We start from the raw sequence: 52927 nt of genomic DNA, 5'->3' as shown, positions 1-52927 counted from the left end.
AAGGGTGTGGTGATTATTTAGTACAATCTTTCTTGCATGTGTTTGGGTTGGTTAGGATTTTTTTTGTTGTTGTTTTGGTTTTGGTTTTTTTGTAAACAAACTCCTGTTTCTGTGATCATACCAGAAGAAAAGCCAATAGCAAAAGGTGGCTTCTATGCTGGGTTGCTGAAGCCTGCCTTTGCAATGAGTAACAGGCCCAGAAGAAGCTGTTTCCAGGTCCAGTTATTCATGCCTTGGCATTGTGTGCTGTGTGTACTCGGTTACAAACACAACTGGTAATAGTTCTTGCATTTTAGAATGTGCAGAGAAACCCACACAGCTGTGAAGTTAGCACATTTCAGAAAAAAATATTCTGAAACACATTGGAGTAAGAGCAATCATCTCTGTGCCTCATCTCTCTGTAAGGGCTTTGGTTTGCAGCACTAAAAACCATTCTGGTCAGGATCTTCTGGTGTACCTGCTGATGAGTCTAAGTTGGAGAGAGGAAAAATAGATCTCCCTTCCTATCTGAGGTTATCACAGTCCAGCGTCTTGGTCTAGAACCATGGAAGTGAGGATGAACGTCAGAGAGCTGGGAAAGAATGGTGGACCTGGAAAATTCTGTGCAGCTGGAGTTACCACAGTCTGGCTGGGAACAGGTAGACAGAGTACCGTCTGGGGTAGTAGAGGAAGGAGCTGGTACATTTGCAGCACTTGCTGTTGGATAGAAGTGCATCCACATTTCTGTTTTCTCATGGTTAATTCATTTGGCAGCTTAAAAAAAATTGTTTCAAGTATCTTCAATAACTCTCTTCAGGACATCATATAATTTCCAATATAACATTTTATTTTGGATTCCAAGCACCCTCTTAATGTAAAATAATTGCATTTAATTTGTAAGAGTTTTGACATACAGACAGACTTCTAATGGGTCCCAGAGCAAGTGTGATCAGAAACCACCTTGTGTACTGGCTTCTTGTTTCCAGCTGTCATGATACAAATTTGATTCCTCTGTTCAGTCTGGCTGCAAATTGCCTAAAACCCATTGGCTTGGATGAGTCTGTAGTTGCTTACAGATCAAAGACTGACTTCAGGGAAGCTGTTAACATCCTCAAATGTAGCACAACTGCTGTTGACTTGTCTTAAAATGCTATTGCTGCCCCTGTATGAAGAGACAGCAGATACATTGGGTCTTGCAAGTCAGCTTTTTTCAGTGTTGGAGAAAACAGTGGTGTGTGTTTTACTAAATGGATTGTGCTTTGCTTCTGGGGACAACCTTGTCCTACAGGCAGATGACAGGACAGAAGATGAGCTGGGTAGTGCTGGCTTCCAGAAAACTGTCATCTCAAAACTGTCATCTGCTGGATCGGAGGCTCCAGGAGGGTTTACAGCCCCTCCTTTGGGATCTCGACCCAAAAGGCCTTGCAAAAAAAAACCAAAACCATTACTAACTCCACCTCAAGATGTGAGCTCCAGAAGAGCTTGGAAGGCTGCGTCAGAGGGCGCCACCTTGTGACATCTGCACTGAGACCTTCAGGTTCCTCTGACACCGCAGCTCTGTGGGTCAGCACACAGACCTCTGGTAGGTACAGAAACACCCAAACTGAGCACGCTGAGCTGTGTCAGCTCCAGCAGGGCGTTTTAATTTAGTGCCATACAACCACAGCAGTAGTGCTGCGAGGGCCACGCAGCACAAGATGCAGTGGGAATCGTGGTGTGGACATGATCAATTGATTAGAGCAGCAGGCCTAATTAGCTCCTGCCCCATGCTAGTCCTGCTTTCCCAATGACTCTCTGCAGGGTCGCTGGAGTGTCTTTGTAGTGTGTTTCTCGTGCCTGAAGTTCTTGGAAGGTTTATTAACTCAGCTATAATAGACCCAAACTAGCTTCATAAGTGTGCATGGTGACTACACCAAGTGATTCCAAAGCACCTGGAAGCACAGAGACTTTTGGGTAACTCTGGAAGTGCTAGCTAAATCTATCAGAACCAGAGGAAATAAACCTGGGCATGAGTTGACACCTTTGCTGAAGACTCTCATGTGCATCTGCTGGGTTTTTCTTTAGAAATTATTCTATTATTTTGTTTTGTTGTGGTTTGTTTTTTAATTATCACACTTTCCCATTGCTCCACACAAGCATCAAAGTTAGCTAGCTTACTCAAGATACTTCAGGTGTGTAAGAGAGATTGGAACAACAATTTCACTGGCTGGAGTAGCTGGACTGGTAGAGGAAAAAAATGTAATGGTGCTCTTCAAGCTCCACCCAAACAATCAGCTGAATGAGATCCCATCCAGAGTAAAGTATGCATATATAACTCTCAGTGTCTCAACTGTCTGTCTGAGATTTGCTCCTCCTCAGTCAGGTATGATTGTTTCTAGGGGCAATACTGCCCTTCTGGGACATGGCTCATTTTTGACTGGCAGTGAAAAATTACTGGAAAATCTAAATGCACCTCTTAAAACTAGCATTGAAGTAGCAGCATCAAAGCAACTTCTCCTGCACTGTGATTTGTGTAGCCCTGTAACTGTCTATTCCCTTTTCTAGGCAGGGATTGGCAAGTGTCTTTGTTTTTTCACTTGGGAACATTACTTGCTTTGGTAGTGTTGATTGCCAGATAACCCTTTACTGTTTGTTGCACTGTTTCTAGGCAGGATCAATTCCTGATTCCACTGTTAAGCTGCACGAGCACTTTTGGCAGAGCAATAGCAAGGGAGAGGGGTCTGAGGAGGCAAGCTGGAAGCACAGAGGACACAGAAGCTTTTCAGTACAGCCCCTTCAACTATACTGCCAAATACCAAGTCTTGTGTTCTTGTAAGAAAATTTTTGATGAGTTCAGTGATATATTTACTACAGTGTGGCTGTACCGAGACAAAGTTATGTGAATACTTAATACTTTGGTTTTGGTTTTAGTTTTTTTTTTCTGGGAACAAAAGTAACCTTTTTGGTATTTCCTATACAAAATCAGAAGTAGCCAGTCAAGAAGCTGCATAGCTGTGTTGTCTTCCTGTGCTTTAGATCTAGCCTACAGAGCCTTACTTAAGAACCAGAATAATTAAATTATTGATACCTCAGTTACTATCATGGGGTGTCCGAGTATTCCAGAGATGAATGCAGTTGTTCCCACTTCTCAGAGACAATTTTTCAAGCTCACTACACTTTTGCAGGCATCTCTGTTTGCCCCCTTTCCCAATTTATATTTTTAAGGTTTTCCTCACAGCTGTGACAATTGGAAATGCTCCTTCCTGCCTCATCTGTGGAGCAGGATTTTTGAGGGCAGGGCTGCATCCCTGAGCCTGGTCCAGGGACCCCACTGCACCCCCTTGCCAGTTGCTAGGCAGCCAGTGAGCTCTGTGCAGCAGAGGCAGCACATGCCAGCCAGGCATTGCTAGGCAGCATGAAATGCTGAAGAGCATAAAAAAAAAGATTCAAAATTGCAGCTTTGAGAATACACAAGATAAGAGCAGTACAAAAATAGTTTTACTGTATTTTTACATGACTTTTGTCCTCTAATATATTTTCACTTGCAGAATTATCCTTCTGTCTCAACCTCATTTTTCATAAGACTCCTTCCTCTTAATCTTCCTCTGTGCTTATCTTTGCTCCTCAGCAGTGCTTTGGTGTCAGTGGTCCTTCCTTTTCTCTCACTTCCACTACCCTTTCCTAAATCTGTCATCTTGGTTGTTCCCCCCACCGTGTTCCACTGGATCCTCTGTTCCTTTGGCCTCTTTCATTTTGGTCTCCATTCTTTTGTTGTTCTTACCACAGCCTCCATCTACCAGGTTGTCACCTGATGTTGCCTTTTCATTTTCACTGCATCAAAGCATTCCTCCCACATCTTCTGCTCTCAGGTCCTGATCTAGGTCCCTTCTGCTGCCATCTCCTCCAGCTGCCCATCACAAGGTACACTTAACTTATTAAGCACTCAAAATACTGTCAAGGCAGAGAAGGCATCCACTGCCCTAAGAGCTTGGGAAAAGTAGATGATCCAGACCCTGGTGATGCAGAAATACATATGCAGAATCTCAAAAAAGCCTATTTCTGTCTTTCTAGACTTAAACTAGGTAACATGGGTACTGTGTGACAAATGACAAGATGGCTTGCTTCTTACACCAGTAACAATTGAGGCTAAACTACTTTGTTTTAAAAACATTTTAAGGAAGTGCTGCTGGCTTTAAAGTAACCACTTTAAGCAGGAGGTGGATTTCTGGCAGTAGTTCTTTTTATTAGCAATTTTTTTGGCCTTCTTTTATTTACTGGCTTTGGGGGCTATTTTAAATATGAAAAGAATCAGTCACATTGCAAGGCTTAACCACTAAGTTAAAGTCAGCTTTCTGAATAAACCCATTCAGGTTTGGTCTACTTTTTAGAGGACAGGTTGGAATTTCCTGATGAAATAGCTGTTTGTTGGAGGATGTCTTTTAAAATGGAAGACTTTCTTTGATACATGCGAGTAAAACCTTCCCTGGGAAAGGTTTTGCACCCTACGTAGAGGTTCTGGTCAAAAGCAGAGAGAGAGAGGCGCTTTGCCCAGGAAAAGGTAATATTTTGATAATGTGGAGTAAAAGGGAATATAGCAGATCCAAAGGCAAGTTTTCTGTGTCCCTGACCTGAAATCAAACACTGAAAGGTGGATGCCCCATGTCAGCAGTGTCCTGTTTGCTTAACTGCTTGGGATAAGTGTCCCTAGCAGGACAAAACCTTGCTCAAGATCTTGAGGAATGTTTTGGAGTCTGAAAACACCACTAGTCCCATCTCTGCTCTGTTTTGCACCACCTGATAAAGTGTATGTGAATAACAGAAAAATACAGAAAGTGAATACACTTACTTACCTGTAGAGTCACCCCAGGCTTAGTGAGGCTTATTGGCTCAGACATTATTTGCAGGGTCATCAGGAATATAATTGCATCCTTGAGATGCAGATCCTAAGATGGCTTTGCAAATTAATGCAACACTGCAAATCATGTCTTCAGACCACTGGCTAGTGCTGAACCTAGAGTTAAAAAGCTCTTCTGGGCTATACTGACTACATGCATAATTGAGGTGTCTCTGGTGTTGTTTGGATAACCTCTACTATCCAGGTTTTTCTATTCCTCATCAGTTGCTGGTATCTCATGAACCTAAATAATGGAGAATTGACAGTAATAGTGCCATAATCTAGTTTATATGAACCTCAAAATTGGTTAGTCTGTGCTTATGGCTATGCCTAACTGCAGTCTCTAGCCTAATTTATTTCCTATCGTCAATACTAAATTTATGTACATTAACTGGATGGACAAAAGCCAGAGCAGTAAACATCTGTGTTTCAGTTCTCTGTGTTTCAGAGCTAACATCTGACCTAACTCTATGGATTTTTAGTATTTTTTTACCAATTGAAATTATTTATGTATATCCATTTTTATGCTAAACCTAAAGAAATCAGAGACTCATCTTGGTATAATGCGAAGCCTTAAAAGAAAATCTTCATGTGAAGATAATCTAACTGCACAATTGGAGTTTTTCATCATTTTTGAGGAAACAGGAGCATGGATAGGAATTACTTCTATATACTTTCTATTAAAAATATTTTTATTTTGGTTTTTTTTGGTCTTTTTTTAAGCCTTGCAGGTTTTTTGATGCAGATTAAAAGCATTCATACTCTGTTCTGATTAACTGATATGCCTTTTTTGCATTTAAATATATACTTAATTGAACTGCAGCTTTCCATCATAAAGCAGAAAAGAAAAAATAATTAAATGATAACATCATGCTACTACAGAAAGAGTGCTATTTTCCCCATAAAAATAAGTATTTGACAGAAACTCTGCAGTGATAACATTTCTCAGCACAGTATTTGGATGACAAAATAAGCATAGCATAATAGGGTTTTTTTCATCAAATGAAAACACATTACAGTTCCTGGGGCTGTTCCAGCCTCCAGTGAAACAGTGAAGCTTCAGCTTGAAGCAATCTTGTGTCTCTGGGGTTCAGCAGTATTTGAAATGGAGTATCTTCTGTAGGTATTGCAGGCAAAAGGAATGGGATTAGATGCACAGCAACTCTCACATGCAGTTTGTCTACTAGAAAATAAATTTCCATGCTAAGATTACATTGACATCCTCAGTAGTTTCCCAGTCAGAGCCCAAACAGACTGTGCAGATAATGAGGGTAAAAAGTTATTACATATAAACTAAGGCTATTCTCTGTTGAGAACATTTAAAAATAAATCAGACCATTTAGTGCAACCCTAGAGAATTTAAAGGGTAAGCATTGGCTATTCAGAATAACCTGGGTTTGACTTTCCTGTTACTTTTCATTGCATTACAGGAACAATCTCTTGTGCCTGTAAGATTGATTACATGTCTCAAACTTAGTTTATACATTAATCAATCTCAGCAACCACTTAGTGTTTCCTGTAGCACAACACTGTAAAAATTGTCCTTTAATTACCACTAATGAAAGTTACCTGCAGTGAATGTGAATATATGCCACTGGAAAATTACTTGGGTCAGAGGGCAGCAAATGCAAATATGAACAATATTTATGATGCACCAGCACAATTAGAAGTGAACAGTTAAATTACCAAAGGGAGCTCCCCGCTTTTCTAAACTATTTGATGTCAACATTAGCTGTGAATGCTTCAATTTATTTGGTCATGAACACAATAATCTCACAGTATTTTTCTGGCCAGTGTGCTTCCTAAAGTGTTGGGAACTTTTAAACACTGTTATGTAATAAATGCATACTTACTCAGTATTAAAAATGTTTCTATCATTCTTTAAAATAATTCTGAGTGTGAAGTGGGTTAATTATGCTTGCTATCACTTCTCTTCAAACATCCGACTCTTCACTCTGTATCTGACATGTTTGTACTTCTCAAAATTTTTTTGCTGTATCAAGTGGAGCCTGTCTAGGTTTTCACATCAATTGGAAGACAGCTTCCAACTAGGTATCTTCTTTTTTATATTTATACACTAAGGAAAAAAAAATTATTTATTCAATACTGTTCTGACTGCAAAAGACATGAAGATGCTGTTTTACATAGGAAATAAGAGTATAGACACCTCACTGTACTGTATGTGAAATTTGTAGTTATGTTTCCCCTTGCATGCTTTACTTCCAATTGCTTATATGTATGTCAGTTTTAATTTAGCCCTAATGATGCACCTTTTGATTTCAGACTTTTTTTGTTTCTCCTTCAGAGAGTTTGTGAGAAGGAAACAAGGAGAAATGTGTTCTGCTGAATCCATTACAAATATTTCATCCATGAGGTTAAAGCCCCTCTGTATGAAGACTTCCAAAACTTGCAGAAGGCCATATTCAGGGACATATCTCCTGTTCTTCCTAAGAAAACCTGACAACTTTTGATTAATTCCAAAGTTTCTTAAAGCAATATATTTGCATGCTCTTAGTAGAGTTTTTAAGAGTTAAAATGCATCCATTGAGGAATCAGGCTATGCTAATGATGATTGTGCACTGCAAAGGCCAGGGGATTTTCTCTGCATTTGTTCTTTTTGAATACACATTAACATTGTGATGGATAATGGTACAGAGGGATTGTATCCCCTGGCACCTGTAATTTAACAGTAGGATGAATTCTAGGATGAGAGAGTGGAGAGGTTTGCAGGACCCAGAAATAAGGAGCAGGTGGATCTGAGGAGAGTACTAAAAAATAGAGCTACTTCCCACACAGGACATACACTTGGACTCAGGCATTTATTTTGTCTCATTTTCTCATAAAAGCTACAAAATTCACAGGAAACTGTGGACTGCAGTCAATCCACAGAAAACTGTGAACTGCTACTACCAGTTACTCCTACCATGTAAAGATCATTTGCTCTAAATCTGAAAAACCAAATCCTACTATTAATACTGAAATCTTAGCAGGCTGAAGAGCAGTTAATTATCTAGTAAGTGCCATCATCCTATGGTCTCAAAGACAATGTGATACTTGGCTGGGTATCTCCATGCAGGCTAATAAAGGGTGGAGGCCTTTTTATCCTAGAAATTTATTGAAACAGTCTCTCTTTTGAAAACTTCTGGTTTTCAGTGGAAGAAACAATGTCTTGTCAAAAAGAATTGGATTCATGTTCTTGCTCAAATGAATAATATACCTAATTTGTAATTATTTTTATTGTGTGGCCCTAAGGGCTCCTTATCTCAGATAAAAAAAGTTTAATATTCAAATGTTTTCTTCATCTGTGTTAGGAAAAGAGCAGCAAATCTGATGTGGTACCTCATTGAAAAATACTAGGTCTTCATAATCATAAAAGCTTGCTTTCAGTTAACTGTTAATGTTACTTACAACAGCCTCATGCTATAGTACTCTCTTAGAAAAATAAAATTCTCTAAAGTGATATTCTGTTACAGTTCTAGAGTGCCTGTAAACTACATCAATCTGTAAGATAAGCCTGTGGTGTAAGCTGTTTTGTTGTTGCTGCAGCTCAGCTGAAAGCCAGGTAGTGTTGGTTGAAGTAGCCGTGAGTCAGACACAACTCTGCCGCCTTTCAGTGTGGTCACACCATTAGCCATGACACACCAGCATGAGCCTGGTAGCTACTAAGCATGCCCTTAGCACATGGCAGACACCTGTATTTTCTTCATCAGAGTGTCACTTATTTTAATGCTTAGGAATTTTTAGGAAGAGTAGGCAAATGTCCATGAGAATATTGCGTATATTGATAGAAGATATTAATAGGAAAGCCTAGCAGGTTGTCCAGCTCATCCCTTCCACATGGCAAAATGCCCTCTGTACTTCACAGTTCAGCTTTTTATCCTCTCAGATTTTAAATGTTCCCACTAAAAACGGTCTGGATCTTTCAATACATCAGCTCTCAGACTGTTCCATGGGTTGCTGTGGTATTGCACAAGTTGTGCAGTGCTAAAGGTGACATTGTCATATGCCTTTTCACAGATTTGCATACAAATGTACTTTTCAAAGGTTTAGTGAAGCCACAGGGGAGTGTATTTATTTATCAGTGTCCAGGAATAAGGGTCACAGCAACAATGTAACATTTAATTCACATTTAATCCATTGCTAGGGCTTATTCACATAACAAAATGTATTAATTATGCTTTCCAGTGCATAACTATTTTTTTGTGAAAGTTTTTGATCAAATAAAAGGAAGTATTTTTGTGTCAAAGTAGCTCACAAGCTACAAAAGATAAAATAAGCAAAAAGGCTTATTCATTGTGAAATGTTTTTTTTCCCATGCAGGGTAATGCCAAACCAATTATATTAGTCCATGCCTTAAATTATGTCAGAAATCTCACAATAGCAGGCTGATTTTGTGTGTTTGCCCCTGCCTAAGGCAGATCTCTCATATAATTTATCTTTGTGTAGGAAAACTTCAAAATAATGAAAGAACTCGGTTTTCCCTCAGCTGGCATACATTTATTGAAGTGATACACTTGTTTTACCATGTGTTTTACTCGCTTGTTTAGTAGTGTTTAAAACTGCAAACTGTATTTGATATATCTCACATTTCTTAACCTTCTCAGTTGGCTTGTAGGAGGAGATTTAGTCACAAGAGGGTTTGTTTTCATATAAATCAGTCTGAAAGATAAATTTAGGACACAAAGGCAATATATGTGTCTAATTCTAGCTGGAGGGTTGGTATGACTTGTATTTCTTCTTTCTCACTGCCATTTAGAAAACTGCTTTGATATTTTATTATATCACTCAGTAATTAATCCAGGATAATTCAACACATCTTGTCCTACCAATTAAAGTTATTTGGTTTTGTTCAACCATTTCTCAACATCATACCTGTAGAGTGGAAAAGACAGAAAACTGTTTACCAGAAAACATATAATCACATCTATTATTCAGGGAGGGCCACATTGCATGAATGACATTAAGTCACAGTGGGATGAGAAAATTGATCCTCTCTACCTAATGCAGATGGTGAGGAGACACCTGACTTCTGTATGTGAATGAATGAGTGTGTCTGCTTCATAAATACTAAAGCACCAGTTAAAAGAATGTGTATTGCCAGAGTGCTTCAGGTCAGCTGTGGGAGCCTGGTTCCTCACTAGAGGACAGTGCAACCAACCCCAGTGACAATATAAACCTATGCCATGACCAGCGAGGTTCACCAAAACATCTCCATCCACGTGAGAGGCTTGTGCTGGGGACAGATTTGTAGCCAAGACTTGGCCATCTTCACACAGACCCACCAAGACAAATCTGCAGCTAGGACTTTGTCAGAAACTTAAAACTGTTTATCTGAACCTCTGGCTGAAATGTATTTAGGAGCATTTATGAGAGCAGTTTCAGTGCAGATCAGAGGCCAGCAACCAGCAGCTGTGGATGTGCAGGAGGTGGTCACCTCTTCCAACACCTCAAAAGTAGCTGGCAGGGAATGTGTTCATGGGAAGGTTTAAAATTGCACTTTATTAAAATGTGATTTAACACTGTCAATTAGATGGGGGTGAAACTTGAAAATTAATAACTTTTGTCTATTTTGGTTTTAATTCCCAGCCTTTTACTAATGGGGGAATTCAGTGTCACAACAGAGTGAGCTGACACTCTTGTTCTAGCTCCATTCTGCTCTTTTGAATAGTGGGTGATCTGTGAGCTAATCTGAAAAATTAAGACATTTTGTGGACACATGGAATACCTTTTAAATAGCTCCAGTGTGTTAAAAAACTGCTCTGAAAAAGGCAGGCCCCACTGGGAAACATATAATTTAGCCACATGAGAAGGAGATCCAGACCAAAGGAAGATGGCCTGTTTGGAACAATTGAGCAGGCAGCACAGACATACAATCTAGCATGGGCATTAGCCTTCATTTTCTTTTAATACAGCTGTTTTACTGTTTTTTTTCTCAAGTAATTTTCTCTATACCTCTTTTCAATAATGTAAAGTATCCAGATCCATTGATTTGGGGACTCATCCTACTTTGCATCCCTAAATTTTCCATTTCAGGACATGTAAGACAACTTCAAAATTTTGGTGTCTGAGGTAAAAAATGTAATTATTTTATCATTCTTGTACATATTTATTCTGTTATCATCGATTCCCTTATACCAGCTATGCCAGAGATTCTTTAGGGACATATACAGAAATAGTTTTAGTGATGCAGGTGACAGCACACAGCAAACCTGAAGCTCCTTAACAATAATTTAGAAAATATCCATCTGGGACTCTGACTGAGAGTACAAATCTGAGACAAAAATAAGGCTAATGGCAGGTGTCAGAAGAACAACACAAGGCCAGAATTCCTGACAGCCAGAGGCTCCACCTTGTCAATGTGCACAGGACTTAATTTTACTATTGTGAAATCCATGGGGTGCTCAGGATGTTGATCTTGAACATGTGCATAATTACAGACTTAGTCAGCACAAATGCTATTTTGTCTCCAACACCTATTTGGGCTGTGGTTACAGTGGTTTAATCTGTTTTGTGAATGACTCTCAGTCCTTCCTCTGCCCCCACCTCCCCTCCCAGTTTTGGATTTGTGTATTTAGTGTACCTTTTTTCCAATGTTTGAAATATTTTGAAAACTTTTTGAAAAAGGAAATCAACAAATGGTATCCTCGGTATAGTTATCATGACATAGAAATTTAGACTTTGTGATAGACAACCCTACTAATCAAAGGTTTTCATTTTAAAGACTTTTTTTTATAACTACCATGCAAAAGAATGAGAATGTTAACAAGTGAAAAATGAACAACAACCCCCTCCTGCAAAGGTTTGAAACAGGACTGAGCTGCTTATAATGCATGATTTGCTAAGGTAGCTGGCAGACCTTTATCCCAAGGGTTCATGCAAGTCAAAGGTAATCTGCAACAAAATGTCACTACCTTTTTTAAAAAAAATATTTAGCAGTTCAGAGGCCTTCCCACTTGTAGGATTTTGAACAGACAGTGAAATGGTATAATACCAGGCGGGTGAACAGAGCAACAAAAAGAGAACTTTAATCACAGTGTTTAAAACTACATTTTTTTATTTACAGTAAATGGAAAATCAAGGGACATCTAATTATCTGCAAGTTCTAAATTTAGAACTTCTCAAATCAGCATGTGCAGATTAATCACATCCAGGAGTTTTAAGTGAGGCAGAAAAGAGCATTATGGACTGTTAATATTCATACTTAGTTTTCAAACACTGGAGAAATTCCAGAGCACTGAAAGAAAGCAAAGGTTGTGCTGAAAGAAAGCAGAGATTGTGCCAATATTGAAAAAAGATACATAGATATTACAGTCCTATCAATATCAACACCAGATGCAACAATGCAACAAAATGACTGATATGAGATTCCATTAAGAAATAAAGAAGGATAATTTAATTAATGTATATCAAGATGAATGTCCAGAGAAGTACACATGTATTCAGGATAATTCAATTTCCTCTTTTCTGAGAATACAAGTTTGAAAGATAAATGTAACAGTGCTGTAGAATAATTGTATTTATACGTCTACAATCTATGACTGCAAAAAATTTTGATTGAGAAACAGCAATAAATTAAAAAAAATAGATAATTACTGGTATAGAAAATCATTATGATGCATATTAAATAAAAAATGGCTGATGTACTGACCTTGAATTCTTCTTCAACTTAGTTTGAATAACCTACAAGAAAACACTAAAATCACTGCCAATATTTGCAGAGAGCACAATGATTAGGAAAGTGACAAATAATAGAAAGAGACTGACATGACACAGTAATATGATAAGCAAGTTGTAAACCCAGCATAGCTGAATATAACCAAATATCATTCCATCACTCCAAACAGAAGTTTTAAGAGTCCACACTTCTAACAGGGGTCCTCAGCTTCAAGTAGGGTACGAAGATCCTGTGCTGAGGCCTTCATCCACCTCTATATCCGAAAGGGTTAATGAATTCTGGATATGATTGAGAATGTTGAGACTGGAGAAGGCAATACCTCAGTCCTCTATGACCCATGACATTAATACAAGCATTACTGCAGCCACCACTCTACCAAGCTAGCTATGATTTAAGAAAGATCTTAAAATACTGGAAAGGCCTAAGAATCCCAAAAGAATTAAGTTCCTGGAGTGAAAGCAGCCATGAATTAAATTCTCAATAAAAGAAATCAAGATGTCACTTGACTTTTATTTTTAAGGATTTGTAGGATTGCTGGAGAACCCTTCAGGAGGATATTTGTGAGTTCTCTAATCCAGCAAACAAACCTGCAGGAAGATTAAAACTGTCAATAAAGGCTATACAAATAGCTAGGAGAAACGGAGCATATTTCATTGTCCTGTTTCTTTTGTATTGAAGATTTGAAGTACTAACTTTTGATTTCAGGATGTTTTCAAGTGATCTGTATGACACCAAAGACTTGGGCTCTTTAATGGGTATATCTGTGGTTAAAGACTGGTAATGCCTCCCAGAACTGCCCTCTGCTCTCTATTAGATTACTCGTTGTGACAGACCCCAATGTAACTGCTGTCACAGTGACGTGGCTGCCCAGCTCTCCCTGCATTTCTACCTTTATCTGCAGCAGAGGAACTTTACCTGGAAACATCACTGTTTAGGTGATTATTATTATTGATTATTGATTGATTATTTTTTTTCTGTGCTTTGAGGAACATCAGTTGACAGCTGTCTTTCCTCATTAGCCTTTCTGGTATTTACAAAAGCTTTGATAACAAAGCTTCTCATGATGAACATATGTTATAACCAGAACATTTTAATGCAAAGGAAAGTAAAAAATGACTCCTTTATTTCAGTCTGATCTAACAGTATAAACTGAAACAGTTCCTGAATGTCAAATTTCTTTCACAATAAGGCTTCCCAGATAAACATTTTTGGATAATGTCCAGTCCCAGACCTGACCTAAATACAAGAGTAAAAAAGCTGTGGTTTATAGCTGGAAAAAGCATCTACCTGGCACTGACTTCCAAGGAAGTCTGTGAGGACCTGTACAGCAACAGAGCAGGGTGCTTATGTAACCATTTAAACTCTGTCTTAAATCCTTCTTAGAGTTTGTTTGCTGGAGGACTCACTCCATAAAATCATCTCTAATCTGTTAGATTAGGTTGTTGAATCCAATTGACCAATGGTGGTATATTTTCTGCCTGAATAAATATCCCAAATGATAGGCACAGACCAGAAGACAACTGACTTCAGTTATCTTTCCAGGTTATATTCCAGGTTTTACACACTGGTAAATGTGTGTCATGAAAACTTTTCCACTAAGTCATTTTTCAGATTTGCTTGAAGGAACCCTTTCCTTTGCCAGAATTTTTAGAGAAAAATAGCTAAAGATGGTTTTTTAGATTTTTTTTTCTTTTCCAAATTCTGAAAAAAAAGAATCATAAGAGCTGTCTGGCTATCAATATGCCATTGTATAAGCACATTAATGTGATACAGTCACAGTATTTTGTTTGCTATTCCCAAGAGGCAAATTACACCAGGGATAGGCTTCTAAAACTTTAGCAGCAGTGGTTGTGAAGATAAGAAGCACAGATGTCAAAACAGAAATAATATGCCAGACATAGTTAGATTTTTCAGAGTCAAATTCTACTCATTTGCATTATGAAAATGTGTAACAGCATAAATATCCCAAAATCTTGGAAGTCCAAATATATATCACTGTAAATGACTGCATGATTTGACCTCCAGATGCTGTATTTTTTACTGGACGGAAAAGAATAAATATTTGTTATGAGCTGTCTGCTGCAGTTGTCTATAATAAGACAGTTTGTCATTGCTGCAAGATGAAACTGCATACTTTTCAAAGCTCAGTTCATGGCTGTATAAGGGAACAGGATTTTTAAATGATCTTTCTAGAATCTGTGAAATCTGAACAATTCTTTTATAACTATCTTCTGGCTCAACAAAAATAACACCTTGAGGAAATAAGGAAAATGAAACTTTATTAAAAATTTCATAAAATAAATTAATCGTAAGCCTGGAGAAAAAAAAGGGGCTTAAGACACAATATGGCACTGCATTATACTCTAGACCTGCAAAGATATAAACTTGTAAAAGGCTCTGACTTCATAAGTACTGTATAGTTCAATGCAAAGTCAAATGCTGCTGAACGTCTTTGGAAGTAGGAACGTATTTTGTTCTCCAAAGAGCATTTTATGAAGTTAATCTAAGCTTATAATTTTGTTACTGCATCCTCTTTTTTGAAATGTATGAGAAGTGAGCAAGTGTGGGGGAAACAAAAAATGCAGCTCAAAATATTGATTACTGAAGGACTTGAGATACCTGAATTGAATAATTCAAGAGATCTGAATGGGATATATTGCCTTTAACACCTTTGACAACATGGATCCTAATCCTTAGGCAAAGCAGCTGCTGTGAATAATGGTTAAAAGTAATGCCATTACTTAATCCCCAACTGTGAAATGAATTGGTATTTCCAGATGAATTATTAAGGGGTGTATCTGAACCTCACAAGGAAGCTTCCATCCCCAAAAGCATTCTTGCTTGTGTCAAGCCAGTCCTTTGCCCAAAGGGCTTTTCCTGAAGAATAGGGATTGGTCTGCATAGGCAGACAAACTTCAGCTGCTGTTTTTCCCTTATTCACACAAGGCAAATAGTTTTCTTTCTCCAGAGCAGTTGATTTTGACACAAATACCCTTCATGATTTCACTAAAAAAAATCTGTAAGTAAATGTCATTTGATATATTAGCCTTTCTACTGTAAACAATGTAGAAAACTACTCCTGAAAAGCTCTGTCCTTACACAACTGATTTCCATTCGTCATCAGCATGCAGATTTGACTTCAAAACTGTTAATGCTAATTTAGTTCTTCATAATTATGACTATTAGGTTTTAAATAATTCATTCTCCTTCCCTGCTGGATTACATACTTCAAAAAGTAAGCTTTGCTAAAATTACATGCTCTTGAATCTGGTAGCTTACAGAACTTCCTCATAATGCATATGAGACTATGGTCTACTTTCTTAAGAGACATTTAAAAATATTTCTGTAAAATACTATGCCATGATTCAGACCCCTGAGGGAGCAACAGGCATAATTGATTCTAGTTTCTGCTTTCCACTTGCATAATGTAACTGAGTCCTTTGTCCCTCAAGTAAAATGAAGGTGCTTTTCAAGCTGAACTGGGGTGTAGGTTGGCAATGGAAGCAACTGCTAGAAAACTAAGGCAGACCTGGTATATGAATTAGACCATGAAGGGACAATGGCAGCTTACACACAGCACAAAATGAGGCCCCTACAGTAGCTCAGCACATCAGACTTTGATAAACAATTCTGTGCTGTAACACCACTGGCTCAATAACCATCCATAATCCATCTGTGCAGGAAAGGTCCAAGGTTACACTCAGGATCAGACTTGTTTGCCTTTTCTCCAGACATCCCCTAAGCATACTCCTTCAGGCAGTACAACTGCCTGAATCCATACAAGATATAAATTATGTGTGTCAATACAGCCAGGAGGGCCTCACATAAGCAATTCACAGGCTCTTCGTAAGTAGTTTGTGAAACACCAAGTGAAGAGTGGTGTGAGGACACCAAAGCACTCAAACATGTTAAACATCACTCACTGCACTCACTGCCAAATCACACTGGTAGCAGACTACCATGGCCTCTCACATCCTAACTGATGGACATCACTGGTCAGGTTTTCTATCACAGCCCCCAATGTTTAGTTTCTCATACATGGGATCAAAAAAAGAATAAGAGCTGGCTGTACTTATGATTGTTTTGGAGACTGCTTTTGTGGAGCAATAGAAACACAGCCCAGTTCAACACACAGATTATAATTAGGTTTTACAAGCATGTGGTCATTCCCAATGGGTACTCAGCAGATGACAGAGAAATGTCATACAGTTTTTTTCCCTAAAAAATGGAGTCTAGATCTCCAGCTAAAGATAAGGCTGTGCGTCCATTCCTGGATGTCTGCAGGAGATGAGAGTGTTTCTTTTATTACCTGTATATCACATTTGATTATTGCTAACCCTACACAAACGTAACTGCAATGAGAATGCAAAATGTATACACAGGGACAGCTAATAGCAATGCTACTTAGTATTGTATATGAGCCTTTAAATTAATTAGTCATTTGTTTTACATTCTCACAGGCTCACCAGTGCTCAAAGTTTGCCTCTCATTACTATTTTATCCTTGTCTTAGGACAGGATGGTGCTGATTATTTTGGGTTACTTTAAGTGCCTTATTTTGGATCTGCAGATCTCACACTCTCACACATCTTCAGTGCAAAGAGGGCAGCTTCTGTTTCAGTGCACAGCTATTAAATAGGTTGTCATTTGCATCTCTTACAAAGCCGACTTTCAGTGAAAGTCTGGGAACATTCATTATAAAAATGCAGACTGCATTTCTCTTAAATCAATTTAAATGCTAAATGTCATTATAGATTTTCTCAAGTAAAGAGTCAGCTGGCCTCACAAGAGGGCCTTAATTTTTATATAATTTTCTTGCAATTAATTCCTTACATACTCAAAGAATCCATATTTATACAGATACCCACATCTTCAAACAAATGCTTCTCTTTGATCTAAGCTTCTGTCATTCCTACCTTCATGGATAAGAAAGATGATAGATCTTAGCATGTAGCTCACAACAGCTTTAGAGCTTTTGAGCTCTAGCACTCCAAACACAAAAATTCAGATAAATTAATGTCACATTCACGAGTTGTGAAGTGTTGTTCATAACACAAGTTCATTTTTTGTCCAGTGTAGGGAATCCTATTTGAACACCTCTGGAAGTGTCAGCTCCTCTCCAGCAAAGCTCTCCCCTGGCCAGCTGGCTGCTGACCTTGTGGAATGTACTCGTTCAGCAGAGCAGGAACTGATCTGCTCTAATTCCCTCTCTCCGGCACTTTTCTTTGCCACCAGAGGGCATACGCTGTGAACACACACCTGCCTTCAGAGGAATTTAAAACAAATATGTACTAGATAAATGAACCTGACTCGAATGCCAAGATTTTGTACTCAATTTTATTCAAAGGGGCTATTAGTTCATCCTGTTGCTCACTGGGTAAATTATTCCACTCGCTACAAAAGCAGTGGGTTTGGCATACTTTTGTTTGACTTTGTAGACTGCTGGATGCACAGTGCTTTAGAATAAAGCCATTCATTTATTTAGCTATTGAGCTAAGCTGGTGGTGCCCTACTGCTATTCACCTTCCTTGCCAAATACCATGGAAATAGTTACTCCCCAGGTTTTAGGCTTTTAAAATCTCATGCATGAAATTTTAATGTAAAGACAAGTTGTTAAACAGATTACAGAAATGAGTGGCTGCAGTGGTAATTTAGGTGAATTATATGGAACTAGGTGTGAGTAGGAGGATGGCTGAAAGAAGAGGAGGAAGCAGCAAAGCTGACTGCTAGGGAGGTGGGGATGTGCTAAGGATAACAGCTCCATAAAATGAGTAGAATATTGCATTTTTGACGTGCAAGTATCATGCAATTGGGATATACAAACAGGGAAGAGATAAGGTAGGAAGAGGAAGGAGGCGGAGAGAAAGAAACAAAGAAAAAAACCAAAATAAGAAAACTGTTTCCTCAGTCCACAAGGCAGACCCTCCCCGGGATCAGCACTTCAGGACTGAACATTCAGCCCTCAGGACTGAACCCGCCATCACCTCGAGCGGCTCTGAGAGTCCCCTGTGAACGGGCTGACCCAGCGGCTCCTCCTCGGCCTCAGCCCGGCCTGTGGGGCCAGCCGGCCGCCTCCGCGCAGCTCTTGCCCTTCCTCTGTGAGAGGCCGCCGGAGAGGGAGCTGCCTGCGATAGCGGCGGGAGGAAGGGAAAGCGCGGAGGGGGGACGGGCGGAGGAGACACCTGCGTGGGGCCCACCCGTGCCACGGGGCGCGGCTAGAGGACTACATTTCCCGGCGTGCCGAGGGCTGCGTGAGGAGAGGCGGAGGGTGCTGCTGACGGAGCCACAACATGGGCGCCCGAAAGTAGGGCGGAGGTAGGGGTGGTTTGTTGGCTGGGATGGGGTCGCCACGGGCGGTGCTCAGCCTGGGAGGTGGGAAGGTGGGGCAAGGCCGGGGCAAGGCCGGTAAGAGGTGTTGGGCGGGCACACGTTGCCCTGTTGGAGGGGGAGGGCTGGGTAACCGTGTCGGGGGCTGGGTTGGGCGCGGCAGGGGCCGGGCACCCCGCCCTGCTGCCACCGGGGGTTGGGTGCCCATGGCCCTGCGCCGCTCAGAGACTCTCCCGTGCAGTTGGCTGCGGGTGCCGCGACTTGGGAAGCTGAGCTGAGACCGCCCCGCCTGACGCGGCCCGGCTGCTGAGCAGGAGGCAGCGGCCGGTGAGGGGACGGGGACATGGCGGAGACCGGCTCCGTGCACGCCACCAGGTTCGAGGCGGCCGTGAAGGTGATCCAGAGCTTGCCCAAGAATGGTAAGTGCGGCCTGGGGTACGGCGGAAGGGAAGGGACTCCGGTGGCATCGGCACAGGGCCCGGCCGCCTGGCTGGCACCTGCGGGGCAGGCAGGGCCCGGAGGGTTGGGGAAGCGGGACCCCTCTCTTGCCGGCGGCTCCTTCCTCCGGGGCAAGCGGTCCCCGAGCAGGGGCAGTGGCCTGGCCCGCAGGGTGCCTCAGTCCCGGGCAGTAGGGCCGCCCGACCCTCAGCCGCCCCGGGTTGGGCTCCTGCCAGCAGGCGGCGGCTGGAGGAAAGCCCGGAAACCTCGGCCTTGGTGCCGCTGTCCGCCTGTCCTGAGGTTCAGAGGTTCTGAATCGGCGGTTCGGGGGCTCCTGAGCCCAGGACAGAAGTGCCTCAGTCAGGCGCTTGGAGGAGGGGCCCTGTCAGCTGCCTTCGGCCGCCGTGCGCTGGGAGGCACCGCCTCTGCCTCCCTGAAATCCTGGAGCTGGTTTGACAGCTTCGGAGGTCTTGCCATGAGTTCCCTCTGATGAAAAAGAGCTGAAAAGCAAAAAAATTAGAAAAAATATTTTTGAGAAGGGTAATAAAAAAGCCTAGTAATTAAATATAAATTTGGTTGCTACATACTTCATTAATTCTGATACAAGCAAAATGAGGTTTATTGAGATACTAAGATAAAAATCACTGTTACGCTTGTAATGACTTGAAATCAAACCTTGAACTATTTGATTTAGTAAACTGGTTATTACTTTTCCCTGACTGCTGTTACAGCTTTGTATTCAAATTTTCAACTTCTTACAACAGTGTTCCACAGCAAAGAAGAGAAAATAAAAACAGGAGAAGCAGTGAAACTATTACTAAAAGTGCTGTCTAATACCCAAAGTAAATAAAAACTCTGAGGAAAGGTGCTTTGGGTTTGTGGCTTTCTTCTTTATTTTATTCTGTAGTCTTTCAGTAGGTTACGGCAGTTTTACAACAGTAAGGTGACTTGCAAGATGCTTTGTTTACTGGGAATTAAAACAGTCCCTTTAAACTAAGTGAAAGGATGCTCACTTTATGTTACTACTCTTTTGGTTTTTTTAATTCTAATTGTAGAGTCTGACCTTAGGAGTGGTAAAGGTTATAGTCCATTTAACTCAGTCTGAAATTTGCTGTTTGTAAAGTAAATATTGTCACTGCTGCTGGTACATAGAAGAAGATGCTATGTCCTCTGTTGGATTAAATTGCACTGCTGTGAATTGGGCTGTAATAAACTGCAGGCTTTTTTGGTACTAAGCTTGTAAAATACACGTTAATATTCTTGATTACAATATAATTATATTTTTAAATGCTTTCACTAGGTTCATTTCAGCCAACGAATGAAATGATGCTCAAGTTCTATAGCTTTTATAAGCAAGCAACCCAAGGACCCTGTAACATTCCACGACCTGGATTTTGGGATCCAATTGGTAGATATAAATGGTAACTTTTTATCAATTGTTGTTTTGTTTTGTTGTCTTTTGGTTTGTGGGGTTTTGTTTGGGTTTTTTTTAATGCTTGGAGTGGAGAGTTTAGAAGAGTGGTTAGGGAGTTTGTTTCTCTTTTTAAAACCTTTAAAGCATTTACAGTCTTTGCTTGAATTAATTTTCAGTCTTTTGTTCCAACTTCCTAGCTCAGATAATTTGTAACTTGTCAGAGCTGCAGGTGAAAACACTCCCTCAGGTTCTGCAGGTGGTCAGGTTTTTCTTGAGCAAGCACCATCGTGATACTTGTGCAGTTTGTGTCCCATGTTGTAGAATAAAATTGTAGGTGCTCTGCAGAATGAATGATGTGAATGAGTGTTTAGAATCCTTGTTTCTCAAGTTTTAATGTGTGATGTGAGCCTGAAGCAGGTTAAGTGCTTGTTGACAGCCGCTGATATAGCTTCAAGGTCCTGGAGAGAGGTCTGGTTTGTGTCTTTCTGGTTTGTCTGCTCAGTGGAAGGGTTTCTCACTGTCTCTGTTTTCCTTGTGCTGGGAAGACTTCTGATTCACCATACTGCTAAGATCTGTTTGAAAAGTTATGTGAATGCGTTGCTTATTATATTTTAATAATAATCTGTCCTGTAGAACAAGTAGTATTGCTGTCTTTACAGTCACAGTCTTACTGGGATTTGTGGCAGTATTCCTTGACTTTTTCTTTTTTTTTCCCTCCTTACTTCTTTCCTGCCCAGTCTCCCCGAGTAAGGTTGAAGGGGGTATCTTTGCAGAGGACTAGGGCAGAAAGCTTCCACCCACCTAGCTGGTTGTAAGCCAACCAGTGTGAGCCACCAGCCTTGGGGTTTTGTTCTTCAGTGGGACAAATACTCTGGAAAGAGGAAGGGACCGTGTCAAATCAAGTGCAAAATTGAGTAAGGAAATCTTTTATTCCAGTCTGGGTTCTGACAGGCTCCTTGTGCACTACTGATAATTTTACTGAAGTTTCTGTCTTGCAGAGTTGGATACAGGGAGATTTCCTTTAGGTCAAAAGTAGCTGTCGTGGTAACTGAGGGCAATGGTTAATCTATTTGCCTTATTAGACTGATGTGGTGCTCCCCAGTTGCTGACCTTTAAAAGGACAGATTTTTTTCTTACAGACTCTTCTAATTTGCTGGCAACTGTTTGTAAGTGCTGTCTGAAGCGACTGTGCCTACTTGTTCTCTGCAGCGGAGGGTCTTAAAAAAAAACCAACAAAAAACAAACCAACAAAAAACACCTTAATCAAAAGGGAAATGTATATATCTCACATTTGGGCTTGTTAATGACTTACTGAGTACAAAAGCACACCTGGTCAGCGAGGAACTCTTTAGTCCTCAGGCTTTTCAGTTTGTTGCTTCTTTGTTAATAAACCAATAAATGATTATCCGAATGAATTCTATATTTGAACTTAAAAAAATATCTAAGATGTGAATTGTTGTTGCATTTTATTTGCATCAGAGAGACTTCAGGCATTACATAACTGACCTACTTAAGACCAGGCTGAAAAAAATCCCATAAGCCCTGAAGATACTGAAGATATATGTGCCCTTCTTTCTTAGGGATGCTTGGAGTGCCTTGGGAGACATGTCCAAAGAAGAAGCCATGATAGCCTATGTTGACGAAATGAAGAAGGTAAGTTTACTAATGAGTGGAAGGGATCTTCTGGAACAAATGTTACATTTCAAATCTCTGATTCAAAATGTGTTAATTCTTAAGTAGATACAGTACCTTATATTTTATCAATGCTATAACTGGTTTGGTCAGGACAGTAAAACTAAGTGAAACTGCAGCATTTGTTCTAAAAAAACCCTAGTAAGCCTTCTGTGAGGAAGTCTATTTACTGAACCCTAATAAAGCACAAATATTCTGCTTCCACACAGATTACACTGGAGGACAAATGACTTCTTGCTATGCTCAGCTTTGAAAGTGGGGAATCTGTTTGCCCTCCTTTGGTGCTGTATCAGCTCTCTTATTTGAAATACCAGATTCAGCTTTTCCAACCCGATTGATTCTACTTGAAATGTCAATGGACGTGCATTTCAAATGGATCCACTGGGTTGTTCTATCAGCACATACTGCACTAATCCTTGTGGTGTTACTGTGGGCACTGCTATTGCTTCACTGTTCTCTGTCCAGGGGGGGCAAAAATCACTTGTATATACTGATATCACAGCACTGTGATACTTCTTTTGTAAACTTATTTAGTGTTTTTTTGCCCTCCGTGGAGTAGCCTTGAAAATTGTAGCTGTCGAGGAATGTGTGTGGTTGAGGTTTTGAGGTGCTGGTGAGAGATGTCCAGACATGTCTTGAACTTAAGATGAATACGAGCTCAAGTGCATTTTAAATAAGGTTAATATATCTTCCATGTAGCATTTTTAAAATTTTATATTGCAATACTGTTTAATATACTTGCGCTGCAGATATGCTGTCTTGTTAAACATGAGAAACGAGTGATATCTTAGCATAAGGAAGTATTAATACTATATGGTGTTTCTAACTGAAAACAAGTCTTCATATATGAATTGTCTGACATTCAAAGAAAACAGTAATTCAGTATACATAATCACTTATTTTCCACTTTAAAATTTTAAGATTACATATTATGTCTACTTCTAAATCAGTAAACAATTTTTTTTTTGTGGAAGTATTTGCTCTTCTCTTGCTCACCCAAAGTCTAGCAGTTACAAAACTCATACTTCAACAGAAACTGTATATGGTAGGATTCTAAAAGTTGCTCCAAATTGCAGAGAGTATATTTCAGTCTTTAGTTGAGGCTTTCTTTAGAATAGGTGAAGAGCAGTTGTGTGCAGACATCCTAGAAATGCATGTGTGAAGTAGCTTACAGTGCAGGCTATAGAAGTAAACACATGGCAAATACAAGTGTTATGATCAAACTGGTTTCTTGTTTCTCAAAATGCTATTGAAGTTTAAAAAAAACAAACAAACAAAAAAATCATGAAGATGTGCCATCTCTGGTTCATATCCAGGTCTGTATTTGAGCACTAAACATTTCTTTCTAACAAATACAGAGTGCACTACACACACTGAATAGATAAGAAAAGTGACAGTGAACCTACAGTTTTATCTCTTTAGTATCCTTATTGGGTTTCCAAGGACTGACTTGTTACCTGCTAGCCTGCATGGAGCTCCTGCTTTATGAAGTTAATGCTGTAGCTTTTACTTCTACTACTTTGTGATGTGCTTCATACTTTTAAGCAGCATGTTGTGTGGCAACTTGTACCTCTATGTGTTGCATTCTTGGTGCTTCTTCTGGAGGAGGTATGCTGTAGCTGTTAGTTTGCTTCTTTCCCAGTCTTTTCCCATAGCTATTGCCTCTTAAAAAAAATAATAAAAGAGGATGAAAGTGGAATAAAACTATTAGCAAAAGGCTTGGTTGAAGGCACTTAAACTAGAATGGGACAATAATATGCTTTAAAAATAATATTAAGTTACTGAATTTTCTATTTAACCTGTTTTAAGATTGACCATCTGATAGGCATGTTTAAAGATATTGGGTTTGTAATTTAAAATGAAAGCATTTTTATCAAAGGAAGAGCTCCAAATTACTTCAAGAGCAGAATTTGTTTCTAGTTTGCTAAGTATATCTTTGCACTGTTTTGCTAAATTCTGTTCATTTATTTGTTTGGGTTTAGATGGACCCAATCCATCTAGGGTGTTTTTGATCTTATATGCCATACACAATGTCAAGGTTGACAAATACAGAGAATCCTCTAAGAAAAATAGTCTTTCAGTTTTGATTTCTCTGTGAGCAGGGTAGACTTGTCTGTAAAATAAATTACATCAGGTAACAACAGCTTGTTCTACTTTCAGTTGGTTTGCTTTGAAATTGCTGAAATAATGGGCTCCTGGGTCTACTAATACTGTGCTAAGGCAGTCCTTGAGCAGTGGCAAACATGCAAGCTCTCCCATCTTCTCTTCACCTAAAAAAAAAATTAATGCATCTAATTATGCATCTTGCTTGGTAAATTGGGTTTATGTTGTTTTCCTTTAATAAAAGAAATAAAAATCAGAAGACTGTGTCAGGTGATTTAATGAAATGTTACCAAGTTTTACAACGACCAGTAGTTTCTAAAATCAGTTGAAATGAACGAATCATTGAAATGCTGTTTCATAAGATGCTTCATATTTTGGACTTGTGCAGATTCTTGAGAGTATGCCAATGACGGACAAAGTTGAAGAATTACTACACGTAATAGGCCCATTCTATGAAATAGTAGAAGATAAAAAGAACAGAGGATCTGACCTAACTTCAGGTTCGGACAAATAACTTCCTTTGTACTACTAATAATCACAATTCCAGATTTTTGGGGCTTATTTCCTATAAATTATTTTAAATCTAAACATTGCGTCTTTCTGTTCATTCTCTTTACCATACGGCAGTTCGAATGGAGAAAGTTTCTAAGTATTTGGAAGGTAGGAATAATAAATTATGTGTAAGTCCATCTTTTCCATTGTTTTGGTGCTGTAGTAATTTCTTGCTAACACTTCTGACTTCTGGGCTTGCCACCTCATTAGGCTGAATTTTATTCTGCTTTTGAGGTACAAAGCAAAGTTAGACCCAAGAAGCTGCACTTCTAGTCCTGGTCTGCAGGCTTTTTTTGCTGCTGGAGGAAGCCTGTTCCTGAAAAAAAGGAGAGTATTTTAAACAGTTGAATCCTGCAACCAAATCTGGTTTCTGCCTTTCATTAATGCAGGGAACAAGTACTTGAAATGCATACTGCTACATCCAGATGTAGTTGTGTATTATGCTGCATTATCGTCTGATCTAAAAAAAATAAAAATAAAAAAAACATGATCAAAATCCGTGCTTTCTTAATAATGGTTTCTTGAATACATACAGAATCTAAGATGTTTTTTATTTCAAGTTTTCAAGTTAAGTTTTGTGAGGCTCAGGTTCATGAAGGGAATACCTATTTATACATTTTAAATCTCTTAACAAGTGGCAAACCTAGTGGTGTCTTAGTGTCATAAAAGTCAATGTGATGATTTTTATTTAGCAATACCAATGTGATCATGTTTTTCTAATAAGTTATTATATTATGGATAATGTGTTCAGAAGTTTGTAACATAAGCCTTATGGGTTAAAATAAGTCAAGTTTTGCCATGTTGCATTTCAATTTTCGAAACGTTTTAAAACTTTTAAAAAACATTGCACAAATTAATCAGTTTGTGTTTAAGAAGTAACAGTCACATGGTTAAGTTGCCTTTTGTGTGTAGTTTTTCTCCCATGTTAAAAGAACATACTTTTGATTTTGGTTTTGGTATCAGGTCTCATAGAAACCGAAATACCTTTTCATTGTTTTTGAGGGAATATAATGGTAGGAGTTTTTAAATGTCCATTTTGAAAGCTGTTTGACTTTTTCTTCAATGAAAATTATGTATGCCTCATATATGGGATTTAATGAGCTTGCCTGACAGCTGGATTCAGGGGCAAGATTTTAAGTGTATCAGTAAATTCAAGTTCGTGATCTGTTTAATAAGTATTTACTAGGACTTGGTGTTTATGACACAGTGCCAAAAGCCACTTCTTAAAAAAGTGACTTATGTAGGCAAACAGAAAATCAAGAAAATTAAATTATACCTGTTTAAATAATAAATTTAGCATACTTGTTTTTTAAAGAGGAAGTTTACACATAAGGCAGTATAAGTAAAGCAGAATAGCAAATTTCAGCTTTATCTTGTTCTGCCAGTGTTGCAATAAATCTGGTGATATGTCGTCATTCATATTGTTTAAAGTTGCAACATTTAATTATGCCACAATGAATTGAGACAGAATTTTGCATTTGAGACCTGGAAACCCTTTCTTCAGTGCTTTTACCACTTTCCCAATTAAACATGACACTGGAAATCATTGTTATTGTTTACAGTACAGGTCTCAAAATATTTCACAGAAGTATGGAAGCATGAGTGACTTCAGTCTTCCAGATAAATGCTAAAGAACCATACCAATCTGCTCAAGTCTGTTTGAGATTGTGTAGACACTGTTAAAAACTGGCACCATTTCCTGTTTCTTCCCCTGCCCCCAGGCCCCTGCTTTTTGTAGCTTCTGTTGCAGAAGGTGTTTTTTCATGGACCAGCAACTGGTATGTTCTGGGAAAAAGGGACCCTTCTCATGAGTCTCATACCTGCATACTGTACTCTCTCCATCTTCTGGCTCATTCTGTCTTGAGTTTGCCTACCATTCTTCTTCCATTAGATTTTAAGCTCAAAAATTGCATGCAACTTCCTCAAAATCAACCCTATTCTTAAATTAGTTGAAGAGTTTGTCTGGAAGTTTAGTGTACATCAGCTATGGCTGGTGTACTGTCTCTATCATATTGGCCTCAAGAGAAGAGTGTAGCCTTTCAGAACTGATTTTCTGCTTGTGGTTTCATTGAAAATGTATTTAAACCATTTAAATACTGTCTTCCTGACTCAGTAGAGTTTTTGGCTCTCCTTAATGAAGAGCACTGAAACCTGACATGCCCATGTTGCAATGACTTGTTGCTCCTAGGCAACTAGGACAAACTTGCCAGATCTATAGGTTACAAATACCTGGATTTGGATGTGCTGGTAGAGAAAGGAAAATGGAGAATTCCCTGCAATGGGCTAAGCAAATCTGAGGGATATTTTGAAATTGTGTAACCTGGGTAGTGTTCTGAAACCTCATCTTGCAACCATGTGAGAAGTTTAGATTCTCTGAAAAGTTCAGTCAGCATTCTCTGTCTGGCAGGTATGAAGTAGTAAAATTATTGACAGATTATTTCCAGGTACATAAAATACCAGACATCAAAGAAGAAAGTGGGCAAAGTGGGCTCTTAGCCATTATAGTGCCACAGAAGAGATACTATTGAAATATTACAGAAGGACCCTTTTGTTTCCAGCTGCTAGGAGAGTAGAGGGAGGGCTGTTGGGTAAGATGTGGGCTAGTTTAGAAGAGCAGCCTTTTAATTTTTTGCGCTGATAAATGCTGATAAATGCACAAGAAATCTGATGTCCAAGCCAATGCTAAAAAGATAAAGTTTCAAAATACCACTGCTTGGTGAATTGAAATTTTCAGAATGGGTATTCAAGCTTTCTTGTGATGTTATATACCTGAAGAAGCCACAAGTGGGCTAGAATTAGCACCGTGCTGATGTGATGCTGGGTGAAAAATAAGGAATTTCAGAGCTAATTCATTCTTCTGACGTATCTGCAAGACTGGTTTCTGAGTATGCAGAAATACAAAGGGACACAAGAAAATCCCTAAGTTGTCTCAACAATTCGACTATCTGGAAATTGTTCACAAGTTCTTCAGTAGAATTTTCCTGTGCACACTTTCTGCTTTGTGACGAGGCATTTAATCTCTTTTAAAATCCTGCTAAATAGAGATGACCCTTTTCCTTTATGCTGAGTAGTAGTACTCTTTGTAAGCCTTTGTGAAGACCAAACGTTGCCTACAGTAATGAGAAGCTGTGCACTGCAGAGGCTGTAGAAAGTTTCTGCATTATAATATTCCAAAACTTTGTTACCTTAACGAGTGTTTCTCCCCTGAAAACTTTGCTCCAGCTGTGTTGGAGTTGTGTGAGACTCATTGCTGGGTATGCAGCCTTGGGCAGCACTGATGGTGGTGTGGCATGTTTGTGCCAGGCATCCAGACTGGACACTGCTTCAGTAGTAGCTTGTGTGAATGGCAGAATTTGCTCTGTGTTTTCCTGCATTGGCTATGGGAGTTAGGTTTAAAGCATGATACTGGGGTCTGTGTGCTTTTAGAATGAGCAAATGCACGTAAACAGTTCTGTTTTAAAGGCAGTACTTAGTACAGGAGTTAAGTAAGCTTGGAGTGGAAAATTGCCCTTGAAAAAAAAAATTTATCTGTTCTTAATTTTTAGTTTCCAGGTAGAAACACTCTTGTTCTTAAAATTCAATATGTTTTCCAACTGTGCTTCTGTCAACTTCATGTATAGTTTCTCTTTTCAGATAGTTTTAATTTCTCAAAGAGATTCTCATTATTTTCAACATCTTTGCTTTGCAATGGAGCATTTGGGGGCACACTCTTCTGCTGGTGGGGAGGCCTCATCTGTGAAACTGTCTGTTTCCTTCATAAGCTCACTTTTTCATTTGTTTGACTTCAAATATACGTGCTAGACTGGTTTTCTTCCTTCTCCTTTGTCTTTTCCTCATTAGGATTTTGAGGAACACAATGTTTGTGAATCTTCTTAATGTTTTGTAATAGGGAGAAACAGATGAAATCCCTGTTACTCTGAAATTTTTGTGCCTTAGTAGATTATGTTCAATGGGTGGCAGCAGCACAGAATAGAGCTGCAGGGCAAGCATGGGCCAGGAGGAGTTAGTGGATGGGCTGATGAGAGGTTTTTATAATTCCACACTTTAAACTTGTTCTCCTGTTCTGGTTTCCAGTGATAAGGTGACAGCTATAGTCAAGGTTACCTATTATATTCATGGAGCCTAGTGTGAAATTTACCATACAAATATTTTGTAAATATCTCAGTAGCTTATTAGCTCACCTTCAGAAGCATCTAGAATATTATCTGCAACGTTTGCTGTAGGATTGGATTATTAGAGGATTAAGGGCTGGGCCAGCAAGTGCCTAAGTGGAGAATCTCAGTGAGATGGGAATCTGTCTCAACAAGCTGTGGCTTGTTCTGTTGCAATACATACCTGATTTAGTCTTTCCAATACAGATTTGAGCCTACTTTGTGTTCTGTCTTCAGACAAACTGGTTTTTATGCCAGCAATAGAAATTACATTGGAAATTAGGGCAAAGCATCTATATAGCTCAGTCCTGAGGATATCAACATCTCCTCTCTCATACAGGGCAATAGAGAATACATCCCCACAGGGTGAGCAGCAGAGTATCCAGATGTGAAAATGTAATAATAGAAATTGTTTCTTTCAAAACAGAAGCAGCTGAGAGAAGCTCTCTCCCATGAAAATGGACATTTTCCAGTTTTATGTCTCGTGTTAGACTGAGTCAGTGGTAGCATTTTTTGTGCCTAATTGGTTGTTGGACCTGAACTTTTTTTGCTTCCACCAAAACCCTGTTCCCTGCAAAAGAGAAAGTAACTTGTCAAAAACTCTTAAGGTTTTGAGAACCTTTGCAGACAGACCCACTTGCTATAAAATGTTGGTGTCTTACATTTTTAGAGGCCTCATTTGTAGCTAAGATCTTGTGATGAGAGAACTGAAATCCAGCTTTCTCACAGTTCTGTTCTACAAAGACAAGCTACAAAGAAGTAGTAGACAGAGGTATGGGAGGCTGGAAGAGAACAGATGTAGGCAGTCATATCTTGACTGCTCTCAGAGAATTGCCCAATGTTAATGGTCTGGTGTTTCATGCATAACATCCTTATAGCAAAAATAATTACTTTAATCATAGCCTCTAAGATGGATGGCAAAGCCATCTCTTGTTATCTGTGATACTGTATCTAATAAATATAGACATTGTAAAAGGCTGTTCAGTTGGCACGCTTGGAGCAGGTGGCAGGAGAGTAGAATGTGATCTTAATATTAATTTCTGATGGCTGTTGTTTGTTTTCCTTGCACAGGGCAAAACAATTTTTTTTTGAGGCTACAATAATATGGACCAGAGTTTCTGAGTTACAGGTGACTCAGCAATATTTTTTTCTGTTGCTGTCAAGCATAATTGTTATTTTTATGTAGGTCAGTGTTTGTTATGTTTGTGTTCTGTATTTTCTGGGGCAAAACTCAAGGGTATAATGTTTGTCTCTTGACTTGCCATGCCAAGTCAAAGTTCCAAATGTTGACTGTTATCTCTTCCACACAGAAGAAAGCTTAGCAACTCTTGCTCATTCTCCCAGAGGGAACTAGTACTGGACAAGGGAACATCCTGGATCCTGAAATGATCTTACTTTCTTGCAAGTTACTGTAAATACCTAAGAAGCAACTATTTTTTGTGTTCATTCTCATATATGATTGTTGGCTGTTGACAGTAAGTTGGCAAAGTCTGGGTCCATCAGTCTCACTGCAAACGCTGCCTCTGCTGGGTGGCCCCATATTCCCAGTGTCCTTTGTGCAGCTGCCTGGCAGTGCTGGGAATGCCTGTGGGACAGCTGCTGCTCTCCTGGGCTGCTCTCTGTCAGGAAGTCCCAGTCAGGTCATCTCTATTGGCAGAAGGCTCAGGGATGACAGGGAGGAAAGAGATGTTTCTAATTCAGTCCAAAAACATGATAACCTTTTTTTATATGGAAAGTATTCTGAAAATTCAAGGGAACAGGTATTGATTATATGGATGGAGATGAGAAAGTATAGATATTGAAAAGTGTTAAGGTCCAGGATGAATAAACAGTAATCCTAAATACTACACTTGCAAGTTAATAAAAATGTCGGAGGAGCTGGTGTTGTCTATGTTTGTTCTTATCCACAAACTGTTGTTTTGATGTTTATAAATGGTAAATAAAGACATGGGTTTTGGGGATTTGTTTGCTTTTTTGTTAAATACCGTAGCATCTCTTTGTGTGTAACAGCTTGAAAAGCAGATGAGCAGAGAGGAATAATTAGTAAACAAGACTGTAGTCTTTTGGAGTACATTAAAACAAAAATAATAAGGGGGAGAGTCTGCTCTTTCTTTGTTATAGTCAAGTTTAGGAAGACTAAACAACAAAAAGGAAAACTGTAGAGGAAGATCTGGCTTAGGGAATACATTTTTTCAGAGAAGTTAATGCATTTAACTAATGCACTAAATGCACTTAATGCATTTAATTAAAGGTGATAAACCAGTGGTAGTGAAGGAAGTTTACATTTTTTTGTTTCTGTTTGTGACAGATTTCCTTTCTAAAAATCTTCTTATTTGTGATGGCAGCTTGTTGGAGTACTGTAGAACAGATGTTACAAAGCACACTGGGCCCCTGGAAACTTCCTTTGTAATGTGCTATATTAAAAAGAATGGAAGGAAAGGAAGGTATAGCAACTCTTGTTCTTCTAGCTGAAGGGCTTATTGCTCACAGATGCTTGCATGTATTCCTCCCTTCTCATGATCACTCCTTGCAGTGAAATCCTTGCAGTATTGGGGTGTGTCAAGTTTCAAAAAGGAGATGGAAATTTGTGCAACTAATTGTATTGGAAATGGCAGACTGTGGTTGCATAAACTTGGAATCGAAGCAGGGAGCCTGCCTGGATCAGTAACAAGCACGGAACATCACGTTCTGATGTCAAGAAAACAGCTCTAGTTACCTGAATATCAAAACCATTTTTGTACAGAATATAGACCTCTCTAAGACTTAACATTTTTGGCAGAGCTGGTATCTTCTTAGATATAGGACATAAAAGGTGATGTTAGATGTAGGTCATAGAAGTAATCTTTAGTGGCCAAGATCTTGATGCTGTTGAGCAGATTAAGTGAAGTTACAATATTTTACAGAAGGACATAATTTTTATTAAATTATGAGGGTGTGCAGAGCTAGTTAAATGTCTGAGGATGTGTTTCACCTGGACACTGTTTCCTGATCACTGGTACTCACACGGAGTGAGAGGCTGTAAAAGGCTGTAAGACTGGTGTGAGGATACTGTGTTGTGCTGAGCTAACCATTAGTGCAGATCACATAGTGTGTGCTCATTTTGTATAAAAACTATGTGCCTGTTCAGAGAACAAAAAAATACAAGGCATTTGAGAAAAACCCGCTAGTCCAGGTTTTCTTTGTAAAATGGCCCTTGAGCTGGGGCAGATGATCCACAGAGGCATTTAGGCTCTTAACTTCTTTCTGGGTAAAAAAAATGACTTGAAATACACGGGGAGTTAGAAATCAAATACATATTTTTGAGAAGTGTGGCTCTGTTACATGGGTTATTGAGTAGAATTGTAATGCTGCTTTTAAAGAATCTTACTTAGAATTGCTTTTAGGAAATCTCTTAATACAGTTGGCACAAGGAAATAAACATCTACTGAAAGCTTGTAGAGAGGCTCTGTGTGTTCTTCATGTCATTTCCATCTTTTTATTTTCTTAAATTGTTCTATTTGCATGTTGTTAGTGTTAAACAGCTCATACTATAGAGAATTAAAAAAAAAACTAAATCAAAGCAATCCAGGCTTTTGCAGTAGAATATAACCCCTTGCACAGCTACACAGAGCAGTAAAGATTTGATTTGGAAGACTGTCACAGATCTCACAGTTTGGTGCTGTAGGCAGTGAGATGAAAATAATAAACCAAAAGAGTGTCTATGATATCTAAATGGGGCAACAGAAATCTGCTAACATTCTGTCTGTAGGTGAAGGGGTAAACAGAAAGAAAACTGGGGTGGGGAGATTATCACAAAGCAAATAAGGTTTGTTTTACTTTTATCATTCATATTAAAAGATAAATCCCTTAGGAAGTAGCTATTAACCTACCAACAGGGACTATAGAAGTCACTACTAGCTCTGTTTAATCTTTTAATTCTAGCACCTCCAGTACTGGTAATCATTGCTGGCTTTTTAGCAGATACTCCGAGTAAGAAGGAGGATGGCAGCAAACCAGTTTTAGTAAAAGCAACTGGAGATGGACCTGCTGAGAAAAGCAGTGTAAGGGGTCTGAGGAGAATGCACAATGAAGTGTGGCCAAAATGCTGAACAATGTTTTGTTCTTCAGAGTTGGCATCAATCAATAACTCTTTATGATCTTTAGAGGCACTGTTGCTGAGAAGGGCTTTGTGAGAGAAAGATGATCCTGATGGGTTTCAGTTCCTCAGGTGTCCCATGGCACGATACCATAAAGCTGTTATTGTTGATACTTTCTCTCAATTGCACCTCTTTATTTAAATATATGTGCTGCATCACTTAGATGCTTCCCCAAATGAATGATTTGCTTAAACTGAGTGAAGAAAGAACACGGTTGAATATTCAAAGACCTTTGAAAAGAAGAGGGGGGAAAAAAAATTAAAAAAAAAAAAAGTAAAGCTTATGGTATAGCTGTAGCTTTTTACAATTTCTTTGGTAAGTTGAGGAGGTTTACAATCCTTATTCACCTCCCTTCACAGCTACAGGTTCCTCCTAGTCTTGTCTTTCCTGTTTACTCCCACGACAGGGTAGGACACGTGGATAGTTGAACCACCACCCCCCTTTTTTTCCAAAGGGAAGGCTGATGTCTACCTTACCATTCCAAGGGAGCTATGCCTGTGCTTCATGATCATGCTGTGAGGATTTAACTGCTACCTTACTCTCCTCACACTGCTCCTTCTCAGAAAAACATGTAGAGAATTTATTTTCACAATAAATGAAACATTTATGAGAAATGAACTGGGAATATGTTGGTGGTTTTCTTTTGTGAAAAAAATTTCCTTGCAAATAACAAGTGTTCTTCAGTGAGGAGAAAGTGAGCATGTGATCTTGCAGTCTACAAAACAGACCACAGCTTTTCAGGCTCTCTTTTTGAATATGTTGAATTATATCAATTCAAAGCAGTGACGCAGGGTGCCCACAGAACTTTACCTTGCAGTAACCAAGGTGAATAGGACTCTCTATTTCTATAGAAGAAGTTCAGTTGTTTTTGTTTGTTTGTTTGTTTGTTTGTTTGTTTTGTAAAGCACTATGGATAAGCTTTGAAATTAGAGGAATGTGGGAAGGCTCTTCATTGCAAGGTTAAAGCAGGACACTGTTGGCTCTAAATTACCATGCAGCAAGAAAAAAGCAAGAAAAGTAGTGAAGCTGGTTTGGCAGCTATAGCCAGTATGATTGGATATTATTTTGCTGTTAAATATTAAGCCTAAATGCAAGAATTAATCTTTCCAGTGTCTGACAAGGTAATGTAGAAATTATGCAAATGTAAAGCTGTGCTGACAATTAAACCAAACTTCAGCCTGGAGCCAATATGTAAAACGTGCAAGTGTCTTGCAGAAACTGTCCCCTCTTTGTACCTTAGTCACTCTGTCATAATAAAAAAGGCTTAAATGACCCTTTAACCATATCTTTTTTTTTATAGAAGGCGGTTCAATTGTCCCATAAATTCTCCATATTCTTTAGGAATCTTTATCTTGCTACTCTTTGTACATTCTGAGTGAATTGTTTGTGATCCTCAGAGTGAACAAAAATGTGGAAAACAAGGATTTATCAGTTCCTTTCCCCATTGCAAGATATTTCTAAAAAATATATGTGATTAGACATGCAAGTAAATGCTTAGGGTATTTATTTTCTCGTATTTTTGCTGAAATCAGAGAATCTATTTCCATGTACCCTTTGCTAGATAAAGATCTGTATAAACTTGAGTCTTCTTTCTGTTTTTTGCATCTGCTTAGATTACTACACAGAATATTGTATTGACCTTCTTGTGTGATAATCTTGTTGCTATAATTGAATAGAAAGTTTTTAAATTTGCCTTTGTTGAAGCGTTTCAACCCAAAAGGGAACATATATTAAGTGCTGAATTCAGGGATTAAAAGTACATGGATGCATTGGTCCTAGATAAAATGTGACTGCAGCTATACCATAAATATGGATAATAGACTTGGTCTGAGACTCAGTAGGGAAAGTGGCTTGCTGTCCCTTTCCATTAGGCTTCATCTCAATCACTGAGAATCTCTTCACAGAGTCAGGCACTCTGTGGTGAACCACAAAAGAGAAACTTTAAATCAGTTAAGGAAGATATTACAGAGATAAAGTTGGCATTACTTGGTGCATCTTCTAATATAGAAATACCTTTGTAGAACTATCACTAATATGTGGGAGTGGTGGTGTATGTTTCTTTTAAAATACATCTGTTTTTTCTCTTTGAATTTTTTCTTAGACCTTAGTAATGTCATGAATTCTACTCCAAATATAAAGGCTGTGAATGGAAAAGCTGAAAGCAGTGATAGTGGAGCAGAATCAGAAGAAGAAGGCCTTCGTGAAGAGGAAGAAAAAGAACTACAGCTAAATGGAAAGGGTATGCATGCTGCACTTGAACCATTGTCTCTTCTGAAGTTATTACTAACTACCTAAGTGGCAGAAAATCTCAAAGGATTTTAAATGCTGTGCTTCTTCAGGAGAATTAGGTGTAAATACATGTGGATGTGTGTGGTAAAAATGGCAGTCTCAACCTGGGTTATCATATTTAGAATTAGTACAAATTTGCCATATAATTTTTGACTTGGCTAGAAAGTTCTGTCAGTAGGTTAGCTAATGGTCTGTATCCTGTGTTTTGTCTTTTTTGTTGCTGGTGCTGTTTTTAAGAGCTGTGAATGACTATGTGGGCTACAGCACTTCAATTGAAAATCACTTTTTTTTTTTTTTTTTTTTTTTTGAGAGAGAGAGAAAAACCCTGCAACTTCCTGTGAGATTTTTTTAGGGAGTCCCTAAAGACTTTTGAGAAATGCCAGCATCAAGTGAGAACAAAATGAAATTACATATTTAGGATTCTATACAGGTTTTTCCTCCATCAACCTTACGATTCTTATTTAATTTGAGAGACCAACTTTGCATTTGCTTACGAATGTTATATATATTAACTGCTCTTTATGCAAATTAAATTTTATATTTACATTTTTTACAAGAATGGAACAATCCCTGTAAATGTGAATCTAGGAGCATTTATATATTTTGTTCTGCAGATGCATTCATTGTACATACAGTCTGTTAAAAAGTTAACCACTTGGAAAAATAAGTTTTGAGCTATTAGGTCCTCAGCTTTCTATTTGTAAGACTTTCTTGTTCTTTTACAGACTATAAGGATGTGAAACCAGAATCAGCAGCTGCTAAGGATTTGGAAAACGTTGTTACTAATGGCTGTTACAAGGACAGCTTTATCCCAGATATGCAGAATGGCATCCAGACCAAATCTGCCCTGAATGGCTTGAACCCAGAGGAAGAAATAAAGAAAATAGAGCCAAACCTAGAAAAATCTAGTAACTGTGCTCACCAAGGTATTGTCCTTCCAAGACAATGTTTCCACCTGCGCATGTTTTTAATGGAAAATGTTTTCTTGAGAGCTTAATCCTTGGCTTCAGATAGTAGCAATGGTGTCTTTGAGTTGTAGAAATATAAGAATACTAAAAAAAAAAACAAAAACCAAAACCAAATTTAATACCAGTTTAAAATAAGGCTTTCTGCTAAGATCTCCTAAAGGTGGAGAGATGAATGCAAAGACAGAGAGGCCCAAGCCCACAGAAATAAAATTGGTTTATTTTAAAATCATTAAACTACCTATGCAAATACTTGCTTGCTTTTGAAAGCTCATTTGTAATTAAATGAAAGTCGCTAATTCCTTATTTCTCATTCTCAAAGGCTGAGCATGTTATAAGTGCCATTTTGTTAAACAACTAAATATATATTTTTTTAAATTGTTGACTTTAGGCAAAACCGGTTTATACTCAGATTAGGAAAGAGAGTGGAAGGAGCAAGGTAAAATTAAAATTATGAATTTACAATGCAGAAATGCCAATATGAGGTATAGGTTTCCCACTAGTAAAAGTTTTATATAATGTCTATATGAATATAACCTCTTTATTCTGAATCTAACTTCAGGTTGACAATAGTTGGTAAAAGGGGCATGAGTTGAAGCTCACACAGACATTTTAACTCATTGCTACACTCTTTGCCAGGGTTGATTCACCTTTGCAAAGCATATCTCCTTTCCTACAGGTGCAAATGAAGAGAATACTGAAGAAGTTTCATCAGCTCAGCACTTAACCAGTGATTCAGACAGTGAAGTTTATTGTGACTCTATGGAGCAACTTGGACTAGAAGAGGTAGGGGTTTAGTATTCCTCGTTGTATTTTGAAGCTGATATGCTTATATCTTAAAAAAGTCTTAATTAAAGTCTTAATTTGAGCAAATTTTCTTAATTTGAGCAAATTTTATTAATGTAGAGATGATGCATCTTCCTTTTTATTGGTTTACTGTCACATTTTGCAGAATTTAATTGCTTGCTAATGTTAATTTGTAGCCCTTGGAGATCATCACATCAGCTAAAGGATCTTTAAAGCATTCATCCCATTTCTTGGATGTAGATCATGGTCTTCCATTACAAAATATGGATTTTTCAAGGCACACTTGCATGACTTCTGAGCATCTCCAATCTGGAAATACTGTTGAGGGCGCAGCTCAAGAACAAGGTGAAGTCAAGTGTGGAGGAGAAGATGGCAAAGCCAGTAATGGGGGCCCTCACAAGGAAAAGAAAGGCGGAGAAAAAGCAGATTTCTACAATGTCAGAAGAGGGAGAGGTACTGTGCATGCTGCTTTTCTGTTACCATGTTCCAATGGCATGATCTGTAAAGTCAAGAGTAGAGTTTACTTGTACTAAATAAAAAAAGAAGACAGAAATAGCTTTATTTGTATATAGCATGTTTTTTGTATGGCACCTATGTGTAATCAGAAGTGAAAATTAAAAAAATCTAAGTACAGCTTTTATGTCAAAACTGTTAAAAAGCACACAGTATAGGACTGCACATTATTTCTAGCCTTCTCTCTCCTGGTTTTTTTTCCTACTTGCAGGTGGAAACATCTTAGTTTGGTTGTATATAGCTTAAAGGAGTATTGTAGGTTTCAAAAAATTATCTTTTCTCATTACTCTGTTCCAGTGTTCTTCATTTTCCAGCTGGGGACTGTGTCAAACTTAAAACACACCTTAATAAGGTGTGCTTTGATAATAAGACAGACTTTACTTTCCTTTACTGCTGACATTGGGTGTGAATGGTTTTTTGCTAAATGTTTATGCAGTTCTAGAACCTTCAATGGTACAGTGAGGCTGTAGGGAAACATCTCAAATGATGTTGCAGTAAACTCCCAGTGCTCTTGAACTGCGTGAATACAACCTGTGATTAGGGGTACCACACTCAGGTGGGGAGGGAGAAAATTAACTGTTAAACCCAAACTTTTTTCATCAAGTTAACAGCTCGTTCTGTGTTCTGTGTGTCTGTTTTTTCCCCTTAACCCTAGGGCACAGACTTCAGCCTCTGGGAGATGGTTCACAAGGTGGACAGATGGGCAGTGGAGGGGATGGAGAGCGCTGGGGATCAGAGAGGGGCCCCAGGGGCAGCCTCAACGAGCAGATCGCGGTGGTGCTGATGCGGCTGCAGGAAGACATGCAGAATGTTCTTCAGAGGTTGCATATGCTGGAGGCAGTTACAGCATCACAGGTATTGTCCACTGAAGTTATCTAATTGCTTTAAATTTCCTTGGACATTTTTTATGCCTTTTCAGATTAAAATTTCAGACAATACTTTCTTAATCTGTGAAGACTGTTCAGTTATATTCTGTAGCTTTTTCCAACTTGAAATATCTTATTGGTCCCTGCTCTCAGAAACACAGTTCTGGACTCCTGTAAATGCAAGCAAAACCATCAATTTCTACGTAGAAATGAATCATATATTATTTTATATATTTCTGATCAGTAAAACTTAGCTATAGTTGTTGATACGCATTACACAGTCACTATATGGAGATTCCATAGTTAATGTTAGTCATACATGATCCCATAGAGTATCTTCACCAGCAGATCTCAAAAGAAGTAAGAAATTACCTTAATCTTGCAGATTTGTAAGGGTTTGCAGACAGAACATTCTTTCCCTGCAAAGCAATCCAACTTTCTTGGAGTGTCACATCCTGTATACATGACAGGCAAAAGAAGTTTTAAGCAAGTATAGATACTTATAGATCTGGTGGGTTTTTTCCTTCTGTTTCAACGGAAAAATTTTTCATATTCAGGAGTATAGAACCAATAAGCTAAAATGTTTGGGTGTGTAACACTTGCAGATATATTTTAATCTACCTGAGAGCAAGAGATCTGTGCAAGAAGTATCCCATGGGTTGCACATACTGCAAATGTTAAGGCAGCCAAAAAAAGGGTTGATTAAAACTATGTTTTTACTCCATCACAGATATTAAAAAATCTGATGTTTGGATACAGATGGATTTTTTAAAAATTTTTTTTTTTTTTTTACTTGGGCAGCATATGAAGAAATGCTGTTAGACGTGCATGTAGCTGTAGCTCAGGCACACTAAAATGGTGCTTTCTGCCTTTGTATAGATTAATCTTGACAAAAAATTTTGTAAATTAAGCTGCTGGGACTTCTACCCTGGGTTGGAACTTCTGGGACTGAACCCAAGTTGAGGAAATTGTGATGACAAGTTGGGCAGGGGGCCTTGATAAACTGTAAGGAGGTCCAGTAAGTGACACTGATTCATTTTTCATCACACAAAAGTGTAATAAAAATGCTTTGAAGGGTAAAGGAAGCATGACTTGGAAACCAAGTGGTGAAAGGGTAAATGCATGGAGGGTTCTAGTCTTTAACAAAAGAAAATCTTCCTCCCTAGGGGTGAGGTGAGGGGCAGTAAGTACTGTTCCTTGAACTGTCATATGTACAGTTTGCAAAGTCTTCAAAAGATTAAAAGCTTCATATTCTTTTTTTGTGGAGCAGAAGAATTTTAGTTGTAGTTTCCTTTTTGATATTTACCAGCTTCTGTTTGTGTTTAAAGGCAAGATCTGCAACGCTACAGTCAAATTATCAGCCTGATTCCTCTGTCAAGGTAAAATATTGGGGCTTTGTATTTGTAAAAAGCAGTGTGAATGGTGAAAAAAGATGAGATTAATTTTTTATATCTTGCTCTAATATGTGCTTTTCCTGTTGTCTCTCCCTTGACTAGGAGATAAAAAACTATTTGATAGCTCAGTCTTTTTTTCTGGTCTTAATAGTATTTTCTGCTCTGGTACCATAAAACTTGAAGTGTTTGTAAAGTACACATGTGGTGTTCAGTATGTGCACAGATTGCTGACTGGAATTTTTTTCTGTTTTCCTTAGAAACCATCATGGTGGCCCTTTGAAATTTCTCCTGGTATTTTAGCTTTTGCTATTGTATGGCCATTTATTGCCCAGTGGTTGGTACATGTGTATCTTCAAAGAAAGCGAAGGTAAAGACATGCATTCAATAGGGCACATACACTGTATTTCATCTGCTTAAACCAATATGTGGTATAGTGTGGTATTTAGACAGGACATAAAGTAACACCTTCAGACATAAGAAGAATGCAAGGGTTTGTTCTCTAAGGTTTTAACCATGTATGTGAAACATCAGTTTAGTATACAAATGGGGAGCTTGGTACTAATTTCCTGTTTCCTTGAGTTCTTTGTTTCAGGACATATCTTGCTTAATGTTCCATTTTGCTACATGCTAGACAGGTATATCCCATATATGCAACAATTTAGGTTAAATCTACAAAGTGATGAAGAATAAATAATTTCAGTGATCATACACAAGTGATTGAGGCTGGGTATCTCAGAGGTGTCTCCCTGACTTTCTTTGGCCCTCTTCCAATATCTTCATGATCCATTTTCCCTGATTCTAGACTCCTTAGTCCTCATGTGTAAACAGAAAATTGTTTCCTATCAAATCTCATGCAGAGTCCCATCTGTCACCTATTTATTTAACATTTACTATTGCCTTACTACAGTATTTTTGTAATGTCAGCTGAAGGACAGTTGTACTTTCACCTTATCTTTTCTCAACTGTCCAAACATCAGAAGATCAAGTGAATATGCTCTGTCTAGTTACTTTTTACTTCTGTCTAGTTACTTTTTACTTCAGCCACACACCTTTGTTACCTAGTACGCTCTTCAGTTTTTTCCTGTCAGTCTGCAGAGAGTTTGCATATGTGTAGACCTTACTAAAATTAACTTAAATTGTTCCAGCTTTTTAATGTTTGAAAGTTTTCATGGTGTAGTTTGCTCTGATATGGTAAATCAGAGAAAAACAGAATGGTTAAGGTTGGAGGGTACCTCTGGAGATTACCTGTTCCAACCCTTCTGCACAAGTAGAACATCAAGACTCAGTTGCCCAGGACCATGTCCAGGTGTTTTTTTAGTATCTCCAAGAAGGGAGACTCCACAACTCTCTGAGCAATCTGTGCCAGTGCTGATCTCCACTTTCGGGAGAGATGCTTCATCTGTCTTCATAGCTCTTTGTTGTATTCCATGTCTCTCTTGTACTGGGGAGCCCAGAACCAGACTCAGCATTCTGGGTGTGGCCACTCGAGTGCTGAGCAGAGGGAAAGGATCACCTCCTTTTACCTGCTTGGGAGGGACAATGCAGCCTGTGACACCACTGGTCATCTTTGCTGACTCATGGTCATCTTGGTGTCCACCAGGCCTAAGCATGTATTGGTGGCTGGTGCTGGACTTTGCACTTCCCCATGTACTTGCTGAGGTTCCTGTCAGCCCATTTTTCCATCCTGTTAATCTCCCTCTGGATGGCAGCACCACCCTCTGGTATATCAACCACTCCCTCCAGTTTTGTGTTATCTGCAGACCTGCTGAGGGTGTACTCAGCTCCATCACCCACAGTATTAATAAAGATGTTAAACAGGACTGGACCCAGTACCAACCCCTGGCATGCACCACTAATTACTGGCCTCAGAGTAGACTTCTGCCACTGATCACCACCTTCTGGGCCCAGCCCCTGGGGTGTAAACAACACAATACCCACGAAGGTTTCAAGTCTGCCAGGGATTAACCCTGTCTCAAAGCTGTCATTAGCAGTATTGTTGTGACTCACAGGGGCTGATGACAGGAGAGGTTTTACTACTAGGGCTTTTAGGCAGTTATACACATTTTCCTTCTTTTCTGCACTGGTAAATGGAGATTTTTTTAAAAGCAACACTATATTTTTAGTGTCTTATGTGAGGCTTCTTTGAAATGTAGTGTTGTTTCTGTAATACCTCTCAAATGGCCATGTTCTCCCTCTCTTTCTCTCTGAGCAGTATGCTATTCTTGTAAAGCTTTTTTTATCATGTCTTCAGACCTATGTGGTGTCCTCAGTGAATTCATGGGTTCAGTCAGAAATCAGTTTTCAGAAAAGCACCCTTTCAGGCAGTTTTTCTAATGTGTCATCTAATGATTCAGAGCTTAAATGAATAAACAAATGGTACCTTATTGTTAGGCCGGATTAGTTTAGCTTCAGCCTTCAGCCACTGGGTTTTCCTAGATCTTTATCTACTTGACAAAGAGCCTGTGATGTGTTTTTCATGGGTACTTTATTGCTATCGCCAGGTTATCTTGCTTAAACAAAACAGGTGGAGCAACTGAAATCTCATTTTAAAGTTGTTTTCCAGTCTTGGGATGGTTCTGGTGGCTCCCTCCCACATGCTCCACAGTGTATCAACATTCTGTTTGAATTCTGGCCACTAGGAATTGTACCACAGTTTACTAACAGCAGTACCTGTACCTCTGTAAGCCACAGAGATAGCTTAGCCCCAGGTAGTCCTTGTTTTGTTTACTCATTTATTGATTGTATTAAAATGATCTGAACTTCAAAACCAGAAACAACTGAAGAATTTTCTGTGTTCCTGAGTTTTCCACTTTGTTTCTGAAGAAGTCTGCCTGCAGCCAGGACTATTTTCTTTTGCATCACCTTCCCATCTGGAGTTCCATGACCTTTAGTAATGGGTGGGAAGTTGATAAAGCGTAGTCAGAGATAATAAAACAAAATTGCAAAACAGGAGTCCTTCTCTGTTGCTCCTTCCAGTTTCAGCTTGGACTCAGTTGTGTAAGCTTTTAGGCAACAGCTGTACACAGTGCATGTATTGACCATATCTATGTCCTTTTGGTTTAAAAATACAGAAACTGTCCTGGGGCAGAAAACAGGAGCCTGTGCTACTATGTGGGCTTTTCTCATGGACAAGCTGTGGAGCCATGACTCCTGAACTCTTGCACAGGGGAACCAATTGCACAGAGCTGGTGGAGAGAGAGCCTTCTGTAGACAACAGCTGTGTGTTTAGCTCCTCTCAGCACCCTTCTGTGTGGTATTCTGGCTGGTTTAGGGCTTCCTATGAGCCTCTTAACCTGTCTCATTCCTTTATAGAGAATGTGATAATATTTGGGTACTCACATTGAATTCTTCACTGAAGAAAGCTTGAAAGCCTGAATCATAAGGACTTTAAAACCAGATCACAGATAGAACTGTATTTTTAATACTAGTAATTGAGAGCTGTTAAAATCACCCATTATTTTAGAACCTTCTGATCGTATGTTTTCTGTGAGCACTGGAAAACCAGCTCCCAAGTGTTGCTCTGCTGTGGGCACTGACTGATGTGGTCAGGGACGGTTCTAAAGAATTTCATCTGTAGTTCAGAATTCTTTGTGATGTCTTGTGCTCCTCAGTCTAAGTTGTGCCAGTTCTGTAAACTTGTAACTTAAGAGGGCAAATTTTTAGGTATTTTGAAGGAGTGCTGTAATTTAATGGGATGGAAATAATTGACCTGTAACCTTGATTTGTTTATTTAGGCAAATGAATGATCATCTGATATGTGAAGGTACAGTAGACTAATTTATTTGTTTTCTCTTCTAGAAAACTGAACTGAGAATTCTTGACTTTTGCTTAAAGAGTGCTAGAAGATGGCCCTGGAAAGCAAAGGAATTCTGAATTCTCATAGAATCTCAGGATCTGGGGTGATGTTCCTGCAGTTATAATATTTTGTACTACCTTTGAGCTAAACATTTAAGGACTAACATTATTGAAACTTGAATGATTCACAGCTCCTAGGTAAAAAATAAAATCAATTTAATAATTCCATCCTGCAAACCATATGAACAGTAATTATTTTGTAATGTGCTTGTGGATGGGCCTTCAGCAACTACTGGTCTTGCTGATGTCAGGTGATGAAGAGAATATCATCTTTGTAAAATAATAACTGAGAAATCTGTCAAACTGTCACTTTAATAGAGAAATAATTCTATACTTAAAACATCCCTGCCTGGTTTTCCACTGGGTTGCATATTATCATATGAAAACACTAATAAAGTATGAATTCAATACATTATTAGCTGTTGGAAAAACACAATATAGCTTTGAAGAATTCAGCTGGTTATTTTTGCTGCTAAACCAGTTTTGGGCAAAATTCCTTCTAACTGGTCAGTGCTGAAGTTGAAATGCTTCACTTATCTTTTAAGATTGTAAAAGAGATTTGGAATTCGATACATGTCTTGCAAGTGAGAGCCAGTAATAACAGAGGAACTGTCAAAAAAAAATCTGAAAAGTCTGTGGTGAAGAGGATACATCTAAAGAGGCTGCACCTTATGTTTTTAACTTTGATAACTGTACTCTTGTTGACAACAGCTTGTTTTACCTGAAATACATAGTTTAGGCACAAAGTGCTTTAAAAATGAGATGAAAATTAGCTTTGTAAGTATTTCTCTGAGATTTTAAAAAGCTCAGTGCACTGTAAATTTTCTGTTGTCAGTTTATGTAAAATTAAAATAAGATTTAATCTAGCTCTTTTCTATTGTGGACTTTTCCAACTTAAATTAGGAAAAATATAAGCTCTAGCATTTCTTTTTCTGTTGTCCTACTTTCTTTCAAAACAAAGCTTTACAGTTAATTTTGGTACTGTTATTTTTTCCCCATCACGTAGTAACCACTCTAGACAGTTACAGCCTGGTAAAATTTGCTTTATTAAAGCATTCTTTGCACAATCCTGTACTCAAATGTATTAGGCCTTTCCCTACTTGCAATCACTGACATTCCTGGAGGAGGGAGAAAGAGTCAGGGTTTCTTTGAGTAAAAGTCCACCTCCCACACCCCTAAAGCAGAGCCAAAAGTACATGACACTTCAAAGAAAATAAAATGCAGAGGCAAGCAACAAGACCACAGTATTTTATTTTATATATTTACACAAAAGTGTGCAAAGTAGATTTTTTTTTTTTGAGAACATAGTAGTGAGGAAAATACAGCTTACTCTAAGAGTAGCCATATAGTCATACTGGGAAACTGGAACCTGCTTGCTCAAGAACACATGGCAGTGTTTTAGTACCTTGGCCTTCAAACACTGTGCAGCACTGAGGTGAGCCTTACAGCAAGTCATAGGTAGCAGCCGTTGTCCAGGACTGCTCTTTCTGTAGAAGAATGACAGTTGCTGATCTCTAGAGTTTTTAGCACACTTGTGTCCAGCTAATAGCAGAAAAACTGCCTCCTAAGGAAGCCAGGAATGGAGTTCAATGTAGGTTTTGCACATTAAGTTTAGGCCTTCAAGAAATACCCCATAGAAGCTATGGAATACTACATGGGAAGTACTCTTGCTAAGGACCAGAAGCTTTTTTGCCAACTCACACAAATATTTGTAGTTGATAATGAGAATAAACTATAAATCTCTTTCAACTACTAGATTATAGCTTTTTATGCTTCTCCCAGTAATATTTCAAGTCAAGCAATAAGTGGGGCAAAAACAATGGGATTAGGAATTGACAAAGAATTTCATGTTGAAGAACAGAGCTAAAATTTCCTTTTTTAACAAAAAAAAAAAAGCAGCAAATGACAGCTAACAAAACCATGCCCCAAACAGCATCAACATGTGAAATTTAACTCCATGTTTGCTCCAATCAGGATAATCACACTGTTGAAGAGAATGGGGCAGGGTAGGGGGAACTGTTACATTAAACACCACTCTGTCAGTTTGTTGCTCTACTGAACTTAATGGTTTTGTATTGTATTAAAAAATATAGTAGGAGAACCATAATCTTCTTTTGGAATGAGGTTTTTATAAGAATGCTTGAGGGTTTTTTAAGAACAAAGTAGTAAGCTAAAGATTTGTTTTAATGCCTAATGCTTTGGTGTACTATCATCTTCAGTTTTGTATATACAAGCATTAGGATTACCTGAAAGACTTCTAAGCAGTTCCTTGTGATTGGTTAAAAAGTTCAGATCGAAGCCTGCTTGACCCTGGCAGATGATTAAGAATTATTTCAGGGGCTGGAGGTTATCTTTAAGATGTCATGCCACTACAACTTTTTTTTACACTGAGGGGAATGTATTCTACTCTAAAATGGGAACAGGTTGTAACCATTTGTAAAGTACTGAAGACAGAGCTGTTGTCATGTTCAGTTTACATTATTTTCTTAACACATTTCTAAGTTTTTTCTTGGGACGTGAAACAGATTCATTCACATACAGCTATTTTTCTTAAACCAGATTACTAGAAATAGAAGAAAATAATTGCATAAAATACCAGTGATCACTTAAATTAAGGTACTTCTCCTACCCTGCTTTGAGGAATAATGCTAAGAACCTACCACATTCAGTGTTGTCTATAGATAGCCCTTCAGTCATGTATCACATTTGATTGCACCTGTTTCATGCAACATTAATTTCAGTAAGATTCAACAATTTGTAAGTTTTCTGAAACTGAAGTCCTTAGTGACTCTCACTCCCTTAGCTATGTTTTCCAACTTTCCAAGATTCTATTTCACTGTATGAGGTACCATGCCTAGAGCTGGGATTAATTATTCTGAGCTGTCCTTTTTAGGAAATTTGCACTTTCCCCACCATTTTAATTCCTTTCCCAGCTACCTGAGGGGACACAGCAGGAACACTAACTCCATTTTCCAACACTGTTTTCTCAGATTTCCAGCAATAAATCTTGTTTCCCAGGAGGCAGTAAAACTCACTCCTGCAAGAAGTGTCAGTCTATGAGACGCAAGCCATTTAACAAAAATCACTAATAAAATGCTTGGCATGTAGCCACTGGCTGGCAGCACCATCTCACACAAGTGATGTTCATCTTACCAAGTACAAACCTGAACTATGAAGATCGGCAGCAAGACAGCTGAGAAAGATACCAATGCAAATAAAACCCATTTAAGATAATTTAAACAGAATTGTCTACAAATACACCTCTAAAATCTAGCAGATGCAAGTTGTGTTGCATTTAAAAATAGATGCAAATATAACTCATAAATAATATTTTCATTTGGAACTTAAGATCTAGTAAAATCTAAGATCTGGCTGTAAGTTTACAGAACAGCAGTCTGATTTGCAGTACATTATAGTCCTTAATATATAGCAGCTTCAGTATGAATAATGCTTGATAGCCAGCACTCAGGTGTGACTTTTTTTGTCATCTGACATGCGTGAGCAGGCACACACATCTTAACATTTCCTATTCAAAACAATTGCTAGGTTGTTCAGTTCATCTTCCTAAGTTAAATTGTTGCATTGTAACTACTTCAACAGAGCATGTTTAACAGACGTGCCCCAAGGATCCTTTCCCTACCCTATTTGTCTACTAAAGGATAACCAGTGGAACTGCTTGACATGTAGTCACCTTTGAGCAAAGCTGTCTCTTTTAACCCTTCCTCAGATAAGATAAACAGAAGTAAAACACTTCAATGGTGCCTTAAGTTTTCTATTTTCCACCCTGGATAGAAACAGTTTTGTACAACTGTTCAGAAAGGACAACTGCCAAGTAAGGCTGTTGTTAAACTCTACCACCAATTGTTAAGTTATAATTGTATAAATGTAGCAGGTATTTATGTCCTTCCCGTATTATGTTTAACAGGTAAATAACTTCACACTTCCTAACAGGACTTAACTCATTGCTATGAAAGGAAGACCCTTCATTGCCAAGTGTTACAAGCTCTAAGAAACACAACACTCTGGCCTCTTAGTAATGTGCAGTAATTGAGATATGAAGTAGCATGAAGGCACTTGATACCAGCTAAGCCTTATACAGTACTTGCACTTTAGAGATACAATAATAAAAACAGACTGATAACTTAAAACATACTGAGGAAATTTAGTTAAGACCAAACTCCAAACTACTGTTGTAAGTGTGCAAAAAGATGGAGGAAGTTCATTTATCTTGATGCTATAAGCTAAATCCAGAGACAGTCAGGTGTTGAGCATTATTCCTAGCTTCAAAGTAAGAGGTATCAGTTTCATCATCTGGCTGAGGTATGAATGGCATAGTTTGATTCTGTAAATTATCCCAGTCCACACCATGAAAGAGGGGGTGATGCTTCAGTTCTGAAACAGAAGTTCATAAAATTATTATAATTTTTTTCTCCAAGCCCTATAGTCACTTTGTTGCTTTCATAAGTAAGTGAACTTTGGTATGTCAGATGTTAAACGATAAACATTCATTGCAAGACAGCATTAAAACAAAATATAAGTTCAATATAAAAAAAAACAAAAACATCCCCAAAATTTCCTAATTCAAAAAAGCAAAATACCACAAGAAGCAGTAAATACCACAAGTTATTAAATATTCTGACACTATACAAGTGTGTATATATATACATATACAGACAAACTTAAATAGGCATTAAAGTTTATTAGTTTAAGTTTCAGAAGAAGGAAATCATAATTTGAAAATTTTAATTAGTTGCAAAGAACACAAGAGAATTTTACTACTAACCCTTCAGTCCAGCTCTCTTAGTAATGTCAATTGTTAGAAGAATATCTATTGCATTTTGGGCATTATCAGACAGCTGTTCTTCACCTTCAGGCCATGGAATATCTACAAAGATAAGGTAAGTCAGTAACTCAAGCCAAAAAACAAATGTTGGAAATATATACTTTCCCCAATTACTGAAATATTACCTCTTTTCAAAATATTTTGAAAGACTTGTGCTGGTGTTTCATCATTAAAAGGTGGAATTCCAGTCAGAAACTCAAACAGACAAACTCCAAGGGCCCACCAGTCTACAGCAGAACCTGAAAAAAGAAAACCAAGTCACTACACTAACACAAATGACATTTGCAAAGATCTAGAGATTAGCCATGGCAGAAATTGAATAGTGTTTAAATCCTGCAAAATTTCTTGGAAATTAAGAAGAGACAAAGTAAATTGTGCTTAATAATTATGCAGAAGACTTAAAAAAAAAAATCTCAAAGGCCTTTTTAAAGCCAGGCTGCTCCTTAAATCATTACAGATAATACAGGGTTAACTGATAAAAGCAAGGGGGCTCTTAAGAGCAATCTAATTATCAACTTGCATCACAGAAAATCCAGGAGCTGACTTCAAGAAATGTTTTCGTGATAAGAAACAGTTGTCTTTAACAACTGCTCTAAAGCCTAGAGGAGTACTCCATATTGTATCCTGTATCTTTTTGAGAAGACTCAATTCCAACTGCTGAACTTAATGTTCATTTGTCTCAATTTATATCAAAATATTGAAGACAGCTTGCAGAGATGAGCCAGCATGCAAGAACCTGGAATCACTTTCCACTAAACTAAAGCTGATTAGAGCTATGCAGTTACTATGTCTCTGTTAATTTTTTTTCCACATTCCAAGGTGCTTTTTTGCCAAACCCATCTTATTAACCTACTTAAAAACAAGCAGACAAAGCAATCCCTGACACCACTCCATGCATTCTAAGCTTTTTGTTTTTAAGCCATGCTCACTCCACTGTGTAAGGAATTGATGCCACCCTTTCTGCAAAAAGCAAAAAGTAAGTGTAAATCAAGAGTAAAAGTCTTCCTGGGGTTTTTGGTTGGTTGTTTTTTTCCCCCATATCAAAGATACCTTCAAGTTGAGAAAAGAAGTGCTTTGAGCCATTCTGAAGGACTACTGACTAAGTTTAGAAATGCTGAAAACAAACATAATTAGTAATCTAATGTACTTTTAGCAACTTCTAACAACTAAGTGACCCACCAAGCTAAGCATATCAAAGCAGTGAGATTGCATCCATTGTTATTAGAGGTACTTGGATGTTCTGGTAAAATATTCTTGGCTTCAGTCAAAGTCTAATAAGATCACAGCTTTGAACAATATAGTAAAGATTCAGCAGCAATTTTCCCCCATCCAAAGTTAAACTGAATATTAAAATAACTCCTACCATATCCCTGCTAAATCATTTCTATTGATACCTGAGGCAAGAAACAAACACCACACCTTGAGCATCTGAGTCTTCTGTACCCATACAGAATGTAAATCAAGCTGACTGCATGAGGTGAAAAGGAGCAATGAGAAAAAGCATCCCTGGTTTATTTCCTGTTACACAATGTCTTTAAGAATGATGACTTTACTTCTGAAGTACAGGCTGAAGTGTGTGATTTCTGACAGCCTAGTCACAGTGATCCTGATATTTCCTGAATCTTTTGTGGAAGCACCACCAACATCCCATCTGCAGCCCACATAAGAATCTTAATTTAGAGAAACTTGTTCACCCAAACAATTTTCTTAGAAATTGTGATCTAGTTATACTTTGACTGTTCAGTTATACTGAATGCTCCATTTCTGCACAGCATGTAGCAAACTCACCAGAGATCAGAGTCCCTGCATTTGAAAAGACAATGAAGCAAGAATATTACAATTATTGCAAAAAACCCTAACAAAACAGTAATCTCAGATCTCAAGTATGATTCTCTGAATGGAAAGGAATGCAGATTTTTTCTTAATCTTAGGGCAGTATCTCTACAATAAAGATAGAGAGTAATGTTAAAATAACAACAAATACAATACTTTTGTAACATGATTATAGTTTAGCATTAAAAATACGTTTACAAGAAACTCAGAACACCAGAAATATTTAGCAAGGGAAAGTTCTGAGTAAACTCAGAAAACCCTGGCCTCACTGAAGGTAATGAGAGATTTGTTGTTTCCCAGTACAAAACCCACTCTTAGCAAGTTAACACTGAAGTTGCACAGAATTCAACTTGAAATCAATTTTCACATCATCTAAGTAGCATAGATTACATCTCCATTACCAGGATTCCTAATGGAAGTGCAAAACAGCAACTACATATGTCTAGTAATTTTAATTGCCACTGTTAAACCTCTTCATGTAGTTTTAGCCAATCTATATTGGCTTCAAAGAGCAGAAATTTATTTTTCCATGCTTAAGAAATAGTGATTTCTAACGTAATATTTCATATAATTCTCCAAGGACTATGAGCTCTTCAAAATAAAAGCCATTACACTTTTGAGATGAAAAGATAATGCAGTTAAAACCACAACAAATACATCAGGAATACACTGCATTTATTTTTTGCTAATGGTTCTTGTAAGTTATCAGGAAATTATTTTTGATTTCAGTGTTGATTGATTTCAGTGGAGCTCAGCATTTGGCCAAAGGTATTTATGTTGTGCTATCTTGTTACAATATTTGGAAAAAAAACCCAAACAAACCCAAAAAACCTGATGGCTACTACTGTCCTACACTGTACTACTGGCTACACAGAAGAGTCTGCCAGAAATCTTCTGTTTTTCATGAGGTCACTCAAATCAGTAACTGATTTTAATGCAGCTTTATCAACTTAACACATAATACTGTAATATCCATAAAAATCTAATGCATTCTAAGAACAATTTGAGGCTTAACACTTTCATTCTAAATTTCATTAAGTTTCCCCTGCCCCATCCCAAAGAATCTTCAAGTACACTCAGGATGATCAAGCTGTGATTCCTAAGTCACATCCAAGCCACAGAATGACTACACAGAGCTTCCAGTGCACTAGATGAGCAGCAGACAAGAATATGCTTGACAGTCAGAACTTTTGATCATGTGAAAAAAGTGACCTGAAGCACACACTGGAAAATGCTAAGCACTAGTTACTTTTAAATAATTCACTGTCATGTTACTTGAAGGATTTAAAGCTCTAAAGGCATTTAAAAATGTAAACATGTTACCAAGTATTTACAAACTTCATGGTTTGTCTTACCATGAGGCTTTGTCAAAAGCAGCTCAGGTGCCAGGTAGTCCGGGGTCCCTAGGATGCGTTCACCTTCCACTGGGGCAGCTCCTCTTCTCACACTCTTTGGAGTCCTGTATGGAGTGCCAGCATCTCCCTGATGAGGAGTCTTAAAAGATGCAATCAAGATTTCAGATGTCAAACACAACCAGCTGAGAAACTCCTATCTCAAGGTTTAGCAATGGATATAACAATTGATACTTAAGTTCAAGAACATGTCATAAACTGCATGTTCCCTGTAAAAGCATGGGTGAAACATGCTTCCATTTCTTTATCTCAACCATATTGGAGAAAAAAAAAAAAGCCTATTCTTCAAGAAAATTTTCCTGAAATTCTTTCTCCAGTGTCAAATCCACAAGTAATGTCTCCAAAAAAACCCACCACAAGCAACCTTAATTCTCTCAAATTCAAATCTGAAGATAACTTACTAAACAGAATGTCAAAATAGCCTTCTATTTCAGCACTGCATTCTTAATACTAGCCAATGAAAAGCAATCATATATGCATATAATCAAAGACTTCCCCTTACATCAGGAAAGACATAATTACTCAAAGGAAGAACCACACTGCACTGGAAGTAGGATAAGACAAAATGGCACAGGCTTTATCAGGTCACTGTAAGAGTGAAGGATTTCTTGGAGAGGTGGACAGACAATGCATGTTGAGCCAGAAGCAAACTAGTGGACACACAGTTATTGCCAAGCTCTTACATAAATTATAATTTTGGCCACATAGGTGCCAGGTAAAAGTCTGCCAGCACATACCACTTCAACAGACTATCTCAAACCACTTCAATTTCCCCAAAATTAACAACCAAAATAATTTTAGATCACTCATG

At 38.3% G+C, this 52927-nt stretch overlaps 2 protein-coding genes and 1 long non-coding RNA gene across 5 annotated transcripts in view; 1 reads left to right on the top strand and 2 right to left on the bottom strand.

Annotated features, from left to right (window-relative positions):
- Positions 1-12033: 12033 nt before the first annotated feature.
- Positions 12034-18636, bottom strand: LOC115597897. The gene is made up of 3 exons (XR_003987237.1): positions 18511-18636; positions 12501-12532; positions 12034-12086 (listed from the first exon to the last, which is right to left on the bottom strand). It is a non-coding gene; the product is annotated as an uncharacterized LOC115597897 (long non-coding RNA).
- A 118-nt stretch (positions 18637-18754) lies between these two features.
- ACBD5 (acyl-CoA binding domain containing 5) lies at positions 18755-44168 on the top strand. 3 transcript variants are annotated; one of them, XM_030445218.1, is made up of 13 exons: positions 18755-18841; positions 19095-19272; positions 20592-20712; positions 22286-22358; positions 24889-25000; positions 35441-35578; positions 36354-36554; positions 37273-37379; positions 37577-37853; positions 38569-38768; positions 40108-40158; positions 40431-40540; positions 43972-44168. In XM_030445218.1, exons 2-13 carry the CDS (start codon positions 19197-19199, stop codon positions 43982-43984), a joined length of 1479 nt encoding a protein of 492 aa, XP_030301078.1. In that variant the 5' UTR covers positions 18755-18841; positions 19095-19196; the 3' UTR covers positions 43985-44168. The 3 variants fall into 3 exon arrangements, with proteins under 3 accessions (XP_030301078.1, XP_030301079.1, XP_030301077.1); XM_030445219.1 differs by lacking the exon at positions 18755-18841 and adding an exon at positions 25128-25160 and having other exon boundaries at positions 19015-19272; XM_030445217.1 differs by lacking the exon at positions 18755-18841 and having other exon boundaries at positions 19015-19272.
- A 3980-nt stretch (positions 44169-48148) lies between these two features.
- The window catches only part of MASTL (microtubule associated serine/threonine kinase like), a 10594-nt gene continuing 5815 nt past the window's right edge, over positions 48149-52927 (bottom strand). Inside the window, exons 7-11 of the mRNA XM_030445590.1 lie at positions 52060-52198; positions 50660-50674; positions 48997-49110; positions 48812-48913; positions 48149-48420 (exon numbers count right to left, since the gene is read on the bottom strand). Coding sequence (XP_030301450.1) covers positions 48263-48420; positions 48812-48913; positions 48997-49110; positions 50660-50674; positions 52060-52198 — 528 coding nt within the window. The 3' untranslated portion in view covers positions 48149-48262. The remainder of the gene's footprint in view (positions 48421-48811; positions 48914-48996; positions 49111-50659; positions 50675-52059; positions 52199-52927) is intronic.

The sequence above is a fragment of the Calypte anna genome, chromosome 2 (assembly GCF_003957555.1).
Source record: "Calypte anna isolate BGI_N300 chromosome 2, bCalAnn1_v1.p, whole genome shotgun sequence".
NCBI lineage: Eukaryota > Metazoa > Chordata > Aves > Apodiformes > Trochilidae > Calypte > Calypte anna.
Note: the sequence above shows the minus strand (reverse complement) of the source record. Positions and strands in the feature narration are given on the sequence as shown.

What these genes read in the sequence shown, in the direction of transcription:
- ACBD5 (XM_030445219.1), top strand. Translation starts at nt 19,197, where the DNA reads ATGGCGGAGACCGGCTCCGTGCACGCCACCAGGTTCGAGGCGGCCGTG. An exon ending in AGGATCTGACCTAACTTCAG is followed by an intron (nt 25,001 to 25,127) that starts GTTCGGACAAAT and finishes ACCATACGGCAG; the next exon opens with TTCGAATGGAGAAAGTTTCT. An exon ending in CAATGTCAGAAGAGGGAGAG is followed by an intron (nt 37,854 to 38,568) that starts GTACTGTGCATG and finishes CCTTAACCCTAG; the next exon opens with GGCACAGACTTCAGCCTCTG.